The sequence below is a fragment of the Lynx rufus genome, unplaced genomic scaffold (genome assembly GCF_022079265.1).
Source record: "Lynx rufus isolate CCGP_SWC_20201006 ecotype Redwood Valley unplaced genomic scaffold, mLynRuf1.p SCAF_7, whole genome shotgun sequence".
NCBI classification, from domain to species: domain Eukaryota; kingdom Metazoa; phylum Chordata; class Mammalia; order Carnivora; family Felidae; genus Lynx; species Lynx rufus.
Window position 1 is genome coordinate 82,268,818 of NW_025814889.1, and position 60,948 is coordinate 82,329,765.

At 50.5% G+C, this 60,948-nt stretch overlaps 5 protein-coding genes across 8 annotated transcripts; 3 read left to right on the forward strand and 2 right to left on the reverse strand.

Annotated features, from left to right (window-relative positions):
• Positions 1-13,762: 13,762 nt before the first annotated feature.
• Positions 13,763-15,587, forward strand: TMT1B (thiol methyltransferase 1B). Its single transcript, XM_047065256.1, has 2 exons — positions 13,763-14,260; positions 15,351-15,587. The coding sequence occupies exons 1-2, from the start codon at positions 13,763-13,765 to the stop codon at positions 15,585-15,587; spliced, it is 735 nt and encodes a 244-aa protein (XP_046921212.1).
• An 892-nt stretch (positions 15,588-16,479) lies between these two features.
• ITGA7 (integrin subunit alpha 7) lies at positions 16,480-35,821 on the reverse strand. Of its 4 annotated transcripts, XM_047066565.1 has the most exons (26): positions 35,598-35,803; positions 31,225-31,352; positions 31,044-31,123; positions 29,642-29,897; positions 29,030-29,161; positions 28,615-28,734; positions 27,564-27,771; positions 27,242-27,435; positions 26,790-26,878; positions 26,534-26,661; positions 26,329-26,424; positions 26,111-26,172; positions 25,796-25,965; positions 25,222-25,371; positions 24,428-24,543; positions 23,672-23,864; positions 23,509-23,589; positions 23,323-23,402; positions 23,106-23,180; positions 22,860-22,962; positions 22,152-22,328; positions 21,842-21,973; positions 19,539-19,652; positions 19,211-19,309; positions 18,997-19,122; positions 16,480-16,939 (listed from the first exon to the last, which is right to left on the reverse strand). In XM_047066565.1, the coding sequence occupies exons 1-26, from the start codon at positions 35,801-35,803 to the stop codon at positions 16,709-16,711; spliced, it is 3,546 nt and encodes a 1,181-aa protein (XP_046922521.1). In that variant the 3' UTR covers positions 16,480-16,708. The 4 variants fall into 4 exon arrangements, with proteins under 4 accessions (XP_046922521.1, XP_046922524.1, XP_046922523.1 ...); XM_047066568.1 differs by lacking the exon at positions 29,030-29,161 and having other exon boundaries at positions 35,598-35,821; XM_047066567.1 differs by lacking the exon at positions 29,030-29,161 and having other exon boundaries at positions 25,796-25,947.
• Positions 35,822-44,325: 8,504 nt separating this feature from the next.
• Positions 44,326-48,010, forward strand: BLOC1S1 (biogenesis of lysosomal organelles complex 1 subunit 1). The gene is made up of 4 exons (XM_047066086.1): positions 44,326-44,478; positions 45,266-45,338; positions 47,416-47,548; positions 47,819-48,010. The coding sequence occupies exons 1-4, from the start codon at positions 44,418-44,420 to the stop codon at positions 47,927-47,929; spliced, it is 378 nt and encodes a 125-aa protein (XP_046922042.1). The 5' UTR covers positions 44,326-44,417; the 3' UTR covers positions 47,930-48,010.
• An 87-nt stretch (positions 48,011-48,097) lies between these two features.
• Positions 48,098-53,744, forward strand: RDH5 (retinol dehydrogenase 5). The gene is made up of 4 exons (XM_047066084.1): positions 48,098-49,713; positions 49,869-50,127; positions 52,047-52,210; positions 52,497-53,744. The coding sequence occupies exons 1-4, from the start codon at positions 49,404-49,406 to the stop codon at positions 52,718-52,720; spliced, it is 957 nt and encodes a 318-aa protein (XP_046922040.1). The 5' UTR covers positions 48,098-49,403; the 3' UTR covers positions 52,721-53,744.
• Positions 53,663-56,834, reverse strand: CD63 (CD63 molecule). The gene is made up of 8 exons (XM_047066085.1): positions 56,764-56,834; positions 56,092-56,168; positions 55,028-55,216; positions 54,777-54,851; positions 54,582-54,677; positions 54,329-54,469; positions 54,000-54,083; positions 53,663-53,822 (listed from the first exon to the last, which is right to left on the reverse strand). Exons 2-8 carry the CDS (start codon positions 56,155-56,157, stop codon positions 53,757-53,759), a joined length of 717 nt encoding a protein of 238 aa, XP_046922041.1. The 5' UTR covers positions 56,158-56,168; positions 56,764-56,834; the 3' UTR covers positions 53,663-53,756.
• Positions 56,835-60,948: the final 4,114 nt, after the last annotated feature.

Genomic DNA, 60,948 nt, shown 5'->3' on the forward strand with positions numbered 1-60,948 from the left:
AAAATTTGAAAAGAAGCACCTGGGTGGCTCAGTCGGTTAAGCGTCCAACTTTGGCTCAGGTCGTGATCTCACAGTTCATGACTTCAAGCCCTGCGTCTGGCTCTGTGCTGACAGCTTGGAGCCTGGAGCCTGCTTCAGATTCTGTGTCTCCCTCTTTCTCTGCTCCTCCCCTGCTCGTTCTCTCTCTCTCTCTCTCTCTCTCTCTCTCTCTCTCTCTCTCTCAAAAATAAATAAACATTAAAAAAAATTTAAATTTTGGAAAGAAAAAAACCAGAATTATAAGTGTTTGGGGATTGCCAAGGGCTCATGTGAAGTTATTAATAGGTATGGAGTTTCAGTTGTAAAGGTCAAAAAGTTCTGGAGATGGATGATGGCAATGGCTGCACAATAATGGGAATGAAATTAATGCCACTGAACTATACACTTAAAATTGACTTAAATGGTAACTTTTATGTTATGATATTTTACCAAAATTTCATAAATGAAAAATAAAATGCTACCTTAATAACACCTCTTACACATATCTTCTCTCTGTTCCCCACTTTTGCTCCATTTTCATTGTCCTTTTACTGGACAATTGTAAATCATATCTCCTTTTCTTTTTCATTTTTATTTTTTTCTTTTATTTCCAGTATGATTAACATACAATGTTGTATTAGTTTCAGGTGTACAATATAGTGATTCAACAAGTCTATACACTACTCAGTGTTCATCATGGAAAGAGTACTCTTAATCCCCTTTATCTATTTCACCCATTGCCCCCCACCTATCTACCCCCTGGCAACCATCAGTCCTTTGTCTACATTTAAGAGTCTGCTTTTTTGTTTGCCTCTTTTTTTCTTTTGTTCATTTGTTTCTTTTTTTATTATTTTTTAAGATTTTTTTAAGTTTATTTATTTATTTTGAGAGAGAGAGAGAGACAGAGAGAGAAAGTGGAGAAGTGGCAGAGAGAGAGAGAGAGAGAGAGAATCCCAACCAGGCTCTGTGCTGTCAGCACAGAGCCCAACTTGGAGCTCAATCCCACCAACTATGAGATCATGACCTGAGCCAAAATCAAAAGTTGACACTTAACTGATTGAGCTACCCAGGAGCCCCTATATTTTTTTTTAAGTAGGCTTCACGCCCAGCATGGAGCCCGACACGTAGCTTGAAATCACGACGCTGAGATCAAGACCCAAGCTGAGATCAAGAGCAGAATGCTTAACCAACTGAGCCACCTGGGCGCCCCAAGATTTTATTTTTAAGTGATCTCTACACCCAACGAGAGGCTCAAATTCACAACCCTGAGATCAAGAGTCACATGCTCTACTAATTGAGCCAGCCAGGCACTCCTGTTTTGTTTCTTAAATTCCACATATGAGTGAAATCATATGGTATTTGTCTTTCTCTGACTGACTTATTTCATTTAGCATTTATACCCTATGTCCATCCACGTTGTTGCAAATGGCAAGGTCCCATTTTTATGGCTGAGTAATATTCCATTGTAAGTATATTCCACATCTTCTTTATTCATCTATGGATGGACACTTGAGTTGCTTCTACATCCTGGCTATTGTAAATAATGCTAGAATAAACATAAGGGTGCATATATCTTTTTGAACTAGAGTTTTTGTTTTGTTTGGATAAATATCCAGTAGTAGATTATTGGATCTTATGGTAATTCTATTTTTAATTTTTTGAGGAAATTCCCTACTGTTTTCCAGAGTGGCTACACAGGTTTGCATTCCCACCAATAGTGCCTTTTTCTCCACATCCTCACCAACACTTGTTGTTTCTTATGTTTTTTATTTTAGCCATTCTGACAGGTGTGAGGTGCTATCTCATTGTGATTTTGATTTGTATTTCCCTGATGATGAGTGATATTGAGCATCTTTTCATGTGTCTATTGGCCATCTGGATATCTTCTTTGGAAAAATGTCTGTTCATAGCTTCTGCCTTTTTAAATTGTATTATTTGGGAGGGTTTTATGTTGAGTTGTATAAGTTATTTTTATATTTTGGATATTAACCCATTATAGGATATATCATTTGCAGATACGTTGTCCCATTGGGTTGTCTTTTTATTTTGCCAATGGTTTCCTTCACTCTGCAAAAGCTTTTTATTTTGGTGTAGTCCCAATAGTTTAAGTTTGCTTTTGTTTAGATCTAGAAAAATGTGTTTCTCCATCAAAACCCTAGAAGGGAAAGCAGGAAAAAAACCTCTCTGACCTCAGCCACAGCAATTTCTTACTTGACACATCTCCAAAGGCAAGGGAATTAAAAGCAAAAATGAACTATTGGGACCTCATGAAGATAAAAAAAAAGCTTCTGCACTGCAAAGGAAACAATCAACAAAACTAAAAGGCAGCCAATGGAATGGGGAAAGATATTTGCAAATGACATATCAGACAAAGGGCTAGTATCCAAAATCTATAAAGAACTCACCAAACTCCACACCCAAAAAACAAAGAATCCAGTAAAGAAATGGGCAGAAAACATGAATAGACACTTCTCTAAAGAAGACATCCAGATAGCCAACAAGCACATGAAAAGATGCTCAACGTCACTCCTCATCAGGGAAATACAAATCAAAACCACACTGAGATCTCACCTCACGCCAGTCAGAGTGGCTAAAATGAACAAATCAGGAGTCTATAGATGCTGGAAAGGATGTGTGGACAAACAGGAACCCTCTTGCACTGTTGGTGGGAATGCAAACTGGTGCAGCTGCTCTGGAAAACAGTGTGGAGGTTCCTCAAAAAATTAAAAATAGACCTACCCTATGACCCAGCAATAGCACTGCTAGGAACTTACCCAAGGGATACAGGAGTGCTGATGCATAGGGGCACTTGTACCCCAATGTTTATAGTAGCACTTTCAACAATAGCCAAATTATGAAAAAAGCCTAAGTGTCCATCAATTGATGAATGGATAAAGAAATGGTGGTTTATATACACAATGGAACACTACTTGGCAATGAGAAAGAATGAAATATGGCCTTTTGTAGCAATGTGGATGGAATTGGAGAGTGTTATGCTAAGTGAAATAAGTCATACAGAAAGATACCATATGTTTTCACTCTTATGTGGATCCTGAGAAACTTAACAGAAGACAATGGAGGAGGGGAAGGAAAAAAAAAAAGAAAGTTAGAGAGGGAGGGAGCCAAACCATAAGAGACTCTTAAAAACTGAGAATAAACTGAGGGTTGATGGGAGGTGGGAAGGAGGGGAGGGTGGGTGATGGGCATTGAGGAGGACACCTGTTGGGATGAGCACTGGGTGTTGTATGGAAACCAATTTGACAATAAATTTCATATTTAAAAAAATAGAAAAATGTGTTTCTATGGCTGATGTCAATGCACATCTCTTGACTGGTCTCCCAGTTCCCTGTAAGTCAGTCATCAAAGAGATGCTTCCAACAAGCCAATCATACTATATGACTCCTTCCTTTTTTGTAGGATAAGATCCAAACTCTTTAGGTTGGCATATAAGATCCTCAATGATACAGACATTACTCAATGAAATGAACCCTTTCTCAATGACATGGACCTTTTATTCATTCATTCAATAAATATGTGTTGAGTGGTCTCTGAGACAGACACTGGAAATGGACCTGAGTATATACGGCAATGAAGAGGAAAATGTTTTCTGACAATGTAGAGCTAATTCACTAGGAGTCAGCAGGCTTTAAAATACTGGCAAAAAATTTTAATTATAAATCATGACAAAACTATTTGTTGTTTATTGATCACACATGTTTTTGATGCAAGCTGGCTGGATCCAAAGACCAGAGGAGGTCCCTCAGGACCAGCCAAGAGGGTCCTTGGCTTCTTGCAGGATGCAAATCAAATGCAAGCTGAGAGGAAGTGAGAATAGAGCTTATTGAAGACATAAAGAGTCTCTCTTCTGGGAGACTCAGAAAGGAAAGGAGAGTGAGTCTCATCCTTGCTTGGGATTTGGGTTTTTATTGAGGACTGCAGGCTGGTCTGGTGATGTGTCTTCTCAGGCATCCAGGAACAAAGACAAGTGTTTAGGTGTCCTCCATGAGTCACTTATACCCTGGATCCAGGGGTCTTTGTGAGTCAGTGGTTTTGGGAAAAGTTCATGACAACCTTAGATGTCATGACTCCTTAGATGTTATCTACTGTGCTGGAAGAGCCCAAAGAAATCATTAACTTCTTGACTTTTACAAGGAGGACATATATATAATCTGTTCTATAAGGCATGGGTAAGGCAGGGGTGTAGATCCTAGCAAGAATAGAAGCAGGAAAAAGAGAAAAAAGCAGCTTTTTTCATGGGGTACCTTTAGTTTCCCTGTTTCATTTTCAGTGTCTACTACTTGCCAGGCACTTGCCATAGCACTTACTATGTGCTAGATATGTGATGATAAGGAAAAAATACATAATCTTTGCTCTTATGGAGCTCCTCAACAGAAATTAATCAGATAATACCAGCAACAAACATTCATTACAAACTGAACTAAGAGTTCTTGACCTAGATGGGAGAAGGGAAAATATGCTTTTGCTCTAAACTCTGAAAGGTAAGTAAAAGTTAAGTCAGCACGAGGGAGGAGGGGACTGCTGCAGAGAAAGAGAGCATGGTAGGCAAAGGAAATGACAAGCTCAAAGGCCCTGAACCAAAAAGCAGCCAGAATGTGAGAAACCGAAAGATTGTATGGCTGCAGCCTGGTACATATTGGAGAACAGGTGAGGTGAGTAGAGGCTAGATCTGCAGGGCCTTTAGCCACCATAAAGATTTTGGATTTTATGCTAATGATGATGGGAATTCACGAAAGGGTTTTAAGCCAGAGGTGGCAGTGGGGAGGCCAGTTATGAGGCCATTGCAATGGGCCAGGCAGAGGAGGGTTGTGGCCTGCTGGCTCCACTGTGCTAGTGGAGATACTAGAAGTGCATGAAATTAAGATAAATCAGGGGCACCTGGGTGGCTCAGTCTGTTAAGCCTCTGACTTCGGCTTGGGTCATGATCTCATGGGTCATGAGTCAGAGCCCCACATCAGGCTCTGTGCTGACAGCTCAGAGCCGGGAGCCTGCTTCAGATTCTATGTCTCCCTCTCTCTCTGCCTCTCCCTCATTCACACTCCATCCCTCTCTCAAAAAAAACAAAACTTTTTTTAAAAAATATATAAATCAGGAAGTAGAACTAGCAGGACTTGGAGATAGCTTAGATGTAGGAATGGGGGGAAAAAATTAAAAAATGAGACCTAGGGGGGCACCTGGATGGCTCAGTCAGTAGTGCATGCAACTCTTGATCTTGGAGTGGTGAATTCAAGCCTGATGTTGGGTGTGGAGCCTACTTTAAAAAATAAATAAAATATTTTTTTAAATGGGTCCTAGGAATTATGTCAGACTTGTTTAGGTGTGATAATATGGTGGTTATATTTTTTGTTACATATTTTTTCAAGATATATGTTAAAATATTTACAGATGAAATGACATGATGTCTAGGGTTTACTTCAAAACAATATTCAGGGTAGAAGGGGGAAGTGGGTGAGGATATGGATGGGGCAAGACTGACCATAGCTTAAGAGTTGTGTTGGGGCTGGATGATGTATACATGAGAGTGCATTATACAATTCTGTCAACTTTTATGTGTATTCAAAGTCTTCCATTATAGAAGGTTAAAAAGTTAGAGGAAGGAGGAAGAAGAAGTGGTGGGGGTGTGAGAAAGAGGGAGAAGGAGAAATAAAATAAGTCCTAGGGTTTTGCTTGAGCAATTGAGAAGCTGATGGTGCCATTTATTGAGATGGTGAGGAGAATAGGCAAAAGAGACTTGGGGAGTATCACAAGTCCCATTTTGGACATGATAAGTGACACATCCAGGACACAGGCTGAGGAATTTGTCAAGTAGGCAATTGGATATGCAAATCTGAATGAAACTCGAAGGAAAAGTCTGCATTAAAGTCCACATTAAAGATATGTGAATAATTAGTATATGCATGGTATTTAAACCCATGAAAATGGATGAAATTACTTAATCAGATAATGTACAGACAGAGGGAGATCTAAGGCCAAACCTAAAGAAACAAAATCTAGAGGTTGAGTAGGTAAGAAAGACCTAAAAAAGGAGTCTGAGAAGAACAGCCAGGGGTATAAAAACAAGAAGGCTGTGATGTTGGCACAGCTTAGATGAGATAATATTCCAAGGAGGGAGTAGTAGCCAACCATTCCTGAACTGGTAGGAGGCCAAATAAGATAAGAACAGTTTTTATTACAATTTTAGATTGGAGGGGGTGGGAGAGTGAATGGAAAGTGAGGAAACATGAGCAGATGGTTCAAGAAGTATGGCTATGAAGTAGATCTATAGAATGGATATATAAAAGGAGATGTAAAGTCAAGAGAGGGTTGCTTTGTTATTAACCTGACATATGTTAGAAATAATAGTACGTTGAAAGATCCATGGAGATAAATGACCTAAAAGAAAGAAGAAATAAAGCTAAAATTAAAATTTATGGAGGGGCACCTGGCTAGCTCAGTCAGTAGAGCATGTGACTCTTAATCTCACAATCATGGGTTCAAGCCCCATGGTGGATGTAGAGCCTACTTTAAAAAAAAATCATGGTAGCTTGTTTATAATATCCAGGAAGTGGTAACAACCCAAACAAACATCAACTGATGAATGCATAAACAAAATATAGTGTATCTATACAATGGAATGCTATTTGGACATTAAAAAAAAGATGAAAAAGTATTAATACATGCTCCAATATGGGTGAACCTTGGAAACATTCTGCTAAATGTAAGAAGCCAGTCACAAAAGGCCACATATAGTATGATTCCATTTATATCAAATCCATAATACCTAAAGCCATAGAAATAAAGCAGATTGGTAGTGATGGGGAGTTGAGGAAATAAGGAGTAACTGTTTAATAGGCATAGAGTTTCTTTGTGGAGCCGTCAATTATTCTAAAATTGATTGCGATGATGGTTGCACAACTCTGAATTTCATAACTTAAACTGGAGAAATTTAAGGTATGTGAATTGTGAACTATATCTCAGTAAAGCTGAAATGTTATGTGAGAAATTAAGAAAGTGAGAGGAGGTATAATATAGGAATAAATAGACAGATTGACCCTCAACAGGGGTAGCATCATACCCTCCATTATAAGAGAGGAAAATGGGAGAAGATGCAGATAATGTGTAGGCCTTGTGATAGAAAATAAAGAAGTTCACATCTGATGACTTCTGTCATAAACCACAATGTAAATTCATTAATGGAAAGCAAGGGTAAGAGAGGTTTTAAGAGGACAGAGGATTTGGTATGAGCCATTCATCTCAATACTTATTTAACACAATTAATCATTTTTATTTCAACCCCAAAGTCCACATCCCTCTCTCTTTTTTTTTTTTTTTTTTTTTTTTTTGAGAGACAGAGAGGGCACAAGTTGAGAGAGAAGCAGAGAGAGAGGGAGGGAGAAAGAGAGTCCCACAGGGGCAGAGAGAAAGAGGGAGAGAGAGAATCCCACACAGGCTCTGCACTGTGGAGCCCAAAGCAGGGCTCAAGCTCACGAACCATGAGAACATGACCTAAGCCAATATCAGATGCTGAGCCAAACAGATGCTTTGTCTCATGTTGAGCATCCGATATGTCTCATGTCTCATCTCAACATGTCTCATGTTGAGCAGGTCATGATCTCACAGTTTGTGAGTTCGAGCCCCACATCAGGCTCTGTGCTGATAGGTCAGAGCCTGGATATACTGATATATTCTGTGTCTCCCTCTCTCTCTCTCTCTCTCTCTCTCTCTCTCCTTCTCTCTCAAAAATAAATAAACATTAAAATTTTTTTTAATATGTTAAACCAAAAACTTAATTAAAAAATGTTAAACTAAAGGGAGAAGTTAGGAAGTTTGAAGGGGCAAAAGGAAGAAAAAATGATACCCAAAGATCATAAGCTGCTAAGAGCCCTGGGCTGGAGCCCACAAACACTGCTGATGTCCTGTCAACATTGTCATGTGTTCTAGATCTGCCAAAGAGGGCAGCGCTGGAATTGCTGAAAAGGTGCAGGCTGATAGAACCTGGGATCACCCCATCTCCATTACTGCTATGGAACACCACTGCCAGCAATTGCCACACTGTGTAGCTGGAAGCAGGAATATACCCTCTTCCTCCCACAGTCTGATCTCCCTCCAACGTTTACCATTCGGCAGAACCCACAAAGAAACCAGCAAGCAAATGAGCCAGGTAAATGCTGACTCAACCTCAGCAATACAGCAAAGTATAAAAAGGCAGTGAAGAGCTGAGAGAAAATAGCTATAGCCTGTGGAAAAGCATTAGAAGTATTCCCATTCATTTCAGGAACAAGAAAAGGATTTAGTACCCATACTACTATTTAACGTTGCTATGGAATTAGACAAAGCAATTAAGCAAGAAAAAGAAACAAAAGATATAAAAATTGGAAAGGAAGATTTAAATTATTATTATTGGCAAGGATCATTTTATGCTTAGAAAACCTAAAGAATCAAATAAAAAAGAAGAATTATAAACAATAAGACCATTTGATAAGATGACTAGGTACAAGGATGCCTGGGTAGCTCAGTGGGTTGAGCATCTGACTTGATTTGGGCTCAGGTCATGATTCCAGGGTTGTGGGATTGAGCCCCACATTGGGCTCCAGGCTGAGCATGGGGTCTGTTTGAAATTCTCTCTCTCTCTCTCTCTCTCTCTCTCTCTGTCTCTCTCTCCCTCTGCCCCTCTCCCCTGCTCTCTCTCTCTCAAAAAAAAAAGATGACTACATACAAAACTAATGTACAATAAACAAATGTACAATAAACTAATGTACAATAAACAAAGTACACACACACACACAAATGGAAACCAATCAGAGGATATAAATGAACAAGAGACTTCCTTTTATAAAAGGCAGAAAACGTAATATAACTAGAAATAAGTTTAACAAATGTTCAATATCTACATGAAGATATCTTTGAAATACTCCTGAGGGAACAAAAGAAGATGTGAACAATTGGGAAAACATAACATACTTTTGAGCAAAAAGATATGTCATTCTCCCTAAAAGATATTTCATATAATCCTAATAAATAGAGCAAACATTATACTCAATGGTGATAGACAAAAAGTTTTTCCTCTGAGATAAAGAATAATAAAAGGATTCCTGTTTTCTCCACATCTATTCAACACAGTACTGAAAATTCTAGCCAAAGCAAGGCAAGAAAAAGAAATAAAAGTCATCCAAATTGGAAAGGAAGAAGTAAAATTATCTTGAATGTAACTACATTACTTATTTAACACAAGGACTTCTGTCTCAACCCCAGAGCCCGCATCATTCTTTATGGGTTCTGTGGAAAACAGTATGGTGGTTCCTCAAAAAATCAAAAATAGAATTACCTTATAATCCATCAATTTCACTTCTGGGAATATACCCAAAAGAATTGAAAACAGGGTCTCAAAGAGATATTTGTACACACACTTTTATAGCAGTATTTTTCACAGTAGCTAAAACATGGAAACAACCCAGTGTCCAACGATAGATGAATGGATAAGCAAAATGTAGTACATACATATAATGAAACATTATTCAACCTTAAAAAGGAAGAAACTCTTCAATATGCTACAACGTGGATAACCTTGAGGACATTAGGCTAAGTGAGATAAGCCAGTCACAAAAAGACAAATGCTGTGTGATTCCATTTATAAGACATACCTGGAGCAGTCAAAATCATAAAGACAGAAAGTATAATGGTGGTTTCCAGGGACTAAGGAGAGGGGATAATAGGGAGTCATTGTTTATTGGATATAGAGTTTCAGTTTTACATGATAAAAGGAGTTATGGGGATGGATGGTGATGATGGTTGCACAACAGTGTGAATGTTTTTAACACCACTGAATAGTACACTTAAAATGTCTAAGATGGTAAGTTTTGTTATGTGTATCTTACCACAATAAAAAAAGAAAAATAAATGGCATTTCCTCTTTAAGGGAAGAGACCCAGCTTCCTATCACCTTAAACCTGTCAGAATGACTAAAATCGAAAACTCAAGAAATAATAAGTGTTGGCAAGGTTGTGGAGAAAAAGAACCCTCATGTACTATTGTTGAGGATGCAAACTGGTGCAGCCACTATGGAAAAGAGTATGAAGGTTCCTCAAAAAATTAAAAATAGAATCCCTATATGATCCAGTACCTCCACTACTGGGTATTTACCCAAATAAAACAAAAATTCAAAAGGTATATGTGCCCTATGTTTATTGCAGCATTATTTACAATTGCCAAGATAAAGAAGCAATGCAAGTTTCCAAAAATAGATGAATGGATAAAGAGGCTGTGAGATAGAGATAGATAGATGATTGATAGATAGATACATACATACATACATACACAGATAGATACATAGATACATAGATGATAGATAGATGATGATGATGATGATAGATAGATAGATAATGGAATATTACTCAGCCATAAAAATAATGAGATCTTGCCATTTGCAACAACGTGGATGGACCTAGAGAGTATAATGCTAAGTGAAATAAGTCAGACAAGGACAAATACCATACAATTTCACTCATATGTGGAATTTAAGAAACAAAACAAACAAAGAGAAAAAAAAGGAGACAAACAAAAAACAGACCCTTAAATACAGAGAACAAACTGGTGTTTGCCAGAGGGGAGGTGGGTAGGGGAATGGGGGAAATAGATAAAGGGGATTAAGAGTACTACTCATCGTGATGAGCACTGAGTACTGTATAGAATTGTTGAGTCATTATCTTGTACACTTGAATTAATTAATTATATATAACACTATATGTTAATTATACTTCAATAAAAAATTAAACAAATGACACTTCCAAAATAAAAGAATAATTTCACATTATAAATAAATAAATAGCCATTCCACACCCAGGCAATTACCCAAAGGAAATGAAAATGAAAACATATGTCCACACAAAGACTTGCACATAAATGTTCATAGCAGCTTTATTTGTGATAAACAAAAACCAGAAATAATCCAAATGTCCATTAACAGCTGGATGGATAAATAATTTGTGGTATATCCATAAAATGGAATACCACTTAGCAATAAAATGAATTACTGATACATGCAATGACACAGATGAATCTCCAAATAATCATGCTGAGTGAAATAAGCCAGACAAGAAGAATACATACTATAGGCTTCCATTTATCTAAAACTCTAGAAAATGCACTAATCTATAGTGACAGAGCAGACCAGTGGTTCCCTGAGGATGGGGATGGAAAAGGGAAAGATGGATTGCAAAGAGACATGAGGAAACTTCAATGGTTGGTAGACATGTTCATTATGTTGATTGTGATGATGGTTTCACAAGTGTATTCATACGTCAAAACTTATCTAGTCATACACTATAAATATGTATGCTTTCTTATGCAACTCATACCTTAATAAAACTGTAAATAAATAGGGTATTAGGTTACAACCCATTGAATAAAATAGGAAATCTGTGAGTCAATAATAATATGAATGAGTGAATAAACAGATAGATGATAAATAGATAGATGATAGATTAGATGATTGATAGATAAAAGATGCATAACACCAAATGTTACTATGTAACTGGTGGAAGTGTAAATTGAAATAGCCACTTTGGAAGACTCTTGGGCAGTATCTGCCAAACCCAATAAAGCAAGGTATTCAAGAGCGTGTACAACACACTATCATTTGTAAAGAAAGGGGAGTATGTATATGCATATGTGTCTATACATCTAAATGCGTGGTGGGTGTGTTATCTGCTAATTTGCAGATCCTCTCCAGCTCCAGAAAGATTCCAAGAAATGGCTGGTGTGATGCTTAGTGCATCCAGAGGGGGCATCCGAGTGGTTGAGAGATGGGGGTAGAAGACAGAACTTTCTCTGTAGTCCCTTTGTACCTTTTAAATTTTGTGCCTTGTGGCTGTATTACCTTTTCCAAAAAAAAAAAAAAGAGTTTAATGATTCTTTTAAAACCAAAAAGAACCCTTCTCTAAGGAACAACTATTCTCTGACCTCACCTCCCACCACTTCTCCAGCTCACCCCAGTCTCCACTGAACTGAGCCATTCACCCATTCCAGGAAGGGGCAGGCAGTGTCCATCCCATACACCTGCTTCGTTCCATACACCTATCCCCCTCTGAGGCGCCTCTTTTGTCCCCCAGTAGGGTTGTCTACCCCTGACTCTCTTTACTACTGCAGAAAGCGACTCTGTGCCTACACCGTGTCGTGAACAGGCTTCAAACATTGCCACTTCCTTCATGAGCTCGCGCCCCTACTGTGGGGGGAATTTCTGCCTCCTTTACAGGGACAACAGAAGCAAAGCCGAGAGAAGAATGTATCTCACTGTGGGGTCACAGAACCTCTCTCCTGAGCAGCAGCACAGGGGCTGCTCCTGGCTCTGGCAGCTGTGTGGGAAAAGACAGTTTCCTGAAATAGTTCATCCCTGCCTGACTCAGGAGTTGTCCCCAGACCTTTTTTCTAAGGCCCCCACTGGCCAGGGCAGATCCGTTGGTGGGTCGACTGGAGGGCAGAGGCAGCGGACTTTGACAGAGTGACCCTCTCAACCAGGGACTTTTTTAAAACTCAATCCTCCTCCAGAGGCCATCAATGGCCCTGGGAAATGTTCCTCATGAGATTTTAGACTATTGTCATTCCCTCTTGTATAATTCTGAGCTATACAAAATTTCCTTTGGCCTCTGTGCAATTGGTGTGCAGTCCTTAGGACTGTCTGGGGGAGCTTCCCCCAAGACTCTGAGGGAGGCTTGGGCCAAAAGAAAAGCCACCATCTAATAATTTGGTGACTTTCTGCTAAGATGACTATGACCCCAAAATCTGGGCTCTGAGACTCCCTTGCCTTAGTGGCAGCCTAGTACCGAAGCCTCGGGGGGTACTGTCCTAGGCTGTAAGGACAGCTAGCATCACCTGCTTCCCGTCTCCCCCCACTCTCCTTAGATCACAAGAATGTGGAAATAGGAGGAGACCTTGGAAACTGTGTAAGGCCCACCCAATCTCTCTCCATCTCCCCATTTTACAGATGAGAAGTTGGAGCCCAGAAAGCAAAAAGACTTGCCCAAAGAAACAGCAGGTTGTAATGGCAGAACTAATTCTGGGACCTACACTTCCCGACTCTTCTTCTCCACTCTTTTTCTCCCTTCTTTTCTTCTATTGCTGAGGCACTGCAGCCTTGAATGTGATAACAAACACCAGTCAGTTGAGAAAATGCCTTCCTTTTGGCCTGCAACCTCCCTCCTTCTTCTGACCAATCAGGCCTTACCCTGAATACTCTGTGTTTGACTTCTATCTGGGGCAAAGGCATGTTACAGTTTACAGGGCCCTGGGGGTGTGCCAGGAGAATCCAACCAGAGTTTCCAGCTTGCATAACCTGTGCACGTCCCGGGGACAGAATGAGGCCAGCACATGCCCATGAGTCAGCTCTGTCCCAGCACTTGGCCCCCATGAAGCTATGACCTGAGACATATCTGTCTCCGTCCTTCTCACTCCTCTCTGAAATGACCAGCACTTCCTGCCTTCAGCTGACAGAGCACCTCGGAACTCAGGACACTAGCACCACCTGTGCCTCCACCCCCCATAAAACTTGTTGAAGAGCCTGTAGGGCTAAAAGAGCTGAGCCCTCCGGAGGTATTCCATACACCCTCCCCCATCCTGGCAAAGAAAAAATTGACAATGAGGACACAGGGAACAAAGTCCTGTCACAGGAGGAAGAGAGACTCCTGTCTGCAGTGACTGCAAAGAGAGAAAAGGCCAACGCCCCAGCGGAAGCACCACTCAGAGTCGGTCTGTCATGGATGTCCTGGTCCAACTCCTGCAGCTGCTGGTGCTGCTCCTGACCCTGCCCCTGCACCTGATGGCCCTGCTGGGCTGCTGGAAGCCCCTGTGCAAAAGCTACTTCCCCTACCTAATGGCGGCACTGACTGCCAAGAGCAACCAAAAGATGGAGAGTAAGAAACGGGAGCTCTTTGGCCAGATAAAGAGGCTTACGGGAGGCTCCGGGAAGGTGGCCTTGCTGGAGCTGGGCTGCGGCACTGGTGCCAACTTCCAGTTCTACCCAGCTGGCTGCCGGATCACCTGCCTGGACCCAAACCCCCACATGGAGAAGTTGCTGACAAAGAGCATGGCTGAGAACAGGCATCTCCAATATGAACAGTTTGTGGTGGCTTCCGGAGAGGACATGAAACAACTGGCCGACGGGTCCATGGACGTGGTGGTCAGCACCCTGGTGCTGTGCTCTGTGCAGAGTCCGAGGAGGGTCCTGCAGGAGGTCCAGAGAGTGCTGAGGCCGGTAAGCAGAAGGGAGAGGGAATGGAGAGGGGGCAGGCAAAGGCAGCAGTGGCCGCTCCAGAAAGGAGAATGTGCTGTACTAGCGCATTAGACACCCATCCACCCCCATCTGCTGGTGAAGAGCAAATAGGACCAGGGCTTCGACGGGGCAGAATAGGATGCTGTGGAAGCACACAGGAGAGCCACCTTACGCGGCGGTTGTTTGGGAGGTAGGGGAAGATGGGAGGAGGGGAGAAGGACACCTAAGGAAGTGAGGTTTTACATTGAGATCTGAGAGATTAAGCAGGTTGTGGAGGAGTGGGGAAAATAAAAGAGTGTTCTAGATAGAGATATTAGGGGAAATAGAATCTGTAAGATTTTGAACTGAGCGTGGAAAGGAGTTTAGGATGGTTTCCAGGTTTCTGGCATGAGTGACTGGTGGAGGGAGGGAGGTTTAGAGGGAAGTGTCATTTGCTGAAATGGGAGAAACCTATTTGGGGCTTGTTAGGCCTGAGATGCCACTGAGACAGCCAGGAAAAGTCACAGAGGCGGTTAGAAGTCCAGATCTGGAAGTCAGAAAAAGGTGTAGCCTGAAGATAGTGATCTGGAAGTCACCAGCTTGTAGCTGGTAAATTCAGAGCACAGAGGTACATGAGATCACTCAGAGAGGGTTCAGCAAGGAGACAAGCGCTGAAGGAACCCCAGTGTTAGAAGTCAGGCACAAGGTTTCCCTGGGATGTTGGCCAAAGGAACAGGTTGGGTGTACGCATCTGAATTTTGGAAGTGAGCATCTCTGTACACAGTGAGATCTCTGCTCTAGTCTCTCCATCTCACCATCTATCTGCCCTTGGCTAGGTTGTTCCTCTGGCCATCTTTTAAAGATCTCTCACCAGTCATCCCCACTGGGAGGTTCCTTACATGCACTTTTGAGTGGGAGGGTGGGAGCCAAAGTCTGCAGAAAAAGTCAGGAGCAGAACAATTCCCCTCATAAACTTGCAGACCAGCAACCCCTGCTTCACCAAGAGGCTTGACCAGGTTTGGTCAGCAGGGTGGGGGTGAAGTGAGAGGAAGGGTGCAGAATGGAGCAAGTGACACTAACTCTTCTCTCCCAGGGAGGAGTGTTCTTCTTCTGGGAGCATGTGGCTGAGCCCCGTGGCAGCTGGGCCTTACTGTGGCAGCAAGTTTTAGAGCCTACTTGGAAACACATTGGGGATGGCTGCTGCCTCACCAGAGAGACCTGGAAGGATCTGGAGAGTGCCCAGTTCTCTGAACTCCAAATGGAACAACAACCCCCTCCCTTCAAGTGGTTACCTGTTGGGCCCCATATCATGGGAAAGGCTATAAAATAACCCTTCCCCAAGCCCTGCCTCCAGCCAGAGCAATCCCACCTACCTGCTAAGTCTGTCTTCCCCTGAGAGAAATCTAGGCAAAGAAGTCATTCCCCCCACCACCCCCTCTTCCTCCTTCCCTCCACCTCTGCCAGGAGTCTAACTTCAATTCTTCCTTCCAAAGTGAAAAAGCTCTGGGGCGCCAGCCTGGCTCAGTCAATAGAGCACGTGACTTTTAATCTCAAGGTCATGAGTTCAAGCCCCACACTGGGTGTGAAATCTACTTTCAAAAAAAAATGAACAAAGTGAAAGAACTCCATTCCCACCCTGACCACAGGGAGGAAAGTGATATTCTCTCCTTTCCTAGACTGGGTCTCCCAATTTTTGCCCACCCACTCCTAGGCCAGTTCCCTGTCCCTTTCCTTTGTTCCCACAGTAGAGCTCCCCCTCCTCTCTGTCTGAAGCACGTACCTCCAGGGACTGGTCACAAAAGTCATGATACATGCACCCCGCCGGCCCCCCAACCCTCCCTCCCACTACCAGCTTTGTCTGGAGCTGGAGTGGGGGGTGCAGAGAGAAGCAATCTTACCCTGGAGATCCTGGACAAGGGGGAGCAGGACTCAGCAAAGAAGTCAGAGGTTTTGTCCTCAAATATTGTTTAATAAATAGATAAAATCCACTAGATTGATGCAGCAAACTAAGGTCAGAGGAGAGAGGAAACTGGGGAGAGAAGAACCCCTGAGTCGGCAACACAACCTCCTCCCCAACCCTCTGGGTTTAAGGCACTTTCAGGGGGACAGGTCCTTGGGGTCCTATTAAACAAGGTGAATGGGAGAAGGAGGGATTAGGGTCCCCTCTCCCACTTTTGCATCAGGACCTCACTGCCCTTCTCCCCGGACCCCCACAACCCCATTCTTGATCTGCCCTCATCTCACAGTGTTCTAAGGGGAAGTGTGTTCTAAGGGGAAGTTCTGGGAGGTGCTCCTTGTAGGGGGTGGGGGGAGACATCTACGCCCCTGAGGAAACAGATCCTGTCACATCCTGATGGGACTCCAGCAACCCACTCTACCCTCTTCATCCCAAGGAGCCATATCTGGGGAAAGGGTGGAGGGGACCCACAGGCCAGGCTGGGACGGAAGCAGCTAGGCGGTGCCTGACACGGGATGCCCCTCTGAGCCTGGCTCAGGGTGCCCATCCGCAGCCAGGATGGGGTGTGCATCGGGGCCCTCCCGCCGGGGGCTGCCCCAGTTGTTCCTCAGGATGGTGCCCGTCTTCTCCTCTTTGAACTGCTGTCGGTCTTCCCGCGGGATCTTCACCGCGTGGTACTGGGGCACGGTGGCCTCGGGGTACTGTGCCCGCTTGAAGAATCCCATCTGTAAGGACACCAGGCCCAATGTGAGGAGTGTGCAGGGCTGAGGTCCCTGGAGCAGATATCAGCACAGCACAGAGCCTCGCCTCCACCATCACTGGGACAGAAAGTACCAACTACGGCTGAAAGGGGTTGCGTTGGACAGCATCCAGTGCAGTGCGCGGCCCCTGCAGGTGCCACAGTCAGTGCGGGGTCCCCAGGTCCTCACTCACAGAAAGAGAAAGACCAGGAGGGGCCAAGGGTGCAAGACCAAGGACATATCCCTTGGCTCCTGGAAGAGGGAGTTGAAGATGGAACGTCAGGACCGCTGACCCCACCCAAACTTTTTAAGAGACCCAATAGCATGCCCCAGGACATAAATGAGATCTGAGGCAAAACATCGCTCCCTAGACCCCTGCATACTTGGAATGACTCCTCTCGAGCCTCAGATGCACACAGCCCAAGTACTCAAATGGCGTCTTCCTCAGGGCAGGGCCCTCTCATCCATGAATATGGTGGCCTAGCCCCTTCCTACATCGTGAACATGCTGGCCCTTACACACAAAAGTGGAAATGTGTCCCTTGCACATTCACACTCAGGACTGCCTGAGACTCCTACATGCTCCAACTGCACGGCATGTCCTTGCACGTTGGTCTCTGCACGCCCACGCCCACAGAAAAGCCATGCACGAACCTTCCTGCACTCCCACATGCTCATATGCTGGGAGCCCACCCACCCCTCTGCGCATGCCTCAGGCTATGTATACTCACCCTTATAATCTCACCCTTATGATAACCGCCCACCCCAGTTCCTAGAACTCACACCACCCTCATGCAATCTCAGTTCTTCACCCTGCACATTCTTGGTCCCCTGAATGCCGGGGGCTCTACTCACAGTTACACACACATACACACACACACACACACACACACGTGCGCGCACACACACACGCACACGCGCACACGCACACACATGCACACACACAATTACCCCGCAGTCCCTGGGCCCCCAGCTTCCACGGCCGAGGGCTGCACAGCCAGACGGGCCCGGTGATAGTTGGTGGGAAAAGACGAGCTCTGGCTGCTCCGATGGAAGAAGCCACACTGGGATGTCAAGGGGGGGAAGGGAGCAAAAGAGGTGGAGGATGGGAAGACTCAAGAAGGATGGAGGCCCTTATCTCTGCTCTGTCCCCCTCCCATGAAAGCAGGGAGCAGGGAGTCTGGTGCCAGTTTCATGAAGGTATCCATCTCCAAGACTGGCCAGGCTCCCAACAGTTTGGATGCTAATCCAGAGGTCTGGTCCACTGATGACTCACATTTGCCCAACAGTGTGCTTGGTCAGCAACTGGTCCAGGGAGGAGGCTGGACTAGGGCCAGTCCCCCATGGGGCCCCAAGAACATGCATGGTTCCCCAGAGCCCCATTGTGGCATGTGGTTCAGGGTATGACCACTGATGGTGGATGTGATTCCGTGTACTGACATGTGCATGTGCATGCTTTTACATGGAACCCCAGACACAAATGTGATTCCATCTATACTATGTACGAAGACAGTTCCAGATAGAGCCTGGTATGTAGAGGCTCCGAGCTCAGTCCTGGAGGTAGTCCCTGGAGGTAAGTGTCACCTGCTGTGCCTTCTGTGTCACAGTTCCCTTCTCGGCCTTACCTGCCAGGCTCCAGTGAGATCAGACCACACTTCCCTGCCTCTATGACTTTGCCTCCCTTGATCCCACCCACCTCATCCCCCACATCCACATCCTACAACCGCACCTTCTTCTAAGCCAACTGCTCTCGAGCTCTCTCACCTCTGAACTCCCACTGCACTGTCTTGCCTTAGCGCCTTCTGCCTTGTCCTTAACTACAGGCTCACCTCCCCCACTAGACTGACTCTCAAATCCTTGAGGCCAAGATCTGCATCTGACTTCTCTCTGAGATGTCCAAAGCCTGAGAGAGTCCCTGGGACATACAAGTGTTGAGCGCAGGCTGGCTGAACAAATGAGAGTGTGGCTGGGAAGGAGAACCACAGCATGAAAGGCCACCTGCCTGGCAGGGAAGACCCCCGGCCCCACCTCCCCGAGCCTCACCTTCCACATGAGCAGCACCAGCAGCGCCAGCACCAGAAGCCCGGCCAGTACAGCCAGGAGGATGACCCACCAGGGGACTCCTTCTGCCACCACAGCCACAGGGTCCAGGTAAACCATCACTGGGATCTGGGGAATGAGGGGTTAAGAGAATAAGAGCTGGCACAAAGGGAAAGAAGAGCTTCCTCACCCCAACATCCCCAGGCCTGCAGCTCACCACTGTGGAGGCGTCTCTGAGCAGCAAGTTCTTGATAGAAGACTTCACAGTGATGTTCGCTCGCACAATCACTTCCAGGGACTTCACAGCTGAGTACTCCTAAGGGAGCAGAGAAGGACAGCCTCCTCCTGAATGCCCCATGCCCCCCATCTCCCCTCCCCCCCAGCTCCTGAATTTGTAAATGGAAGGGTCCCCAACCCAGAGGGTATTTCTGTCTGTCTTGGGTTAAGAGTGTGCTGTATTTCGGGAGAAGGCAGAAGCAGCGGTGAGTCCCAGACAGACTGCTGGGGAAGAAGACACCAGTCCGGCACCCCCACAGGGCTCTTACCTCCAAGAAGGTGCTGTTCCAGAGGCGGCCCCAGACGTGCAGCACAGCAGCTCGGTCAAAGCTATATAGAGGGCAGCTGAACACCACACAGTTGGCAGTGCCCCGGACACAGTCCTAGGGACAAGGACAGGCAGGGCTCTGAGCCACTTGGCCCCAGCCCTCTGAGCATACGGAGGGCCCAACACCCTCACACATGTGTTCACACAGACAGAGTCTGCCCAGTGCCTACACTCCATCCCTCCATGAGCTCCGACACCTTGGACCCCCTTTTCCCCTTGTTCCTCACTCATGTCTCTCCCATTTTCCTTACCCGACCTCAAACTCACCTTCTCCAGGAAGTCTTCCCAAACTAACCCCACGGTCCAAAAGAGCAGCCTACCCCAAATCTGGTCTATCTGGCCTTGAAATACGTGGAGAGCAGGGAGGGGGTCTCTTACTTGACATCAGCGGCAGAGTAACTTCCCCAATGAATGCTTATGTTATATAACAATGGCTCCCTTTACTGAGCACCACTTACCTGCAAGGTACTTATTAAAGCTTCCAACTGTCCTGCAAGGTGCATATTATTATCATCCCCATTTTCCAAACTAGGGAATTAAAGTTCAAAGAGGCCAGGTGCAGGACTCCTGGCTGGCTCAGTCAGTGGAGCATGCAACTCTTGATCTCAGGGTTGTGGGTTTGAGCCTCACACTGAGCTTGGATATTACTTAAAAATAAAATGTTGGGGCGCCTGGGTGGCTCAGTCGGTTGAGCGACCGACTTCAGCTCAGGTCATGATCTCATGGTTTGTGAGTTTAAGCCCCACGTCGGGCTCTGTGCTGACAGCTCAGAGCCTGGAGCCTGCTTCTGATTCTGTGTCTCCCTCTCTCTCTGCCCTTCCCCCACTCATGCTCTGTCTCTCTCTGTCTCAGAAAGAAATAAACATTAAAATAATAATAATAATAATAAAATCTTAAAAAAAAAAAAAAAGGCCTGGTGACCTGCCTCAAGTTGCACAGCTAGCAAAGCTGGTAAGTGTTGGAACAGATATTTGAACCCAGGTCCATGGTGGGCAAAGCCACATGCCTACACTAAGCCCAAACGCACAGAAGGAGGAGGAGGCTGTCCCAGGAGCTGCTGTGGGACAGGGGACTTAAGCCCTGCTCCTTCCAGGTCAGACCTAAGTTCACTTGGCCCAATCCCACCTGATGATCCAATTGCCTAAAATTTGTGTTATAGTCACCACACTTCACGTACAGAAGAATGGCTTTGAAAGCATTCGAATTCTTTGCATGGTCTTTTATTTTGCCACTTTTGAGCAATTCAAGAATCCTTGATCGGTTTGTCTAAAAGCAATTTTAAAGTCTTTAAGTTTATTTCTTTACTTTGAGAAAGGGTGCGGGGAGAGAGAGACAGAGAGAGAGAATAGGGGAGAGGCAGAGAAAGAGAAAGAGAGAATCCCAAGCAGGCCTGATGTGGGGCTCAAACCCGTGAACCATAAGATCATGACCTGAGCCGAAATCAATGACACTTAATCAACTGAGCCTCCCAGGCGCCCCCCTCTAAAAGCAATCTTCAGCAAAAGAATAGATTTCAAGTTCTTATTAAAAAGGGAGGCCTTTCAAGGGAAATTAGTCATGTAGAAAAAGCAGGACAACACACATAACAGGGAGTCTGCTGTTTTTCAAGTTCGGACTACCCGCACGTGCCTTCATCTTGCCTCCTGCCATGCTCCTGCTATGCTCTAGTGGAGCAGGGAGGCTGAGGGCCCCCACAAGAAACAGGTGCTCTGGTGGAGCTCCCTCCCAGACAGATGACACCAGAGCTGGCCCAACTGTTTAAGATCCCCCTGCAAACTGTGTCTTTGACTCCTTCTACTGCCCACTCCTCCATAGCTGGGATTCACCTCCTTGCAACCAGGCCATAGTCTGCCCCCACCACCACCCCCCTAGTCTGCCCCTCCACACTCTCACTGCCAGCACCATCCTACAAGGGTCGAGCACAGAGCGCGTGCTCATCGGCTCAATATATCTACTTAAAGAACCAAACTATGTAAAACAAGGAATTGATTGTGCGGCTAACTGGCTGTAGGTCAAGTGCCCTGCTCTGGACTGAGTACTTGGTGGCCATAGGGGACCTGTGATGTCAGCAGCTGTGACGTAACCTGTCTTGTCAACTCTGTCCAAGTGTCTGGCCATCACACCTTTCAACAGGGCAGCCTCGCAGACAGCCACCCCCTAAAGCTCCATGTCCCCCAGCATCCCGTCACAGCACCAACACCCCTACCCTTCATTCCGACTGTACCATGTCTGCCCTGCCCTCACCAGGGTGATGTTTTTCTTCTTCTCGGCAGAGGACACTGGCCACCAGGATGTGCTGGGCTCTGGCTGCTCGGGATGTTCCTGCTGCTCCGGCTGCTCCAGCTCCCTCCGCCTCCTGTCCCTGCTGTCCACGTCCTGGATGCAGGGAGTGGAGGCAGTGAGCATCCCTCCAAGCAGCAATCCTGAGGTGGCCTCTCCTCCCCCACTGCCTTCTTCCTGGCCCTCCCTCCGGCTTCCCAACCCCACGACATCCCCAAAGTCTAACCACCCCCACCCTGTTTCAGTGGCCCCGACCACCCTGCCTAAGCCTCACCAGTTGGAGGATGTTGGGCCTCGGGGAACAGAGCCCCTTCTGCCCAGGCCCTTGCCCGCCCTCCAGCTCCACCCGCATGGGGTACAGCAGCCACTTTCCGTTGGCAATCTCATGGGGCCACATGATGTTGAGGAAGGCAGAGCCCAGGGTGTTAAGCGACTGGCCTTGGTTGGAGACCTGTGGGCACAAATAAATATGAAGGGAGGGAGCTTGGTTTTTGAACAGGCTCTAAATCTGCAGAGATAGAGGAGACAAGGGCTGAGGGGAAGGCCTCAGGAAGCAGAATTTCAACAAAGACTCGGGATCCTAGACCCCACCAAGCATCATTCTCTGCCCACTCCAAACCAGGAAGACCTGGAGATGTCACTGCAAGGGTGGGAGGCCCCAGTCAAGCAAGGGCAGAGTTCTAAAGAGAAACATCATCCCTCCCCCTCTGTCCCTATCCCCCAGCTAATGGCCCTGGCAGAAAAGCTTCCCTGGACCCTCATGGCCTACCCAGACCAGTAGGTGAGATGTCCATACAGACATGACCAGCAAATGGTCAACTGAGGCCCCAACACAAACACCTGCCCACAACCAAGGTCCAGGAGCAAGGGGAGGCCCTTGCTGAACCATCATGCCGCCATAGGGTAGAAGAACCACAGCTCTTGGGACATATCTCAGCCTCTCTACGTGCCAAAAAAGGAGGGGCCTTACCAGGACACTCACCGTGACCTCATACTTGACCTTGCTGCCTATATCCCGCTCAGACCGCATGGCGCTCTCGCCCCGCACGACACCAGAGAAGAAGAGCTGCTGGGGAATGGCCACCCTGGCGCAGAAGGGTCAAAACGGGGGCTGAGGAAGCCTGGGGCCTGGCTGATTGGAGGGTCAGTAGGCAGAGCCCGGGCCAGGGCTCAGGAGTAGCAATGCGTCCCCCCTTCCAGCAGATATGCCCATTTGGTCGGAGCTTACCCCGTGATGGACAGCGGCAGCTCAATGAAGACACGTGCTCGGGCAGAGACCGGATGAAGCTCCTGCTCACTGATCCTGGCATATGAGCAGGAGCAGGCATGGGCAGGGGGCACAGGTACCACCCCAAGGGCTCAGATGAAGACAGCAGAGCCCCACCCAGGTGGACATCAACCAAGCTGCCCCCACCCTCACCACACCCTGGCCCCACCAGGCTTACGTGGCCAACAGCAGCTCCACTTCCAGCTCTGTGGTCTCAATAGTGATCCCTGAGGTGCTAAGGATGAGGTAGAAGGTGACCTAGACCAAGAGTGGAGAAAGATTAGGGTCAGGGAAGGCTAAGGGCGGGAGAAGGGGTCTGGGCTTAGACGGGCACTCCAACAGAGATAAGGGCTGACATGCTCACCTGGGCACCTCTCTTCATGGGGTTCCCCAGCTCACACTCGACATGGGAGGCATTCTCGTTGGACAGGCAGAGCGGCTTCTCCTGCAGTGGGGAGGGAAGAAGAGGTTAGTTTGGGTTACTGGAGCCCCCAAGACCCCACCCCCACCCCGCTGCAGGTCCTCACCGCAGGGTCCAGGGCTCGGACTCCTGAGTAGTGCAGGGAGGCAGGGAGGGTGACCAGAAGCTGGGCTTCATGAGCATCATCCCCATCAGCCTGGGGCTGGGCTGGATCCGAGGGCAGGTTGGTGACCGTCAGCTCCAGGCCAATGACTGGCTGCCCACTCAGGGCAAACAGGGCTGTTGTCCCATCTGCATCCCTGGAGGTCAGATCCCATTCACTCTAAATCTGAACACCTCCCTCTGCCTCTCCCACTCCTGCCTCCTCCTCGCCCAGTGCACGCTGCCTGCTTCTACCCCCTGAGTCTCTCCTCCCACCAGCTCCCTCACATTGGCCTCCACACCAGTCCAAACCTCAGGTCTTTCCACACTCCAGAGAATCAGACTAGGAGTCAGGAGACCTCCCTTCCGGTCCGAGCTCCCTTACTTACCCACCTGGGGGAAGTGACTTAACCTCTCAAGGCCCCCATTCTCTATCTATAAAGGGACTAATAATAATTCCTACCTCACCGGGTTGGGAAGACTAAACAGTGAGCTGTATGTAAACTTTATATTATCATATACATTCACATACATATACTATCATATATCGTGAAGGCTTGTTATTCTTCGCCAGGAGAGCCCCTATGGCCCCATCACTGATCCTCATCTTCTGAATTATCACAGATCCTCCCCAGCCTCGGCCTGGCCCTCCGGAGGGGGCTTCCTTCTCTTCCTTGAATTCTCGCCTTCCCACCCCACCTGACCCCTCACTCCTCCTCACATGGGCAGAGGTTGGAACTCCGTGTCGCTGACCCGGGCACAGAAGCGAGCATGAACCAGCTGCAGGTTGCTCTGACAGATCTTGTCTTCACCACAACCTTGTTTCAGGAAGTGGATCTAAGGAGAGATTTGAGGAGAGGGTGATTCGCAGGTGTGAGGCAGGGGATGAATGTGTCACTAAGGCATACAGTGGGGTAGAGTATCACAAGATTAAGCAACCTGGGTTCAACTCTCAGATCTGCTGCTTACTAGCTGTGTGATATTGAGCTGGTCACTGACCACCCTGTGCTGTGTCCTTTTCAGTAAAACAAGCATGTGATGATGACAAGGTAGAGGCCAGCAGGTAAGTCCACAGCGAGGCCACACTTCCCTAGCCTCCCTTGCATGTAACTGAGTTCCAGATTTAGAACATGAAGAGAAGTGAAGAGCATCCCTTCCAAACTGGCCAGGAGGGCCATACAAGGGGCTTCATGTTCTTCCTTCCAGGTGATAAGGAGAGAGGCTACCTAAGGACCTTGGAGGCCACATCTGAAGATGGCAGATCCCTATGAGCCCAGGCCCCTGAATGAATGCATGGGATGGAGGATTAGTGTCCCCTCTGACTACGAACACATGATCACTTGGGCCATTTTCCATTTGGGGGTCTACTTGTCACAGCACCTAGAGATCTGAGGAACTGCTGAGGTAGCACATAAAAGAGTTTTGAAAGCTACAAATGCATGTCACTGGGAGGGACAATGATCACTGCTTCTCCTAGCCCCTTCTCCTGAAGCTAAACCAGAACCCATGGCTCACCTCTGCCCTCTGGGTGCTGGGCTGGTGGGCATTGAGGATGGGGGCCACTGGGGGCAGACCCTGGCCAGGAGCCTGTCGCCGGAGCCGTGGGGTCTGGAGACTGTAGGACAGGGTCACCACAATGGCCCGAAGCTTGTCTTTGACATTCTCCTGTGAAGAGGAAAGATGGACAAGGATACAATCTTCAGGCCCCAACCAGATCTAGGACAGATTTTGAAACCTGGCAAGAAGATTAGGGAGGTGAAGGAGAGAGGTGAAGACCAGAACAAAGGGGAGGGAAAGCGACTGGGATGGAAAAGGGAAGAGCCCAGGATCTAGGGCTTTGAGGACCATGTGTGACAGGGGAACCTGCCATCTCCATCTCCAGGGAGGACAGAACTTGTACTCTGGACATGGAAGGCGGAAGACACAAGAAGGCAGCTGGCGAGGAGAAGGTCAGCCTATAAGGGAGGCTTCCCAAAAGTGGAGATCAGAAAATGAGGTGTAAGCATGTTTGGGAAGAAGCTAAGAGGAGTCAACAAAAAGAGACCATGCAATGACAATGACTCTCAGAGGCCAAGGGGTCAGTGTCCACCTGTAGCTGGAACATGGTGTCTCCACAGACTCGGTCATGCTGGTGCTTCAGCCACACGGTGCCTGAGGCCTGGTGCTTGGGGTCATCTGGGCCACGGCTCAGGAAGGTCACACGGGGGACCTGGCCCCGGAGCCTTCGGTCTGTGTCCCCATCTAACACATAATCCAGGGCTATGGCGTGTGGGGAGAGGAGGGGAGCCAGTGAGCTGGAGAACTGCTCTAATCTGACCCTATCTCTGAGATGCCTTTCTCTCCACCTCAGAGTGACCCACCCTGAAACCCAAAGGGTGGAAAATGGGAGGGGAACCTCACTCACCCACAATAGGGCTGTAGCTGCTGGGGGTTGCAATGTAGCTGAAACAGACCCGCAAGTCCACACTGTGGGGGCAAGGGTAGCTCCTGAGCCAGGCAAGACCAATGGGCCAACACCTCACTCCTGTCGCAGCCCCAGTCCCCAGCCCCACGCTGGGCAGAGGAAGAAAAGGGGAAAATGGACCCTGAATTTTCCCTGCCTCCCCTTGGATCCCACCTCACCAGACTGAGTGGCCAGCAGCACAGTTAGGCTGTTCTAGATCAATGGCTCGGGGAGCAATGAAGACCTCATGGGACACATGAAGGACGGGTCTGGCCCTGTGGAATGAGGAGTTGAGAGCACAAGAAACATGAGACTATGAGGCAGGGAAAGAGAAGAGCTGGCCTTAAGGAGGGAGAGGCAAAGGCAGAGGAGGGGGCTGATCACCTGAAGAGCACAGCAGTGTCAGCCAAGGAGCCAACCAGTAGGTCTGGGTAATGATTCCCATCCACATCCAGGCCACCGGACAGGGAGTAGCCAAAGCTCTTTATGCCCACGGCCTCACCCTCCAGCACCTGCAGGACCAGACCTCAGCTCCCCACCAGCATCACCCCCAGCCTGCCCCCTGCCCTCTGCTGTTGTGCCCCCTTTATTTCCCCCACACCCATTACCCCCACACCTCATCCCAACGACCCCCTCTTACCTGGGAAGGTTTGATGACAACCCCCAGGCTGCTCCCATGGTAGATAAAGACTTTCCCATCCCCATCAAAGGGAGCCCCCACAGCGATATCTGTGGGTGTGGGAGAAAGGTAATCAGACTGGGGCGGGGCAGGAAGATGGGGTCCAGGCCCCAACTTTCCCTCAATCACTCAGTTCCATATAACATGCTTTCTATTTTATTGAGAGGCTACTAAGTCCCAGGCACCTTACACACATCATCTTTAAGCCTCTTAGCTACTCTCTGCAGATATGACTATCAGAAAGGTTACTTGCCCAATGTCCCAAAGCTGGTAAAATGATAAAGCTCAGATGTGAGCCCAGGTTGTTTCTCTCTCAGAGCCCTCAGAAGGCCTCCCCCTTGACCTCTGAGGCACTTCCCCATCCCTGCTCCTGCCCCCTCCCACCCCTGAGGCTTTCCAGTTCCCAATCACACCTGCAAAGCCGTCTTGGTTGAGGTCCCCCAAGACAGCCAGGCTGATCCCGAACATGGAGTCAGGAGAGCCACAGAGCCGGAGAGGGGAGACCCCAGCCCAGTGACCCCCCTGGTTCATGTACACATACACGGCACCCCCCAGCTCTTCTTGGCGCTCAAAGAAGTAGGGGGCACCCACTACCAGGTCTGCCCAGCTATGGAGAGAGGGAAATAGTCAGTGTGGCTCCCTCCCCAGCCAGGGGAGTCAGACAGATGCCAGAGGCCCCTGAGACCTCCTAGACCCAGCCTCCCCCAGGCTGCACTCCCCTGTGCCCACTCTTACCCATCATTATTGAGATCGGCCACAGCCAGTGAGTAGCCAAAGCCGGAGGTCAGGCGCTCCCCAGACAGCATAACTTCGGGCACCAGGCGACTGGCACTGTCTTTGCGCAGAATGACCACAGCACCCTTGTGGTTGGCACGGGGGGCCCCTGCCACAAAGCTCAGCTCTTCTGCACGCACCAGACCCTTCCCCGAGTCGATGGAGAAACCTGGGTGGGGCGGCTTACCAGTGAGCACTCCCCAAAAGATTTAGGAGCCAGGGTGTGTCCAAGCTCCCCCCACTTTGCCCCCTCCTCACAGGTCCGGAGCCAAAAGGTAGAGGTGCCCTCCAAGTTATCAGCACCACAGCCAGACTGCTCTACCTCCCCCTCCAGAGCCCTGGAAGCCCTCCCACACCCAGAGGCTGGAGTTTGGCACAAGAAGTGCGATGAGATCAGCCTTGGGGACTGGGGAGGAAAGACAAAGGCAATGACTAGGAAGGCCAGCCAGCTGGGCAGGAGCTGAGCAGGGCACCACGCATAAAGTTCCCAGGGAACGTCTCCCCTCTGCACACCCAGGTGGCCCCAGTCCCATCCAATGCACCTTCTTTGCCCCCACTCCCAATGCACTCACAGGGAGAGGAAGTCTTCATGTGGACAGAGCCAAAGGGGAGTGGGAAAGAACTTGGTTCACCCAAACATCTCCCAGGCCTCATTTCCTCCCCCTCTGCAGAGGGATGCAGTTGAGACAAGGAGAGGGACTTACCAACAAGGCTAGGGCTTTCTCGGGCATGTGCCCACCGTCCGCCCTTCAGAGAAAGTCCCACTAAAGCTCCACCCTCCTTCTTTCCCAGTACGGTCTCAGCCCACCTGGTTCTTCCTCCATGGAGACCCCAGGTCACATCCCCCTAGGCCATCCCCCTGGGGGCATCTTCTCAGGCCTGGTCACCGCGCCCAGCTCTTCTCTGAAATTTGGGCCCAACATGGATTTCCCTGGGTGTATGTTGGTGAGGGCAGGGCAGGAGAGGAGGGGAGGCCAGGCCAAGCCCCCAGGGCCCAGGGAAGCTTACAAACCTAAGTAGCTATTCAGGGCCAAGTCTCCGGCTGGTCCTGGGAGCCGGTCAGCGGGGTCCAAAGTTTTATACACCAGCTGGTCAGGGTCTGAGCTATCAATGTTGGTCACAAAGAGCAACCCTGCGGGGGGCAGGTAGGGGGAGACACCAGGGAAGGGACATCCAGAGGAGGGGCCACAGAGTGGGGAGACAGAGTCAGACATAAAGGCAAGAAGAAGGAGGTACAAGAGGAAGAGGTGGAGAAAGAATATGAGAGAGACAAAGAGGCCAGAGAGATAAGAATCAGAAACAGAAAGACAGAGAGAGACAGGGTGAAAGCCAGAGACAAAGACACAGAAGGATGGGAGCATGGAGAGGGATGACAAGAGAGAGGAGCAGAGGGTTAGAGCAGCTCTGGGCCAGGGAGGGGTCCCTACCAAAGTAGCTGTTGGCAGGGACCGGGATGAGGCGGGGGTCCTGCTCCTTCTCACCCCCCGCCTCGTAGGGCCCGTCGTCCAGGTGCGCCAGGTCCGCCGAGCCCTGCACACAGAGCTCCACCCTGGCGGTGCCTGCAAGGACAGACCCATTAGTGCTCCGGGGCAGGGAGCTAGGAGCACCTCTCAGGCCAGATGCCAGTTAGACAGGCACACGGGGACTCCCCTGGTCTCCCGTGCAGCCCTGTCTCTACCCCTTCCCCAGCCCAAGCTTCCTGGCCCCACAGACTTGCTGTCCCACTCACCAAGTGTCAGCTCGGCCAGTGGCAACGTGCGGACACGGGGATGGGGGTGATGAGGTTGGGGAGTGAGCAGGCCCAGCCGTGCACGTGGGGGTTCATGCCAGCGTGGTGAGGAACACTCGGCCATTCGAAGGACAGGAGACGCCCCCATTTGTGTGTGTGCTGGCACGATGAGGGTGGGAGATGTGCCAGTGCCCCAGGGCTACGTGGTGGTGAATGTGTGGGCATGCTCGGCCACGTGCTGCTCCCAATCCCATTTCTGAGGTAAGAGGCCATTTTGGTTCCCTTCTCCCCTCCCCAAGGAGTGACTCACCCTTCCAGTTATAGGTTCCCGGGGCCCCAAAGAGGAGGTAGTGGCTGTCAGGGGAGAAGGCGGCAGCTGTGCCCTGCTGGCAGAACCCAAATTGTTCATGGCCTTGGGGGCGACCCTCACAGAACTTCCATTCCCCGCCATCCAATTCATCACGGACGGCCAGGTCTTGGCTTAGCACAAAGCAACGACCGATCACATCCCTGGTCTCCAGGATCTGGTCTACTCGCTGCCGTGCCTCATACCGGTGTGCACAGGTCTGTGGGAGGAAGGGATGTGGGGTCATCCACTGTGTGGGCCAATGACCCACGAGAGCCACGCAGCCCGCATGCAGACGTGTGGCAGGCACGGTTTCGTGAGCACACACACATGCACACAGACACACACATCATGTGAGCACCGCCACTCAGCTCAGTGGTAGGCAATATATACGTAACTATCCCACTTGTGCCCACTCGCTTGTCCCAGAAGGGAAGAAGCCTTGTTCCACATTCTGCCCGGGCACCCGCAGGTACGACTAAGCCAGCACACAGCACTCTGCCTCTTTGACCATGCCATATGTGCCTGTCCCCAGCACGCCAAGCTGGTCCTGTCTCTACACTTTGGTAAGTGCCACCACTTTGCAAAGAACTTCCTCCCCTCTCTGCTCCTGACACATTGCTCATTCTGGAAAGGTTGCCTAAGATCTCTGCTACCTGCAGGAGTCTTTTCTGTCCACTCTCCTTTGGACTTTCACACAGTGACCGTACCCCTCACTTAACATTAACCATATTCTGCCCCACAGTGGCTTAATTGTGCATCTGCCTGTCAGTGATGGTACAGAGAGAAACACGCAAAGAAAAAGAGAGAAGGAGCGTCTCCAGAACTATGTGGTAGGCTCTTTGCGCCATGGACCAGGCTTTTCCTTGTCTTTATGTTTCCTCTCTTAGTAGCTAGCACAACACCTGATGTTTAAAATGTTCTCAGTAAGAGTTTGACAAATGGATAGATAGATAGATAGATAGATAGATAGATAGATAGCTTTAAATTATAAGGACAGGGACCAGGTGTACCTGGGTGGCTCAGTCAGTTGAGCATCCAACTCTTGATCTGGGCTCAAATCATGATCTCAGGGTCATGGGTTTGAGCCCTGAGTTGGCCTACTTAAGATTCTCTCTCTTTCTCTCCCTGTGCCCCTCTCCCCGGTTCACACTCACTCTCTCTCTCTAAAAATAAAAATAAAATGAAATAAAAGTAAGGACAGAGACCATGTCTTATACCTTTTTTCTATCTCCCTGAGGTCCTGGGAATTAGGCCATCATACTACATGCCAGCCTGTGTTCTATAAACACACCTGTGCACATGCACACCATATACACACTCACACACCCCACCCTTGCATACAGTCACAAGGAGTGGTACTCACGACAATCTTGCCTCCAGGCCCCTGGCTCCGAACACTGACTCCCAACCACTGGTTCTCCTTGCTTTCTTTCTGCACATCAGCTGGAGGCAGGACACTGGGAATAAGGAGAGGGAAGAGGAGGCCAAGTCCTCTCCTCCCCTTCATGCGCTGCACCCCCTCCCCACCCCTACAGGGACCACACCTCCACGGTCGATGTCCACTCTGTAGCAGTCGGTCTCTTCCAGGCTCAGGGGACAAGCAAAGAGGCCTCCAGTGCGATTCGCCTGCTGCCCAGGCAGAGCCAGGGCCTGCGGAGCACCCACCAGCAGCCTGCACAACGGGACAGGAGCAGGAGTTAGCAGACAGAACGCTGTGCCTCCCCAGGGCTGCCCAGGTCCGACCCCTCAGAACCAAGCCGAGTGTGGAGAACTAAGGAGTAGGGCCAGAAGTCAGTTTCCCCAAGTCTGGCGAGGACAAATTAATATACTTGGCCATGCAATCATCACATTACACACGCACATACTATCTGGATGAGGGGCCACATGCACTGTAGATACACACACGTGCGCATGTGCCAAACAAAGCAGCCTGGCCAGAGCTGCTAGTTTGAAAGAACCGCCTGTTCCCAGCACCTGTTCCTGACCAGGCCTTCCCTACCCACTTCCTGGCCCCATCCCCAAGCTCTACCCTCCTCCCCAAACCCAGTCCAGTTAGAACCCTCCCAGAAATGCCAAGAATGCTGAGAGCAGAAGCAACAGGAGCCCACACTGGTACCACAGGGTGGCCCAGGGAGCAGCCTCAGAGGCTGAGCAAGAGGCTAGATATGGGCCCGTTCCCCCATGCTTCATCCGGGGCCCACCAAAGACCCCACCCCACCCCCAGCAACCCTGCCAACCCCAGATTCCGTCAGACAGCTGGCCTGGAGGTAGGGGCCAGTTTCTCCTCTGTCTCCAACCCTACCCCCATTTTCTGCCCCTGTCCTGAATCCCCTTCCCCATTGTTCCTCCTCCTCCCCACATCCATGATTTTCCCCATTCCTCTCACCCTCCCTGCCCCCACCCTGTCCTCTCTCCTACCTCCCCCTCAGACGCTTTCCCAGCTACAACTTTCTTGGCAGGACAATTTTCCATGATCACAGCCAAGGTTTTTTTCCCCAGGGGAGGACTGTGCTGGGAATGAAGGCTGCCTGGGTCCCCTGGGGCTGAACCCCAGGCCAGGAGTGAAGGAAGGGGTAAGGTGAGGTGACTGGCACCCAGCTGACTACAAGAATCCCTCTTCACAGAAGGAGAGACTCAAAAGTGGAAGCAGGGAAACCTCGAGGCCTCTCTCCCACATTCTTCCTCCATTTCCCTTGCTGGGGATGAGGCCCAAAGTGGTGTCAGGCAATATTGCAGACAGGCATCTATGGGGCACTGTGCCAGTCCTGAGGGGGAGGGGAGGGCACAGAGCCACACTCCCTTCCCACAGCTCTAGTCTCTTAGCAGCTGTCATCCCGCGTCAGAGCCAGTGTCCAGAGTGAGGAGGGGGCAGGGAGTGGCAAGGAAGACAGCGTGCATTCGGCATTCATCAACAGCTATGTATTGAGAACTTAGCATCTGCCAAGCCTTGTGTCAGGCACTGGTGAGACAAGGAAGTAGTATTTCTTCAGCACCTACTGTGGGCAAGGCCCTAGGCTAGATGCCAAGGATATGAGGAACGAACATTTGTCACCCTGGGCAAGTTACATGCATTCTCTCTTTTAAGCATCACAGCAATCCTATATGAGGGTTCCTTTCTCGTCTTTCAGAGGAGGAGACTCACTCACATACATTAAGTAGGATGCTGGAATTCAAATCCACATCTGCCTAACTCCAAAACCCATGCCTTTTCCACCATAGCCAATGATGGGCCATCTCCAGAACACTGAGACCACTCCAGAGAAAGAACAGGAGGAAGGGGAGGGGAGGGTACCCTGCACAAAAAAGGAAATGACACGGCCAACCTTCCAACAAGTCCGCAGTACCCCCCGCCCCATCACCAAACTCAGAGATGGCCCTGTCTTGGAGGACTGGGGCTATCTTACTCATCTCTGCGCTTGCCCCATAGGAGGCACGTGGATGCATTTGTTGAACGCACACGTTGTGTGGACTCCCAGAGACACCCAGTGCCTCAGCTGGTCAACACATAGCTAAGAACCAGAAGAAGCTAATATCAGTGTTTAGTGTTCACTTCTCCCCTAGAGGTCTACGTGGGGAGGAGGATGGAGGGAAGAGGTCCATATGGAAGAAAGGCTTGTGCACATACATGCGGCCAGCCTCACTCTCGGTGGAGAACAGACCAGCCCACCCAACCTGGGAACAAGAGTTCCCACACACAGCCTCTCTAGTCCCTCCACCTCTGCCCCAGCCACACCCTTTTCTGGCTTCATCCCACAGTCCCCGACCACCCCAGGTCTCTGGACACTGACTCCCAACCACTGGTTCTCAGCCACAGCTGTACCCATTGCAGACAAAAGCAAGAACACCTTGGCAGCTGGGGGCAGAGGGATTCCCCAGGAGCCTGGCCAAGTAGAAGCAAAGGAGTAGCCCACTACCACCACACCTCTCAATTCTGCACACACTCCAGGGCTCTGACCCAAGGCCTGCCCTCTCTGACTCTCTCAAACTGGGTGGCCCTCTGGGGGGAGAGGGGGGGTGCTTGGCCCAAAAGTTGACTCAACCGGGGTGATCTGGCCAAGCCTTTGGATCCAGGTTTGCAGTAAGGCACTAAAGCTATTCTCTAGCTCTGTGGATCATGATACAGGAATAACAGTAACAGGAATAACACTTTCACAGCATTCCCTGTGGACTTTGCGCTATTCTAAGGGTTTTATACATACTAAGAACTCTTAATCCCCACAAAAACTCTATCTGGTAGTCCTACGGTTGAACTCCACTTTACAGCTGAAAGATATAAATGAGGCTGAAACCACAGAGCCAAGAAGGTTAGACTTCAAAGTCTCATCCAGGGGCAAGACTGAAAGACATCACAATGGGTGAAGCCTTTCAATCGGTGGGTGCTGGTGAAGGAAAACTGAAACTCAAAAGCTAGGGACTGAGCAAGGTACCCGGTCTCTCACGTGCTACCAGGCAGCAGAGCACCCCTTGCTGGAACCAAAGCAGGGTTAGACAGTCAGGCTCCTCTGGGAGTGCCCCCAGTTTGGCTCTGGGAGACAGAGTCAAGGGGCCACCTTCAGAGAGGAGGGGGAAATGACAAGAGACCAAGCTATTAAAAATAACTTAGAATTTGCCTGGAAATAGCTCAGAGAGTTCAGCATGTCCTAAAAAGGCCTCCAGTCCTGGAACTCTGGCCGATGGGGGAAGAAGGGAGGGAGAGACAAGATGAGGTAGGAAGCAGATAGAAGCCTGAAGAGATGAAGTCAGTTGCTTTCTATCTCTCCCAAAGGGTGGGGGACCACTGACCATGCTCCCTGATGACAGGGATAATGGAAGAAGATTAGAGCTAGCTCCTCCTTCCCAAGCTGGGGAAGAGAAATGAGCTCCTGTCCCTACCCTCTGCCCCCAAGCAAACACTATCCAGGAGAAGACAATCCCAGTGGACAGCATTGATCCCAGTAATGGACACTTAGTGTGGCTTAGGCTCTGGCCTAGGAAAGAAAAGCCCCCTGGCAGGAGGGGGTGGGAAGCTTTCTTCCTCTTGTCTCTCTTCTTAAAATCATACATGTAGCTGGAGCCAATAGGATATGAAACATGACAGACATAGGCCCCACACATATGTGTCCATCTCCCAATGAGTCCTGAACTGAATAGGAAATAACTAGAATTGTACTCTGCCCCTCACTCCTCCCTGCCTTCCCCCACTACTGGGATTCCTAGACCTGGAAATTTCCTGAGGAGGAGGAAGGGGAGCACGAGCCTGGCCAGCATCCTTCTTGAGTCGCTGTCGCTGTCGCTGTCGCTGTTGCTGCTGCTGCTGCTGCTGCTACAACTTTTGGGGGTTCTGTTTTCTGCTCCATAATCAAACCACCTAGTACAGGCTGCCCTGTACCCTTCCAGGTCCTCTCCCAGCCTCATATTCTTGAGCCACAGAAATAAATGGCAGGTCTCCCCTGGTCTCCAGTGTCCTGCTGTCTTAATTCCATCCCATGGCAATGTTCTCACAGGAACTTATGTCTGGAGTCTAACCCTCCATCCTTCCCAGGGTGTCTTCAACCTCTCTGCCCTTTCCCTCTCCTCCTGCCCTAAGCAGAGACAAGACGTTCAGTCCCTCTTCCTGAGGAAATTCAGCGCTCTGACGGAGGGGAGTCACAGACCCTGGGACTGGAGCAAGGATGCAAGTTGGGGGGAAAACAAAAGGAGATCGTTCCCTGCCAAGACAAGAACCTCTCTCTCCCAACTCATCCCCAAAGCAAGACCCTCGGGGTCTCAGAGCCTGAGGGTACGCCTCCAGACCCAAGACAGATGAGGCAAGGTTGGAGTGTGGGGTATCTGTGGACAGCCTGAGTCGTCGTGGGGTTGGAAGACTGAGAGATGGGATGGGGGTTGGGGGAAATCTGTGGCTCGGGCACGGGGATTCTGGGCGGGTGCGGTGACTCACCAGCTCTGGGGTCGGGGCTGCAACTGCCGGTGCAGAGCCACGGAGAAGCCGAAGAGGCTACCCGGCTCGCCCTCCTTGCGCAGGGCGCCCATCACGTCCAGATTGAAGGCGACAGCCCCCGGGCAGAGCAGTCCGGCCAGCAGGGAGCCAAGAAGGTAACAAATCCCGGGGGGGCCCCGAGGACCACGGCCCGGAGTCCCGGCCATGCGGCGAACCTTGCGCGCGCTTCCCACGAGCGCAGGAAAACTCGCTCGCGCCCCAAGCTCCAGGTCTCCCACGGCGAGCCTCTGGTCTCGCGTCTCGCAGATCTTTCAGGGGTCTCGCAATCTCTCGCCTCGCCCCCCTCTCCCGCCGCCCCGCCGCCCCGCCGCCCCAGCACCCCTCCAGGGCAACTGCAGCGGCCGCAGCCCAAGGGTAAGCCCGAGCTCCCGCCTCCGCTCCCAGGGGCGCCGCCCCGCACCCCGGCTCCGCCCTCGGCCCCGCCCCTCGCCCGCGCGGCAGGTGGAGGCTTCGCTGCGCCGCAAAGGGATGCCCAGGCTGGCGACTCCGGGTAGGAACGGGCCTGGCTCGGCGGGATCCCCACCCCAGCTTTCGGCCCCGCCCCAGCCTGCGCGCTCCTGCCCTTCCCCCACTCCAGCCCAAACCCGCGAGTGGTGCGGGCGGCGCCTGGGAATGGGGGGGAAGAGAAGTACAGATAGAAAGGGACCGAAAAAGAGAAAGGAACGTATGAGATGAGAAGTGCGTGACGCAGTCTGGGAAGAGAGATGCAGACGGAGAGATGAAAGGGGAGGGTCCTGTGTGGTCCTTTGGTGCTCCTTTCTCTCCAAGGTCAAGTAGAGCGCCTCATTGCTTTTTGAATCACGCCGCTTCCCGCCCCATGCCATCCCACCCCCCACCCCCCCAGAAACGCCCAGCAATGACAACGGCTACGCTAGCCACGACGTCAGCATTCAGGGAGATTGAGGAAAAGATAGAGGAAAGAGGAGAGAGAGAAACTCAGCAGGTCTGGAGAGGAGAGCAAAAGAAGCAGGTAGAAAGAAAACAGAAAGAGAAAAGAGATGGAGAAAGAAGGGCAAGAGTTTGATTAATAAAGGCGGGGGGGGGGGGCGCTTGGCTGGCTCTGTCCATAGAGCATGAGACTCTTGATCTCCCAGTCTGAGTTGGAGCCCCACCTTGGGCAGAAAGATTACAAGAGAGAAAGAGAGAGAGAAGAAAGAGAAGAAAGGAAGAAAGGGAGAGAGAGAGAAGAAGGAAGGAAGGAAGGAAGGAAGGAAGGGAGAAAATGAAAACACTCACAAGGAATGGAATGGAGAAAAGAAAATTACTGAGGCTGATACAAGAAGAGGAAATTAAGCAGCAAAAAGGGAGTGGGGGGTCAAAGAAGGGCAAAGATGAAAAAGATTGGACCCAAGAGGGAGAGGGATGGAAAGGATGTCTTCATTGGAGAGGGCAGAGTTCCAGACTGGTCCAGGCAGGATCAGGGTGGGGCTTTGCAAGGATCTCCACAGGGAACTGCAAGCCTGTCCTTTTTCCTCTCCCTTTCCCCCAGGCTGAGACAGAAGCAAAGGGAGGGGGACATTTTCCAACCCTCTGCTATTTATAACTCCAATCCAGAAACGGAGCCAGGAGGAGAGATAGGAAATAATTTGGGACAACTGGAACCTAGCTTGTTCCCACCTCCCTTCTCACTGGGTGTTGGTCTTTTGTATATCCACCTGTCCATCTTTCCCTTGTCTCTCTATCTTGTTTTGTCTCATCTCAAACTCTTTTTGTCCCTCTTCTTGTCTCTGTCACTTGGAACCCTTCTTCGACAATTTTTCAATATCTATATGTTGTCTCTGCCCCTCAAACTGTATCATACTCTTGAGATTTTCTCTTCTCAGGGGTGCCTGGGTGGCTCAGTGGGTTAAGCATTCAACTTAGGCTCAGGTCATGACCTCACAGTTTGTGGGTTCCAGCCCCTTCAACTCCCCTTCGGCCTCTGTGCTGACAGCTCAGAGCCTGGAGCCTGCTTTGGATTGTGTCTCCCTCTCTCTCTGCCCCTCCCCTGTTCCCTCTCTGTCTCTCAAAAGTGAATACACTTTTTAAAATATGTATTTAGGGGCGCCTGGGTGGCTCAGTCGGTTAAGCGTCCGACTTCAGCTCAGGTCACGATCTAGCAGTATGTGAGTTCGAGCCCCACGTCAGGCTCTGTGCTGACTGCTCAGAGCCTGGAGCCTGTTTCAGATTCTGTGTCTCCCTCTCTCTCTGACCCTCCCCCGTTCATGCTCTGTCTCAAAAATAAATAAATGTTAAAAAAATAAATAAAATATGTATTTAAAAAAAAGATTTTCTCTTTTCATGGAGCACCTGGCTGGCCCAGTCTGTAGAGCATTTGACTCTTGATCTCAGGGTTGTAAGTTCGAGCCCCACGTTGGGTGGAGAAATTACTTAAAAATGAAACCTTGGGGGGGAAAAGATTTTCTCTTCTTCCCTTTCTTAAAAGCCCCAATGCGTCCTACCTAATTTTTCCCCATGCTCCCTTTGTCTCTCTTACTTCTTTGTCCAAGATTATACTTTTAAAAAACAAACAAAAAGGTAGGCTTTCACTCTGCTGGCCCTGAGACAGTCCTCGCCCTGGGTAAGTTACCATACATTTGAAGGTTTGGTCCTCTGTTTTTTGCAACACTACACTTGTGGACATCCCTTCCAGGGGACTAGCACTATAAATAAGTACTATCAAGGAAATACATGTGCTGCCAGCAAGTTGACACCAGGATCCTACTTTTATTATCCCCAAGATCTGCCCTCTCCATCCCTTTTCTATCTCAGAGCCCCAGACAGTAGAGCTGATATGTGACTGCAGAGTAGTAAAATCAGGATCGAACCCAGGACTCCTGACTCTGAGCCCGGACCTCCAACAGGAGTCAGAGCCTGGCCTTTAGAGCCCCAGGTGCCTTCCTCTCTGCACCTGCAGCTTCTGCCTCCCTTCATCTCCACCCCACTGGCTCCTGCTAAATCCAAGGTTGAAATCGAATGCCAAGAATCTGCTTCTGACCTCCTCTGCCCAAATATTTGAGAAGTCATCTCACCCGCCACAGGAGGAAGGAGCAGGAAAAAGAGAGAGAGAGAGAGAGGCTGCCCAAAATTAGCCTGGCTATAAATAGTGGGGCAAGGGAGGGCAGTTGAAAATGTAAGAGCCCTAAACCAGCCTAGTAAATTTAGACATGTAGATTTTCCCTAAACCTCCTTTAGGAGGACCAGGGGCGCCTGGGTGGCTCAGTCGGGGTTAAGCGTCTGGCTTCAGCTCAGGTCATGATCTCCCTATCCGTGAGTTTGAACCCTGCATGGGGCTCTGTGCTGACAGCTCAGATCCTGGAGCCTTCTTCGGATTCTGTGCCTCCCTCTCTCTCTGCCCCTCCCCCAGTCACACTTTGTCACCCTCTTGTCTGAAAAATGAAGAAACCTTAAAAAAATTGGTTTTAAAAAGATAAGGAGTGAGACCAGATTGTTGGAGTGAGGCACAATATCATAGGTAAAGGGGGGGGAATGAAGAAGCAAGAGGGATCTGAAAAATAAAGGAAGCTCAACGTGTAAATAAATAATCTGCCAGAGAACTTCTTGTATTTGAATGAAGAGTTTGGAAATTCATTAAATTAAAACTATAAAGATGAAGAACAGGTTGGTGATTGCCAGGGGACAGGGATGGGAGGAGATAAATATAAAAAGATAGCACCTTATACCTGAAACTAATATAACATGTATGTTAATTATACTTTAAAAATAAATAAATAGGGGCGCCTGGGTGGCTCAGTCGGTTTAAGCGTCCATCTTCAGCTCAGGTCATGATTTCACAGTTTGTGAGTTCGAGCCCCATATTGGGCTCTCTACTATCAGTGTAGAGCCCACTTCAGATCCTCTATCCCCTCTCACTCTCTGCCCCTACCCCACTCTTGTGCACTCTCTCTCTCTCAAAAATAAATAAACATTTATAAATAAGTAAATAAATACCAAATACCAAAAAATATATATATATATATATACATAGCATGGGAGGTTCCATTGTGGTGATGAAGAAATCTGTATCTTGATTTTGGTGGTAGTTACTCAGATCGATACACGGGATAAAATTGCACGGAACTACACACACATGTACACACTTACACACACATGAATACATGTGCGGCACTGATAAAAACTGAATAAAGCCTGTAAGCTAGTTAACGGTATACCTATGTCAGCTTCTTGGTTTTGATATTGTGCTACAGTTATATGAGATGTCACCACCGAGGAAAGCTGGGTGAAGGGTACACAGGACTTCATGTACTATTTTTGCAATTTCCTCTGCGTCTATAACTATTTCAAAATAATTTTAAAAATTGATAAATGTCCAAGCCCAGCAAAGCTTTCAGCCTTTATCTGAGTGGAAGCTGAGACTTTCTCCAGCCCCACCTCCATGTAGGATCCCTGTTTTTCAGCTTCCCCAGACTAGACATTTTCTAACCACTGCCTCTAGCCTACAAGCAAACACTTCTAGAACACACTGCAGGGTTAACTTCCCTCCACCTCATCTGGCAGCAGAGGCTTGGAGCATACATCCCAGGGTCAGCCTCTTCCTCCCCAACACACACAACATGAGGACTTTCTCACCCCACCCACATCTCTAGCACTGGATTCCTTCTGCCTGCCTCTGAATGCTGGCTGTAGCCAAAGCTCAAACTATGGGAGTAGCTGGGAGAGAAAGAATATAAGTTTGATTGAAAGGAGTCACGGGGGAAATGACTTGACTGCTTTAGGGATCCTAGGGAAACCCATGCATCTTCTGGAGAAGGGCTGGGAGGTCACTTCCCACAGGGAGCCATTTAGGCTGTCTTGAGGGCCCTTTTCTTGGAGCACTGGCCTTGGGCCAACATTTGGAACTTGGCCACATCACCAACGGCACCCCCCTTCTTGAAGCCCAGCCAGACTTCCCAGCATGAGAAGCCTTCTCCACTCACTCCATGTTCTCCTTCAGTCCTCACCCAACCCTTAACAATTCAGCAACTTCCGGCCCTAATGTTTGGCCCCATCTTCAGTTTGAAGCTTGCTAATTAAAGCTAACTCAGAAAGAGATTTCAAAAGAACAAGGAAATGAGTAGGGGAAAGGAGCGTGGAGTTGCATCCATTCATTCATTAAGAGAAAATAATCTAGGTGGGAAAGTGTACAGAGAGGTGGGCAAAAAGAGATTTCACATGTCAAGTCATTCTCCAGGGATGCACGAATCTTGTGCCCATCTCTACCAAAGGCAACTGGGGAGCTGAGCTTCAACTCAGCAGAAACTCAAGTTACACAGTGAGCAGCAAAAGCCTAGAAAAAGAGCATCTGGACGATGACCCAGAGAGATCAGCTGGAGTCCCCAAATACAGGTACCTGTGTCCTCTGCCCAGCTCTAGGGCAAAGGAACAGCCAGTGTGGGGAGGAGGGCAGGGCTGATGTCTGCAGAATCCTGGCAGTCTCCATGCCGATTGTGAAAATGTCAGGCGGTTGTGCCAAGGGGGGTGAGGGTAATGCAGGATGGGCTGGCACTCTCCCTGAGTCAACTTAATCTTAACATTCACAAACTCACCACTGAAACCCCCGACACCAACCCCCCCTCATTAGCCCCTGCCCTCTGTTTCACATCCCCAAGTAGCCATTTTCTGGTACCCCTTCCAACCCCTGCTCTTCTCTCCCAGGCCCCTCAGCTCTGGGAGTGAGGCACCCAGCATCTTCCAATGTGCTTCTATTTTGCTTGCTCATTGCAGTTGGAAGCTGGAGCCAAGTGGGGGGTTGGGGGTAGGATTGGAATAGGCTGCCCGGTGATGCTCTCACTCTTCCCACTTCTATTGATCAGCCCCTTGTTAGAGCAGAACCTCTTCCCAAACACTCCTCCCCTTGCCAGGATTCTCTTCAACTGTGCCCACAAGCTAGAAGGTCATAGTGATGAGAGACAGAATCTCCCCTCCTGGGGTCTTTCCCATGGTTTATGCAGCATAGTACAGTGGTTACACTTGGCCTCCGGAGCCAGATAGCCCGGATTTGTATCCTAGCTCTACCACTTAGCTCTATTACTTATCTGCTCCGTATCTCAGAATCTTCATCTGAAAATTGAGGACAATACTTCACACGATAGTTCTAGGGATTAAATGAAGTAATACATGTAAGGCGTTTGACCCATGAGAAGTACTCAGGAAATGTTGGAAAAGTAAATGATAGGACACATACAAGCATAGACACAGACATACACATTCCAACATTTAAAAAAATTTTTTTAATGTTTATTTACCTTTGAGAGAGAGATAGTGACAGAGCGTGAGTGGGGGAGAGGCCGAGAGAGAGAGAGAGACAGAGACAGAGACAGAGAGAGACAGAGAGAGACAGAGAGAGAACAGACAGAATCTGAGGCAGGCTCCAGGCTCTGAGCTGTCAGCACGGAGCCTGACACAGGGCTCAAACTCACAAACCATGAGATCATGACCTGAGCCGAAGTCGAACACCTAACCGACTGAGTCACCCAGGCGCCCCCACAGTCTAACATTTTTATTCAGAGTTTTTATGCTGGGGGCATTTAATGTCCTGCTTTATCCTACCACTTAACTATTTCATTCACTAACACTTTCAAGGTTGCACACCTCCCACGACTTAATATGCTACTCTCCAAATAGCTGAATGACTCAATCAATCAGTGATCCTCAACTCTTTCTCAGAAAACCCAAGAAGAATGTTTTATTCTAAATCAGCACCTATCGGGGTGCCTGGGTGGCTCAGTTGGTTGAGCTCAAGTCATGAACTCACAGCTCCAAGTCATGAACTCACAGCTCATGAGTTTGAGCCCCGCGTCAGGCTCTGTGCTGACAGCTCAGAGCCTGGAGCCTGCTTCGGATTCTGTGTCTCCCTCTCTTTCTGCCCCTAACCCACTTGCATTGTCTCTGTCTCTCTCAAAAATAAATAAACATTAAAAAAAATTTTTTAAATAAATAAATAAATCAGCACCTATTTCTCTTCCCCTGCAAGTAGATATAGCAAGGCTAATTTTCTAGTATGTAACTGGATCACAAAATGAGACTGCCAAAGTTGGAAACAGCCTTAGATACGGTTTAGTCCAACGATTCTCAATGTCAGATGCATACTAGAATTAAATAACTTTTTAAAAAATACTTGTACTGGGGCGCCTGGGTGGCGCAGTCAGTTGAGCGTCCGACTTCAGCCAGGTCACGATCTCGCGGTCCGTGGGTTCGAGCCCCGCGTCGGGCTCTGGGCTGATGGCTCAGAGCCTGGAGCCTGTTTCCGATTCTGTGTCTCCCTCTCTCTCTGCCCCTCCCCCGTTCATGCTCGCTCTCTCTCTGTCCCAAAAATAAATAAAAAACGTTGAAAAAAAAATAAAAAAAAAAAATACTTGTACTGGGGCGCCTGGGTGACTCAGTCTGCTGAGTGTCTGACTTCGGCTCAGACCATGATCTCATGGTTGACAAATTCAAAATAAATAAACATTAAAAATAAATAAACATTCAAAAATAAATAAACATTCAAAAATAAATAAACATTAAAAAAAATTTTTTTAAGTTTTTTAATGTCTATTTTTGAGGCAGAGGGAGACAGAGCGCTAGTGGGGGAGGGGCAGAGAGAGAGGGAGACACAGAATCTGAAGCAGGCTCCAGGCTCTGAGCTGTCAGCGCAGAGCCTGACCAGGGGCTTGAATTTGTCAACCATGAGATCATGGTCTGAGCTGAAGTCGGATGCTTCACCGACTGAGCCACCCAGGCGCCCCTAAAAAATCTTTTTAATAAAAAAGTAAAAAATATTTGTACTTGGGGTCCACTCCTTACAGATCTAAGTTAATTTACCTAGGGCCAAGGCATTTTTGCAAACTTCCCCAAGTGGACCTAATGTTTAGCCAGGGTTGAGAGCTGCTGATTTAATCCAATCCCCTTATTTTACTAGGGGGAAAATAAAAATCCAGAGTGCATAAGCAACTTGCCCAGAATCACCCAGCATGTTAGTGCATGGTGCGCCAAGAGAGATTATGGCAATAGCAAGAATATGTTGATAATGTTTACAGTTTTTTCTTGTTGGAGTTAATCCCGGAAGCATTTCTCTTTAATTCAGAGAGGTGTTATATGATTTACCTTTTACTGTGACAGCAGCACTTTTTCTTCTGGTCAGACTGAAAGGGTTCGCATTCCCTGACCACAAAAGGACAGAGATGGGATTATACTTTCACCACACATGGTCAACCAAATTAGCAAAGCTCCCTAGGAGGCCGCTTGAAATGCCGAAAATGCTTCTTCTCTACAATGATCACCCAGAGCTGAAGAACCTTGGCAGAGTACTGAGAAGAGAAAGGGCTGGAAACAAGAGGAATGCTTTCCCTCCCAGAGGGAGAGTGCTGAGAATCAACTGAGAACCGGCCAGAGCTGCCAGAAGGGAAAGGCGAGGAAAGGAAAAGAATTTCAATGAGTCCAGGGAGCCTCTGCTCCCCCAATACGGAACAAGGCAGTACCAACCCTCCCGGAAGCCTTGAGATCCAAAGATGTCCAAACCGAGCTCTGTAATATGGGTACTGGAGAAAATTTCTTCCAACACTGACCAAAAAGGGAGCCGCCAATAAAGACAAAAGCTCGCTTACCCCCAACCCTCTACAAGTCCCTCCGTTCCCAGCCAAGATCTTCTATGTCCTCTACCCTAGGTCTCAAAAGGGGGCGGTCCAGGGCTCACGTGACACTGCGGTCACGTGACCCGGGCCCCTCGGGAGCCGAGGCACCAGTTCCAGCTCCCGCAGTCGGAGAGGGCCGGGCGCGCCCACCCCCCAGCGCGCCGCGATCATGCTGTCTCGCCTGCTGAAAGAACACCAAGCCAAGCAGAACGAACGCAAGGAGCTGCAGGGTGAGCAGAACGTCCCTGTCCGCCGTTTTCTCTCCCGCCGCGGCCTAGCCTCAGCCGGAGCCTGGACCTCGAGTAACGGCCCAGATCCAGGGAAGGGCGCGGGCTAGTGGGCATGGGCGTCGGGGAGGGGGTGGGGGCGCTTTTTTGGAAATTCGGTTCCCTTGCCAACGGGCTCTGGCCCCTCGGCAACACTGCGGCCTCCTCTGGGCCACGCCCCCCACGCTCTGTCTTCCCGCATCCTGGTCCCGCCCCTGCGCGTGGAACGCGGTGCCGATTGGCCCAGGGAGCCTCGCGTCCTGAAAGTGGCAAGGGACGCTCCTGAAGGCAGGGGGGTGCTAGGACCCGACTGAGCCGGGACCCTTAGAGGCCTGAAACCACCGAAATAGGGGTGGGGCCCTTGTTTCCTGAATCTGGCCTGGGAATCCGGGAGTTACCAATCCTCAAGCCAAGACTGTGGGAAAATAGTGCCCGAGGGTCTGGAGTCCTGGGCGCTGCCACTGACTCGTTAGCGTTCCCGGGTGAGTCGCTTCCCCTCCCAGGGTACCAGTTAACTCACCTCTAAAATGAAAAGGCCTAGAAAAAAAGCTTTCTAATAATTTTTTTTTTTAATAATGAAATAAAATGAAAAGGCTTCATGTTTTGCAAGGTCCTTTTCAGCTCTGGCGCTGTGAGATTAGCTGAGATGTTCCCGCAACTAGCGGAATAGTAATTAATGGGTGGTGAACCTTCAGCACCACGCTTCAAAAAACCAAGTCTCCACTCCAATCCCTTTTCCCCCCACCCCCAGAGAAGAGGAGGCGAGAGGCTATCACTGCAGCGACCTGCCTGACAGAAGCTTTGGTGGATCACCTCAATGTGGGGTATGAACCTCTTCCCATCAACCACCAGCACCCCCCGCCCCCCAAATTTAGGCACTGGCAACGTCTAGCCCTCAGATTGCTGTTGAGGGGATGAGATGTTCCATTTCATTCCCTCCATTCCTGTCACCCAGCTTAACTTTATAGAGAAAGGCTTGAGTCAGCTCTGACCCCTAACGTTGCACAAGGAGGAGCAGCAGCAGTGGTTGAAGAGGCAACCAGATTTCCCCCTCCCCCTAATAACTTCCCTGGTGCTCACAACTTGATGCCATCTGCCCACTTCCCTTCACTCCTCCAAGTCCAGCTGTCGCTTCAGCAGGAGGGAGAGCACCCTCCTTTACCACAACTTGCCACCCTCTCCTTCTCTACCTCCCACCCTCTGGCAGGCCTGGGGAGCAGCTGGCAGGAAAGAGGTGGCACAGCCAGTGAGGGTGAGGGCAGAACCTATGCCAGGAGCTGTAGCAGAGCCAGGCTGTCTCTTCCCTTCCTTCCCCGTCTCCAGAGACCACCCCCTGTGCCAGCCCTATATGAGAATGCCAGTAACAACCAAAAACTTGGGAAGGAGCAAAGAATATTGTCTCTTGACCCTGAGTGACCCAGAAGAGTGCTGCGACGATGATGTGATAGGCTATCTGTCGGAAGAAAAGGGGCAGTATGATGTCTCCTATGGCAGGGCAAGTAGAATAGCTTGGCTGTGAATCCAGAGACTGAGTCACCCAAGTGAGCCATGCAGGGACTGTCATCTTCATTACTCATCTCTGGGGAAGATTAAGGGACAAGAAGGCAGTGGTTGGGGCCTCTGATCTCTCCCCTCCAGACCTCTCCCTTCACTCAGTGTGAAAGTAGGAGGTCAATAGGAAAAACTGGCATTTTAGGAACTCCCAGGGGAATCTCTTGAAGCATTGGGAGCCCGCTACTACTGTTTCAGCTCCTACACTACCCCCTACTATGGTCAAGCTGTCTCCCAAAGAAAAAGGACAGGGTCTGCCCCCTTTCCTTCCTCCCACATTGGCGCCTCTTGGGCTCTGCTGTGAGACTGGCCCAGGCTTCTCCCTATGCTCTTCCTTTGCTAGGGGCCACCCCTCTTTCAGCTTAGAGGACAGCTAAGCCAAAGCCAGATTAGAAAGGGTTTTGTGTTCTGCCCACGGGTCCTCTCATTCCCTGGAAAGGAAAACAAAGGCTCAGTCTATCTCAGCCCCTGTCAGGTGTCCTTCCCACTCTTTCCACCCACCCCAACCCGTTGCCCCCTCCAGCCCCCACAGATTCCAGTGGGGGGTGGATACCGGATGCGGAGTCTCCCAGCTGACCTAGAGCTTTGGGATGGTGAGTGAAAAGACTCCCTAGCCAGTAAGAGAGAACAGTTATTGTGAGATTGGGGGAAGGGGGAACAGGGCAGAGAGTTGGAGGTACCAACCTCATGGTATTAATGGTAAGTACAGCCAACTTGGTTGAGGAGAAAAGAAAAACTACTGCCTAGAGCAGAAAGAAGGAAGGGAGAGAGAGAGATTATGTGTGTGTGTTCGTTCATCTGTGTGGGCGAAAAGAGAAGGGTTGGGAGAGAGACTTGAGAGCCAAGAGGCAGCCCCTGGGATATCTTCTCTTGACCCTGAGTTCCTGGGGAGGGGAGCCGCTCTCCCTTCCCATCCCAGAGTCAGGGAGGGGCCCAATTTCCCTTCCCAACTTCTTGCACAGACCCTTGGGTTTCCAATCACTGCCAGATGTGTCCCTGCTGCTGGATTTTCCCAGCTTCTCTGCACCCCCTTTACCCTCTCAGCTTCTTCCTCAGGGAATCCTCCCTTCTCCCACCCAGCTTCAGGAATTCCTTTGGGGGGGTAGGAGATGGTAAGTTTCTAGTCAGCTCCCAGCTAGGCTTTCCTGGGAATCCTGGGAGTGGGAGGAAGAAGCTGGTTCATTTGCATGTACAGTAGTCATTTGCATCACATCCAAGAATGGCCAAAATCATGAGGTTTTCCCCAGCCTGACTCCTGGCTGACCTCCTGCTCTTGCAGTAGAATATTAGTCCTAGAGACCACTCCCCACCAGCCGGGTGAGTTGATCTCGTCTCTCTTCCAACCTCTAGTGTGGCCCAGGCCTACATGAACCAGAGAAAGCTGGATCATGAGGTGAAGACCCTACAGGTCCAGGCTGCCCAGTTTGCCAAGCAAACAGGCCAGTGGATCGGGATGGTGGAGAACTTCAATCAGGCACTCAAGGTGGGCCACACTCCCTACATCACTGGCCCCATCCTGGGCCCCCGTTAAATGCCTCCAGTCGGGTCACCTTAGGCCTCAGGTTAAAAAAGAAGTGGGGCTGGTCCCAGAAATTCCATGTATGGCCCCAGTGTCAGATAGAGAGATGAAAATAGCTGGTGGGTCCAAGCAAAGCCCTTTCTAGGGGATGGACGGAAAGTGCCCCTGTCTGTCTCCTTAGAGCTACATTCTACCCACCCTGATTCCCCACCTCCCACCTCCTCCCCTTCCCAGGAAATCGGGGATGTGGAGAACTGGGCTCGGAGCATCGAGCTGGACATGCGAACTATTGCCACCGCACTGGAATACGTGTACAAAGGGCAGCTGCAGTCTGCCCCCTCCTAGCCCCTCTTCCCTTTCCTCTGCCCCACCCCTCCTATCTCCCCCAGGGGGGGGCAGGAGACAAGAATAAAACACAAGCCTCCATTTCTCTGTGGTATGTTTCAAAGAGCTACTAGCCCAGCATGGTGGGTAGGAGTGGAAGATTCAAAGACTGTCTCCCTAAGCTACAGGTACCCTTTGGCTAGAGGGTGGAACTAGCTTCCTCTTACTTTCTCACCCCTCTTTTCCTCTTTGGGCCTGGTGCAGGTGTATGTTGGGTACCTAGAGGGTAGAAGTTTCCCGCACCTCCCCAGAGAAGGTCTGGGTGCCCTGCCCCAAGCTTCCTAACACAGGACTTCAGTTTCTTGCAGAGGAGAAATAGGACAGGGAGCAGGCCTGGTGCTGGCTCTGGCTCTCTGCCTCTCCACGTGCTCGTGGCCTCTCCCAGCCTGGTGCTAAGCGGTGTCATGAGTCCGGACCAGGTTGGAGATTAACTCTTGGTCATGGGGGCACTTCAGGGCTTGGAAGGAGGAGGAGTGTCAGGCCCAAGGTCACCAACAGAGAGGGGTAGCTGCCATCCTTGACATAGCCCTCTTCCTGGGCGCCCATGACACAGGTGGTCAGGTACCCCCAGCTGGTAAAGCCAGCCGAGAAGGGGGCCGGGGCACACCTGGCCTGTGCCAAGCCTTGGCTTCAATTGCCAGACTCCAGCTTCCCTGGCTCCTCCTCCCAGCCCCTCCCCTCACCCACATCCACTTAATACCCTGACACCCAGTCCGCCCACTGCAGACATTGGCATTAGCTGTAGCTAGTGTGGAAACCTGGGAAGACTGGGAGCAAAGCCTCTCGAACAAAGGAAAAGAAGGATTTGGGGCACCTACCTGCTAGCTTTCCCCAGAGGAGGTAAGCAGGGCACTGGGAGCTGGGTGCTATGAGAGGAGTATCCAGGTGTTGCATGTCTTGATAAGTCAAAGCTTTTCATGTGTTTCCTCACACATTATCCCCTCTGACCCTCCACAATTCCCAGGTGGACCACGGTGGGTGTTGGCCCCACTGGTAAAATAGAAAACAGGTGAGATACTCATCATCCCACAGTAAGTTTAGGGCCACCAGGACTAAAATGTGGGGCTCTTTGCCCCATGTGTTTCAAAAAATAAGACCCAGTTTACATTTAGAGAATTTAGATGTCCCTGGCTTAGCGGGAGAGGTGACTGCGAACCAGATCCCTCTGCTCCTGTGCAGCAGGCCTGCACACAGGACCCCGCTAATCTGATATTAGTTAGCAACAAATATAGGGTCTGCCTCAATCTTTGCTTTGCTTAGAGGAGCCATAGTTTGCTAATTACCCGCCCAGCAGATAATTTCTCAATATGCTCAGACCAGACTTCCAGTGAGGGAGGGGAGGATATTAGGGGCAAGGGTTTAAGAGCCAGAGTAAACTAGACAAGTTTTCCTGCCCAGTCTCGGCTGCCACCTGCAGGTCACTTGGGCTCTGGCCATGTGGCTGCCTCTGCTGCTGGGAGTCTTGGTCTGGGCAGCGCTGTGGTTGTTCAGGGACCGACAGAGCCTGCCCGCCAGCGATGCTTTCATCTTCATCACCGGCTGTGACTCAGGCTTCGGGCGGCTTCTGGCACTGAGACTGGACCAGAGAGGCTTCCGAGTCCTGGCCAGCTGCCTGACCCCCTCAGGGGCAGAGGACCTACAGCGCGTGGCCTCCTCTCGCCTCCACACCACCCTGCTTGATGTCACTGAGCCCCAGAGTGTCCAGCGGGCGGCCAAGTGGGTGGAAACACATGTTGGTGAAGCAGGTGAGTAGCAGTGGGGCCACAGGGCTCGTGGTGCAGGGTGCTCAGTCACAGGGGCGGCGGGAAGCAAGAAAAACTGCGTGGGGAAGGAGGAGTGATCAGGAGAGAGTGTTGGAACGCCTTACCTACCCGACGGGATCTGTTTCATCTCTCCACAGGGCTTTTTGGTCTGGTGAATAATGCTGGTGTGGCTGGTATCATTGGGCCCACGCCGTGGCTCACACGAGATGATTTCCATCGGGTGCTGAGTGTGAATACGCTGGGTCCCATTGGGGTCACCCTTGCCCTGTTCCCCCTGCTCCAGCAGGCCAGGGGCCGGGTGGTCAACATCACCAGTGTTCTGGGTCGCCTGGCAGCCAATGGTGGGGGCTACTGTGTCTCCAAGTTTGGCCTGGAGGCCTTCTCTGACAGCCTGAGGTAAGGGGTGCAGAGCCCTGGGCTGCCCGGCAGAGATGACTAAAACACTGCAGAGTGCAATACTGAAGAGGAGGCAGCTGAGGGCTTAGCTTTGTGGCTTCAGACGCCAGCCGTCTCTCATGGGTGCTTTGTGACCTTGATAGGTTACTTCTCTTTCCCCCCAGTTTATTCCCTACCTGTTAAATCAGAATGAGAAGACCTGCCTCATGGGTGTTGTGAGTGGAATGAGGTACATGTAAGGCCCCAACAGAGACTGGCATGTAGAAAATGCCCCAAGAAGCCTGCTGTCATTATTAGTATTATTATTAATAACTGTTACTTGTGATGAGCTAGTACCTTTGTGGAACATTTTCTCATTTCTCCCAGCAACCTTATAAGGGATTAGGTATTGATATCCTCAGGGTAATATAACTTACCCAAGTTATTACCCAAGACCACACAACTAGTTAGTAGAAATGTGGGGACTTGCCCCCAAGTCTGCTTGCCTGGTCATTACATTCTCCCATCCCTCATCTTTAAGCAATAATGTCCAAAGTCCCTTGAGAGCACAAAGGAGACTTGACAAGTACCACATGAGACCAGAGCCTGAATTCTGATCAGTACAAGTACCCCCCAGCCAGCCTATCTTCTGTAGGAAGGCTGCCTTCATCACCTTCACTCAGCAATGAATTTAAATTATATACCTTTGGCGGGGGGGGGGGGGGGGGTTGTTTTTTGTTTTTTGTTTTTTTTAAGAGAGAGCACGCATGTGCGTGCACAAGTGGAAAAGGGGCAAAGAGAGAGGGAGAATCTTAAGCAGACTCCATGCCCAGCACAGAGCTTTCGATGCAGGCAGGGCTCGATCTCCCGACTGAGATCATGACCTGAGCCGAAATGAAGAATCTACCACATAAGCGACTGAGCCATGCAGGACATGCGAACATGTCCTTGGGTCTTTTCATTTTCCACTCAGCATCATGGAACACAGACTTTATACTTGGATTTCTGCATCCATGTCAAGGGAGTTGGATGTATCCCTGCAGTCTCCACAGCAAACACCAATCTACTCCCTTCATGTCCAGCACTCAAGATTCCATGCTGTGTTCTGGGACCTAGGGAAAGGGGTTCTTCTAGCTCAGGAGTTGGTAAACTGGTTCTTAAGCCAAATCTGGTCAGTAGCCTACAAGCTAATAATGGTATTTACATTTTTAAATGGTTACACTGTAAGTGATTATAGAAGTACCTATCTGAGGGCACCTGGGTGGCTGTCAGTTAAGCTTCCGACTTCAGCTCAGGTCATGATCTCCAGGTTCGTGAGTTTGAGCCCTGTGTCAGGCTCTGTGCTATCGAAGTAGAGCCTGCTTCATATCCTCTGTTTCTCTCTTCTCTGCCCCTCCCCCACTCACACTGTATCTCTCTCCCTCAAAAATAAACACCTTTTAAAGTACCAGGGCACCTGGATGGCTCAGTTAAGGATCCAACTTCAGCTCAGGTCATGATCTCACAGCTTGTGGGTTTGCACCCCACGTCAGACTCTGTGCTGACAGCTCAGAATCAGGAGCCTGCTTCAGATTCTGTCTCCATCTCTCTCTGCCCCTCCCTCCCCCCTCAAATACAGACATTTAAAAAAATGTAAAAATAAAAAAAGTACCTACATGATATCATTAATTTTTATGTCTGCGATGCCAAAAGTATTTACTGCCTGGCCCTTTAAGAAGTTTACTGACCCCCCCCCACTCTAGATCATAGAATATAAAGGAAACCTCAAAAATACCTGTCCCACTTGTCCCCATCCCAGGACAGCAGGGATCTCCTTTACCATCAGGACCCCTGTCCCTGGCCTGTGGTAACTTCCCCATTTTAGCCCCCATACCCATGTCTCAGAAGATCCCTTTCCTATAGAGCAAGAACCCAAAAACCTCCGGTCTACTCCCATCCAGGCGGGATGTGGCTCCTTTTGGTGTCCGAGTCTCCATTGTGGAGCCTGGCTTCTTCCAAACCCCTGTGACAAACCTGGAGAGTTTGGAGAACACGCTGCAGGAGTGCTGGGCACGGCTACCTCCTGACACACAGGCCCACTACGGGGAGGCCTTCCTCACCAAGTGTGAGTATCTGGGCCCACACAGGGTCGTACAAAGGGAAATGAAAGTGCCAGAAGGGCCCATCCTACACCAGCCTGCTGGGAGGAGGTGGGCAGAGAGGAGGTGAGGGAGAATGAGATGCCAAAGAACATCCAGGCCATGTGGAACCTGCCCACTTGCCAAATTGGGGAGGGGACTAAGGATCCATCTCACCTCTGCTGGGGACCAGTTCCAGGACCCAGAAGACAGGGCCTGAGATAGGCTGGGGTGGGACAGGGACACTGATTACAACCACCTCCTGGACTGCAGACTTTAAAATGCAGCGGCGCATCATGAGCCTGATCTGTGACCCAGACCTGACCAAGGTGAGCAGGTGCCTGGAGCATGCCCTGACTGCTCGTCACCCCAGAACCCGTTACAGCCCAGGCTGGGATGCCAAGCTGCTCTGGCTGCCGGCCTCCTACTTGCCAGCCAGCCTGGTGGATGCTGTGCTCACCTGGGTCATTCCCAAGCCTGCCCAGGCAGTCTGCTGAATCCAGCCTTCCAGCAAAAGATTGTTTCAGTCCCCACCCGGGAACTGCCTGGTACTGGTACAAAATAAGTACTGAATAAATGTGTATTGTTAAAAAAAAGCACTGGAAGTGGGCAGAAATGGAGTTGCCCAGTGGGGGACTGACCCCATTTAAGTGCTAGCCCCTAGGCTGATTTAATGCCCAGGGTCTCTGGCCTGTTTAATGCCTGCAAAACAACTAGCAACTAGCGGGAAGGGGGACAGAGGCTAAGGGAACTGGCTTGTGACTAGGTGCTCTTTGAAGCACATGGAAGAATGGCCACCAGATGGCACTATTGGACATGTATTTTCTACAAGGAGTCAAGTTGCAGCTCAGTGTTGGGAGTGCAAATGGCCTTTACCTGCTTTTCTTGGGAGGGACAGAAGGTGGTGAGGAGGGGTCAGGGCCAGGCTGGGTGGTTTCCATTGGGGAAAAAAGGCAATACCCACTTCAGTTGCCTTCTATTATCTAAGTCCAGAAAGATGGATACTGGCCACAAAGGTGTCATAGCAACTTGTCACCAGCCTGAAAGGAGCCAGGTCCCCTTTGTTGGGGAGGGAGTTGCTGGGCCCTCAGAGGTGGGCAGAAGGCCAGGGAAAAGATGTCCATGGTAAATCTGGGCTGGCCTCTCCCAGACAGAACCTTTGTGGGGAACCCCCTGACTTTTGAAGGAGATGGCTTCATGAACATTGCAGCACATGGCTAGGAGACAGGGAGGACAATGGGCCACAGCCTCCAGATCCCCCTTCCACTGCTAGCCCCACCAACGCCTTCAGCAAAACCTGCCTTTCCAAAACATCCCTCCCCCCCGCCCCCTAAAATTAGCCTTTCTTGCCCAAGGTGCAAATACAAGGTCCCACAGGACAGGAACACAGTGGAAGAGAGGGAAAGGATAAAGTATCATTCTTCAAGACAAACTGAGACTTTTTTTCAGTCTGAAAAAATAATCAGTTTAATTGAAAAACCTGGAGTGTGCTACCCCACTCCCTTAGATGAGGGGGCTGAAGCGACCAGACCCCTACATCACCTCATAGCCACTTCGGATGCTCTTCACGAGGCAGCAGGCAAAGATAATTCCCAGTACCTAAAAGCAAAGATAGAGGGGTGGAGAAGAGTCAGAAAGGCAAAGTATCCCAGACCCACCCAAGAGACCCCAAACACAACCAGGGCCCTCATCTCCAGGCCAGTACCTCCTCAGCACCTCTTCCCACTGCCCCTACTGCTCAGATGCCCCAGAATGAGTCCAAAAGATGCCTCTCACCTCCACAAAGGCAATGCCCAAGGCTGCTGCAGCCACCACCAGCACATTGCTCCTCAGCCAGCCCCCAATCTTCTCCACACAGCCCTGAAGGGTAGTAGCCACACAAGGCAAGAACACAATCAGAAATTTCCCACCCACCTCCTGGGTCCTTTGATCTCTCCTGCACGCTCTGTATCTTTCACCCTGCCTCTGGGAATCTGGGCATTCCCAGATACCGACCCTCCCCATCCCAAAACCCCAACCCTCTCCACCTCCATCCCTGGTCCCTCTCAACTCTTGAAACATTTCCCAGGTTTCCCAAGCCCCTGTTCTCTCAACTTCTCCCTTACCTCTTCGTGGATCTCCTTCACCTTGAAAGAAATCCCACAGCCCTGTGTGACATTGACGCAGCAGGAGTCCGGGACTTGGGCCTTGGGCATGAGAGGGATGCTCTCCCAGTCTGTGTAGTTAGCTGCCCCGCAGCATTTAAACTGCACGAGAGGAGAAATACCAGGCAGAAGGTTATTGCGTGAACATCCACCTTCAATATGAAGATGAGAATCTTCTGCCCCCACTACCCCTGCTCCCAGAAACCTCACTCACATCTTCCTGCATCCTGTCCACAATTGAAACCGTGTGGTTGTTTTTTGGATAATTCTGCATCTGCTGCCGGAAGTCCTTATTAAATTCTGACATCACCTGGGAATTGGAAGGAGCATTGTTGAGGTCAAACTAAGGCAAACGGGTCCCAGAGCAGCCAGACCTCTGAGGCAGGGCCCTCCCCTTTTCCCTGCTTACCTTGTCTCTAAACACATAGCCCGCAATGGCTACAGCCACCTCCACCAGCATGATAAGAGACAGGAAGATGGCAAACTGCAGGCACAATGGGCAAGGGTCAGGTTTGGAGTCTTGGTGAGAGCGGCCTGCTGTGGCCCAGCCAGCCTCTAGCTCCTTCATAAAGGTTTTCCTCACCCACCTCCTAAGCCCCCACAGTAGAAGTGCCCTCCCAGCAGTCCCAGACACCCATGCTGGCCCCACACTGTGCTCACCGTGACCATAAGACAGTAGTTCTCCTTGCAGGCCCCACAGCAGCCCACGAAGGCCACCAGGAAGAGGAAGGCACCCACTGCGATGATGACCACGGGCAACAGGGAGCCAGGAGTGGCCCCCTGGACAATGGTCTGCCTCAGGACCAGCTGGGCCCCTACACCCACGGCGATCAATCCCACTGCACAGGCCTGCGAGGAGGGCAGGTCAGGGTTAGGCCAGACCCACGACCTAGCAGACCTCCGTGACAGAGGGCAGCAGCTGCACCCAGGACACAGACTTAGCCCCATCCCAGAGAGACAGATTCTCACACCTGGGAGAATATGGTGTGGGATGACCCATATTTGCCCCACAGTTTGATCAAAGGCCGAAAGAGGAGTTCCCAGAAAGCCTTGACCCCAGGGCACATATTTCTAACCTAGAGTGGTGCTTCCTGTGGGCCTCTAGGGCTCCCAGAATTGCCATCTCACTATCTTCCAATGGCCACCCCCTCCTCCTCAGCTGTGACTAAGGTTCCTCAGGCCCACAAGGCCAAGGAGGAGAAGGGAGAAGGAAAAGAGGTAAGAGTGGTGAGCTCCTCCCTGGACATAGAGCAGTCTCTCAAGCCAGGACCCCAGGGCAGGAGCAAATTGTGGCCGGCTGAGCCCTTCCCCACCCCGAAGCGGTGAGAGGGATGAGGGAATGGAAAGGAATGAGGGGGTAGGGGAGAAGGGTGGGGAGGAGGGGGAAGCCCCAAGGCGATAGCATCAGGCCGGCCGTTGGCTGGTTGCCCCATTGCCCGGTATCACAAGTGGTTGGTTGGGTCACCAGACAGGAAGGGCCAGAAGGGGCGAGGGGGAGGGTGCTACGCACCCACGCAGTCCATTCTTGGTCCAAACTAGCCTCAGAGGTCCCTGAAAGCTGGAGGGGGTGGGGTGGCCCTGCTGTCTTCGGCCCGTTTCCCGGGCTCTCCTTCCACATCTGGTCTCCAGCTGCCTTCATTCGTGGCCCCCCAGCCCTCACCACTCCGGATCCCGGTCTCCCCACACCCTGCCAGCGCGCCCCGATCATCCCCCATGCCACTCACGCAGAAGGCCAGCAGAAGAACGTAGAGCAAGAACTTGACACATTTCATTCCTCCTTCTACCGCCATGGCTGCCGGGCCTGGGGCAGAGGGGAGGGCAGGGGGATCAGAACCGGCCGAGGTGGGGGACCTCGGTTGCAAAGCTCCCCGCCGGCCCTCGAGGCCTTCCCTGCTCGGCCCCCTTTCCCGGCCCCTCCCACCCGGAAACCCGCGGTCGGATCCACGTCTCCCAGCCCCCTCTTCTTCCAGGCTGGAGAGGGGTGGGGGCGACCGCCGCGAAGCCCGGACCTGCCCCGCAGCCTCCCGGGCCCCGGGGCAAGATCCCAGGGCGCCGACAGAGGCCGGAGCCCGACGCCCACCCTCGGCCCGCCAGCCCCCCGGCGCCCAACACCCCGTCCCCACCCCGCCAGTCCCTAAAACAATGGTCCTCGGCCAAGCGCGACCCCCAGCCGCCTTCCCCTGCTCCCTGACCACCCCCAAAACAGAAGCGTGACCAGCTCGCCACCGCACCCCGCCCGGGCCTCTGGAACTTTTCAAAGTTGCAAAGTTTGTAGGGCCTCGGGCGCGCCCGGGAGCACGGCGGATCTCCGGGGGGCCGGGCCGAGCCCCGGAGGAGGGAGCTGCCAGCGACCACCCACCCGGAGCCGAGGCCGGCCGTGGGCCCCGAGGCCTCACCTGGGCTCCCCGAGGCTGTGCGCTCCTCTCCCGCCGCGGCTCAGGGGCTCTCTAGCGGCGCCCCCGGCTGCGGCCCCGCCCGCCGTGCGGCCCCGCCCCGGCCTCCAGCCACAGCCCCCTCCCCCGCCACCTCCCCCGCCCAGTGGCCGCCTGCCTCCCTCATGTGACGCGGTAACAGCTGCGGCCTGAGTCACCCGGCCGGTGAGGGGAGGGCCGAGCCCCCCGCCCGGCCAAGGCCACGTGGCCCCTACCCAGAAGACGGCGCCCACCCCCGAGAGGGGAGGCCACTGAGGGCAGGACCTCGGGGTGCCTGGGGCCCTTCTGGCGTCCCCGTCCCCATACCACCTCGGACTGGGAGAGCGGGACCGAGCGGCGCCAGATTCTCTCTGGTTCAGGGAAGCGGAGGAAGCGTGTGCGAGCCAAGCAGGCGTGAGCGGCCCGGAGTCACACTCTGAGCGCCCGGACCGAGCGACCGAGCTGAGGCAAGGTGACGGAATGGTCTTCAAGAGGCCGCTTCATCCTGCACCCGGAGCCCACCTTCCTCTGGCTCCATCTCTATTGAAGCCCCCATCCCCATCCCCGAGTCGGCAGAGGGCGCTGTTAGATCCCTTGGATCGGGTGGGGTCAGAATAAACACTTCCAGAAAGTCCCTGGCCTCACATCCTGGGAGTCCCCCAACATTCTAGAATGGGTATTCCGGTCCCCCTTCTGTTAGTCCCTTTCTCCATATTCTGGGGCTCCGGAGTAGTGGGCTGAGCACGGGAAGAAGCCAGTCAATCATGACGCGCCAGAGTCTGGTTCCTCCCTCTGCGGGTGGGTTGACAAGGTGCTCCCACCACCCCCACTCCCTGATGAGCTTCTTATCGGGTGGAGGCCTGGGGGAGGACACTAAAGCAGGCATGGCATCTATCTTATGGATCTCCCATCCCATACCAGCAGGCAGCACTTCACATCCCAGGGGGCAAAGCCAGATGAGGGCTGGAAGGGGAGGTGGCGGCCTCAAGCTGCCTCCCTCCATTGTGTGCCATAGTGGACCCCAGAAGGAGCTGTGTGAACCGCCAAGGACAGAACCAGCCATTACTCCAGGCTCCCCCAAGCCTGGGCCCCACGCCCGAGGTTCTTATGGTCCTGACTTAAGAACCACTTCCTGAGTCTTAGTATGTGTACACAAAGAAGGAAAGAAACTGTTAACAGCCAAAGGAAAGAGATCTGGGCTGGGCTGAGAACCAGTTAACAGAATCACAACCTTCCAGCAAGGCACACCAAGCCCATTCTGAACCTTGCTCCCCAGTTACCACAGTAGGCAGGCAGCGGAAGAGGAGAGAAGATGCTGGAAAAAGTATTCATCTGTTTATTGTGCTGCCACTAGATGCCAGGCATGTGCTATGCACAGGAGATGGAGAGGGCGGACAAGGGAAGGAAGACAGTGGCACTGACCTCGATCAACAGACAGAGCCAAGTCCACACTGTAATAAGCAGAGACAGAAACCCCTGGTGGTAGGTGGACAAGCTCAGAGGGAGGGGCAGGTGGTATCTCTGCCCCAGAGGAGAAAGAGAAAGAAGAGATTTCAGATTTCTTATCACAAAGGTGGGTGGTACTCTCTGAGATGACCTTAGAGAATAAAGAAACAAGCTCTCAGTTCCAGGGACCAGGAAAGAGCCAAGTATAAAAAAGGAATATTTTTAAAAGCCCAGGGCAGGCTGGGGTTGGCTAGCTCAAAGGGTTCAGGAAGGATGTGGTGAAAAATGGACAGGACAGTGGTCTGAAGTTAAGATTGAGAAACTTTAGATGGATAACAACCAAGTATAACGCTTGGTCTTTGATTAAATCTTTGAACAAATGAACTGTGAAAGACATTTTGAGAACAACTGGGGGAGTTTGAATATGGACTGAGAATTAGACATGAAAAAAATAATTTTGTTAGTTATGATGATGGTATGATTATATAAGAAAATTATTTTTTAAAGATGCATACTAAAATATTTAAGAGTGATGTGATAGCTGTATTTGCTTTGGGAATACTTCACTAAACAGATGCAGCAAAAAGCAGAGAGTCTAGGTGATAGGACCATTGACAGCCTAGAAGGCTATATTGGGTATTTTTTTTTTCTTTTAAGTAAACCTTATGCCCAATGTGGGGCTCAGACTCATAACCCCAAGATCAAGAGTCACATCCTCTACGGACTGAGCCACCCAGGCACGCCAATGTTCTAAAGGCAGTGGGGAATGTTCTAAAGGCAGTGGGGAATGTTCTAAAGGTGGTGGGGAGTTTTCGAGAGGTTGAACATCTTGGGGCTGGTCCTACATTGAAATAAGGAGGAATGAATGGCAGGTAGCCCAGAAGATCTTTGAGACAGCACTGCCACCATCCAAGGGAGAGTTAATGAAGGCTGGAACCACAGGGTGCCTGTGTGGCTCAGTCGGCTAAGCATCCGACTCTTGATCTCAGCTCAGATCTTGATCTCAGGGTTGTGAGTTCAAATCCCACACTGGGCTCCGTGGTGGGGGTGAAGCCTACTTAAAAAAAAAAAAGAAAAAGAAAAAGGAGCCTGGAACGCTGGAAAAGAGGGAAGTCTCAGTGGCATTTCAGAGGGCAAATAAAGGACTGGGTGACTGCCTACCTGTGGAAGGGGAGAGTAAGTGGGAAAAGTCCGAAACAACTCAGAGCTTCCAGACCTGGGCACCAGGGGAGGAGGTGGTGGTCACCCAAGACAGGAGGCACCCACAAGGGGCATCCAGAAATTGGAGATGTGAAACTCAGAAGAGAGGAGCAGTCAGACTAGAGATAAAAAAAAAAATGATATTTAAATTCATAGATGGATGAGGACCAGAGCAAGAGAAGAAAACAAAGAGCCTCAGGGAACCCTTATGTTTCAGGCACATGTGGGAGGGGTCAGTATCCAGTAAAGGAGCCAAAAGGAAAAGAAAGCTGTGGAGCAGGACCCCCACACTCTACCAGGCTCGGTACTGGCATTATACACACTAGCTCATTTGACCCTCAGAACAACCCTTTGAGATCTGTATGATTTGTCCTGTTTTAGAGATAGGATACTGAGATTCTATGATAGGGAATGACATGCCCAGAGTCCAAACCAATAATCACCAGTGTTAGAATCTGAACCCAGATCTCTCAGGGTTCCAAGGCCTGTGTTCTTCCACTTTTCTTTTGGGAGTTGGGAGAAAAGAGAACTTCACAGCAAGAGGAGGGACAGCGGCCAGAAGCATCAAATAGTATAGAAAGGTCAACTTGGGTGAGAAACAAGAGAAAACCGTTAGATGGGGTGGTCTTCTCCAGAGCAGTGTCAGGGCAGGATCTGGAGCACCTGCTGGGCCTGAGAAGGGAGGAGAGGGAGGTGGAGACGTCCAGGTGGGCAGGGGCAGAGCTGAGGTGAATGTCAGGAGAGGAATTCCAGATTAGGGCCAGAGAGACCCCTGGAAAACAGCCAGTGTGGTGCCGGTAGCGGGAGGACAAGAAAAGCCCACACCGCGTCAAGTTCATGGAGACAGTAGAAAGTTTGTTGCCAGGGGCTGAAAGGAGGGAGGAATGGGGAGTTAGTTAGGGGTCAATGTGTTTCAGTTTGGGAAGATGAAAAAGTTCTGGAGATAGATGGCCATGATGGTTGCATACCACGGTGAATGTACTTAGAACTGTACTCTTTTTTTTTTTTAAGTGTATTTATTTATTTTGAGAGAGGGAGGGGCAGAGAGAGGGAGACAGAATCCCAGCACAGAGCCCGACGCAGAGCTCAAACCCACGAACCATGAGATCATGACCTGAGCAGAGATTGTCAGTTGCTTAACCAACTGAACCACTCAGGTGCTCCTGACCTGTTCTCTTAAAAATGGTTCAACTGGTAGATTTTATGTCATCTGTATTTTAACACACACGCACACGCATATGCACACACATACACACAAATGGCCTACCCCCTAGTCTGGAAAGTTGGCATATAGCCCTGTGCCCCTCTGAGTGGGGAAGCAGCTGACTGGGACCTGGCCCCTCACATCATGTCCTTCAGAGCTCCCAGCACCTACTCCAAAGGTCTGGCATCCAGATATGTCATCCAGATATGCAACTGTGGGTGCCCTGGTAGGAGAGGCCCCATGACCTGGGAGCTGCCACCTGCAGAGGCCAGTGGGGGTGGGGAGCATGAGAAAAGAGTGAGGAGACTGGGAAGGACTGG

What these genes read in the sequence shown, in the direction of transcription:
- CD63 (XM_047066085.1), bottom strand. Translation starts at nt 56,157, where the DNA reads ATGGCGGTAGAAGGAGGAATGAAATGTGTCAAGTTCTTGCTCTACGTT. An exon ending in GCTATGTGTTTAGAGACAAG is followed by an intron (nt 54,678 to 54,776) that starts GTAAGCAGGGAA and finishes TCCAATTCCCAG; the next exon opens with GTGATGTCAGAATTTAATAA. An exon ending in TGGACAGGATGCAGGAAGAT is followed by an intron (nt 54,470 to 54,581) that starts GTGAGTGAGGTT and finishes CCTCTCGTGCAG; the next exon opens with TTTAAATGCTGCGGGGCAGC.
- TMT1B (XM_047065256.1), top strand. Translation starts at nt 13,763, where the DNA reads ATGGATGTCCTGGTCCAACTCCTGCAGCTGCTGGTGCTGCTCCTGACC. An exon ending in TCCAGAGAGTGCTGAGGCCG is followed by an intron (nt 14,261 to 15,350) that starts GTAAGCAGAAGG and finishes CTTCTCTCCCAG; the next exon opens with GGAGGAGTGTTCTTCTTCTG.
- ITGA7 (XM_047066565.1), bottom strand. Translation starts at nt 35,803, where the DNA reads ATGGCCGGGACTCCGGGCCGTGGTCCTCGGGGCCCCCCCGGGATTTGT. An exon ending in CTGCCGCTGTCCATCACGGG is followed by an intron (nt 22,963 to 23,105) that starts GTAAGCTCCGAC and finishes CTTCTGCGCCAG; the next exon opens with GGTGGCCATTCCCCAGCAGC. An exon ending in AGGTCAAGTATGAGGTCACG is followed by an intron (nt 22,329 to 22,859) that starts GTGAGTGTCCTG and finishes TTGTGCCCACAG; the next exon opens with GTCTCCAACCAAGGCCAGTC.
- RDH5 (XM_047066084.1), top strand. Translation starts at nt 49,404, where the DNA reads ATGTGGCTGCCTCTGCTGCTGGGAGTCTTGGTCTGGGCAGCGCTGTGG. An exon ending in GCCTTCTCTGACAGCCTGAG is followed by an intron (nt 50,128 to 52,046) that starts GTAAGGGGTGCA and finishes ACTCCCATCCAG; the next exon opens with GCGGGATGTGGCTCCTTTTG. An exon ending in GGAGGCCTTCCTCACCAAGT is followed by an intron (nt 52,211 to 52,496) that starts GTGAGTATCTGG and finishes CCTGGACTGCAG; the next exon opens with ACTTTAAAATGCAGCGGCGC.
- BLOC1S1 (XM_047066086.1), top strand. Translation starts at nt 44,418, where the DNA reads ATGCTGTCTCGCCTGCTGAAAGAACACCAAGCCAAGCAGAACGAACGC. An exon ending in CGAACGCAAGGAGCTGCAGG is followed by an intron (nt 44,479 to 45,265) that starts GTGAGCAGAACG and finishes CCCCACCCCCAG; the next exon opens with AGAAGAGGAGGCGAGAGGCT. An exon ending in GTGGATCACCTCAATGTGGG is followed by an intron (nt 45,339 to 47,415) that starts GTATGAACCTCT and finishes TCCAACCTCTAG; the next exon opens with TGTGGCCCAGGCCTACATGA.